The sequence below is a fragment of the Rutilus rutilus genome (genome assembly GCF_951802725.1).
Source record: "Rutilus rutilus genome assembly, chromosome: 23".
Taxonomy (NCBI): Eukaryota; Metazoa; Chordata; class Actinopteri; order Cypriniformes; family Leuciscidae; genus Rutilus; species Rutilus rutilus.
This window is the reverse complement of record NC_140233.1, coordinates 1,866,253-1,938,341: the sequence shown is the minus strand read 5'-3', so window position 1 is coordinate 1,938,341 and position 72,089 is coordinate 1,866,253. Positions and strand designations below refer to the sequence as shown.

The 72,089-nt window shown below is 41.8% G+C and overlaps 1 protein-coding gene across 7 annotated transcripts; it reads left to right on the top strand.

Moving 5' to 3' along the window:
* The first annotated feature begins 17,662 nt into the window (after positions 1-17,662).
* Positions 17,663-64,200, top strand: LOC311283501 (uncharacterized protein). Of its 7 annotated transcripts, XR_014626074.1 has the most exons (7): positions 17,663-18,085; positions 26,709-26,816; positions 26,899-26,961; positions 46,941-47,067; positions 53,283-54,068; positions 54,882-55,014; positions 59,568-64,200. XR_014626074.1 is itself a non-coding variant. In XM_084397935.1 (4 exons), exons 1-4 carry the CDS (start codon positions 17,950-17,952, stop codon positions 32,675-32,677), a joined length of 444 nt encoding a protein of 147 aa, XP_084254061.1. In that variant the 5' UTR covers positions 17,663-17,949; the 3' UTR covers positions 32,678-35,287. The 7 variants fall into 7 exon arrangements, 1 of the variants encoding a protein (XP_084254061.1); XR_014626073.1 differs by lacking the exon at positions 54,882-55,014; XR_014626077.1 differs by lacking the exons at positions 17,663-18,085; positions 26,709-26,816; positions 26,899-26,961 and adding exons at positions 43,704-43,925; positions 45,506-45,678.
* Positions 64,201-72,089: the final 7,889 nt, after the last annotated feature.

Below are 72,089 nucleotides of genomic sequence, written 5' to 3'. Positions count from 1 at the left end.
TTTAAACAAATGTCATTTTACTGTTTATTAATGTTTTTACTCCACATTTGTGCAGTGTTTGGAGGATTTATGATATATTTTAAATTTATATAAAAAAAAATAAAAAAAGTTTTTATACAAAAACAGCATTTTTATGTACAATTCACTTTATAAAAGACCCACATTTCTAAATTTCATTTATGGGGATAGCATGGATAATTTGACATTTAGTGTAAAATTTCTGCCCATATTTGAAAAATTTTGAAAAATTTAGTTTTAAAAAGTGGCTGCAGAGCTCCACTATACGCTGTTTGCTGTTTGACTAACTGAGATATATCTTTTCACAAGTTTTTCAAATATTATGAAATCACAATTATAACAATAAAAATTACTTTTTGTCAAAGTTTAGCATTTTTTGTACTGAAAACAATATTTGTTTCAATAATGTTACATTATGATTAGAATCAAACCTGAAAAAGATGTTACAAAGAGAAAAGTTGAGTTTTTAGAGTTTATCATTCATTTCAATCTTTTTCTTTTTTTTTTTTTTTTTCTTTTTTTTTTATATTATCTTTTATTGGAAAAGCATGTGAGAATTTCACATATTATTGGGCACATGAAGTACATTACATTGCTTTACCATTTTTAACTTTTTAACACAAGAACAACAGAACTCAAGTGCGGGTGGCGGGGAAACCAAATTACATCCATACTATTTATGTTGTTCATTTAAACTTTTAAATCATTGTACAATTAGTAAGAAGCAGCAGTGTTTACAGAAAATCAGATCTAACCGGTTTAACATATTCCGTCCACTTGGACAGGGCTCCAGACTGCGACCAAATGGTCGCATTTTGCGACCAAAATTTGAGAGTGTGCGACTAAATTTTACATCCAGTCGCACATGTGCGACCAGTAAATTTCATCTCGTTCATAGTGGGCGACAACCGACGTCGCGTCTGCGATGCTTTGTTTACGACATCACGACAAGAAGACTAGCATGTTTAATTTTTTAACGGTCCTCCATGAAGGGTTCCGAGTGAATGAGTGTGTGTGTGCGCGCAAATGTGAATGAGTGTGTGTGTGTGTGTGCGCCCGCGCGCGAGTGAGTGAGTGAGTGAGCGAGCGAGCGAGAGAGAGAGAGAGTGAGAGAGTGTGTGCGCGAGTGAGTGAGTGAGTGTGTGCGTGCGTGCGTGCGTTAGTCTATGTGCGTGTATGTGAGTGAGTGCGTGTGTACATGTGCGAGTGAATATGTGTGTGAGACGGCTCGAGATGACTGGTTGTAAAGCAATGTGTAGTCTGACAATGTTTCTTGTCCAGGACATGACAAGATTTTTAGGAGTCGAAATCGTGTAATCTGATACATTGACTATAGTAACAGACAAAAAAATTGCGTATTCTGAACCAGGCATAACTATAACTATGGTATACTGTGGTTATGAAAGTAGCCTACACATCTTTTTACAGCACTTCAAAACTATATCCTATTAAAATGTTTTTTTTTTTTAATGTGTCGACCAAAATATTTTTGTTCATCCTTTAAAGATTGTCTCTATTTATAAAACTGAAAGTTTCAAGAAGTAGGAAAACTCACACTTATTTTTTTTCTAAAAGAAGACTAAATTACCATTGTAAACAGCTGCTGAGGGTGCTTATTGGCTATTTTCACTCCCTAATATCTATTTTGTCACTCATTTTGCTTTTGAAATAATATTAAGACATTATGAAGGATAATAATTAAATTTAACTTTATCTATACACCTCAAATTTATCTCAGTGCTTTGTCATCCCACAGTGCTACCAAATACTTTCTGTAGAACTTAGAGCCGCGGCCCTCAGATGTTAGTCTGGAGCCCTGTGATCTTAAAATAAAATTGCACCATAATTTCTGTACGCTTAATCTATTTATTATCAAAGCATTTGTCTGTAATAGTTATTTAGGGGGAAAATGTGAAGGTGTGCCCCTAAATTTTCTGCTTGCGCTCCTAAAATTTTAAGTCAGGGGCTACAGCGCTCCTAATAAAAAAAGTTAGTCTGGAGCCCTGCACTTGGACCACATCTTATAGAAAGTGTCCCTCTGCACTTTGAGTGAAAAGGACAGTTTTTCCATTATGAAGATCTCGTAAACAATGTTTATCCAGTCCTCAGTTGTTGGTGGTTCTGGTTTAAGCCATCTCCTCGTTAAAGCCTTTTTACTTGCTGCCAATAAGATGTACAGAAGTTTCTTGTCCTTCGAGTCCAGTTTATCCGATGAAATATTACTGAGATATAAGGTATCAAAAGCAAATGGAAAAACAAATGCAAAAATATTCTGTATATGCTCATGAATTCTGGACCAATACTGAGAGATAACTTTGCAGTCCCAAAAAATGTGGAAATGGTTAGCACCACCCCCCCCACATCTCCAACAAGCATCTCCAATGCCCCGATACCTCTTCTGTACAGGAGTGATGAAAAATCTCATTATACTTTTCCAACAAAATTCACGCCATACATTAGATCCAGTTGTAACCCATTGTATCTTGCATATTTGTTCCCAACATTCCTCAGTGATTATCAAATTACCCTCTTTTTCCCACTTCTCTTTAACATAATGAGTGTTGTCCTTTTTACACCGCAGGATGCTATTGTATAACCTAGATATAATTTTATTGTGTGCTCCTGAGTTTGTAGTTAATGATATAAATGTCCCCACAAATCCTAGGTCGTTTAAGTTCACTTTCAGTTCCTGATTAAAGTAGTGCCTGATCTGAAGATACCTAAAGAAGTCAGCAGAGTCTAGACCATGTTTTCTTTGCAGGGATTCAAAAGATGGGAATGCCCCCTTGTGGACAAATGAGTGATAATCAGTCAATTCTTTTAGAATCCAGTTCTTAAATCTGTCATCATGCTGATTCGGGGTAAAATCTGAATCGTATGCACACCATTTTAGGATTTTTGAAGTATCTTCCAGACCACAAATCTTAATTGTTTCATTCCAAGCTGTTATCATTACATAAGAAATGGGTTTGTCTGATAAATTAGTCTTATTCTGCAGTTTGATATCTGCTAATACAGCTCCAACTGGTATTGTTTCAATAGTTGTCCCCTCAACATCCTTCCATCCTGCGGTGTAATATGAAGAACATAAACAAATTAATGGTCTTAACTGTGCCGCACAATAATATTCTCGAAGACATGGGAGACCACGACCTCCTTTATCTTTCTTCAATTGTAAGGTTTTATACTTAACCCTGGATTTTTTCCCTTTCCAAATATATTTTGACAGCATTCTATCCCATTCTACAAATTGTTTTTGAGGTATGAAAATTGGTAAACACTGGAATAAGTAGAGCATTCGGGGGAGAATATTTAATCTTATTGAATCAATCCTAGAATGTAAGTCCAAAAAAGGAATTGTATTCCATCTTCGAATATCCGATTCTATTGCTATATTCAGAGGGCCATAATTAACTTCAAACATTTTAGTGAAGTCTCGGTGCAGTACCACCCCTAAATATCTGATACTGTCTGCCTCCCATTTCCATTTATACCTATCCTTGACTTCTTCTGGAGGGACATAGTTCAAAGTTAATACCTGTGTTTTATTTACATTAACCTTGTACCCTGAAAAAGAGCCATATTCTAGTAGTAGTTTAATGATTTTAGGAACAACCGGCGTGGGGTAAGATATAGTTAATAGTAAATCATCAGCAAAAAGTGCCAATTTTTGCTCCCCTCCTACTGTTCTTACTCCAGTTATGTCCTCTCTCTGCCTGATCCACTGGCTTAAAGGTTCGATAAACAAGGCGAAGAGGAGAGGCGAGATGCAACACCCTTGTCGAGTCCCGCGCTCCAATATGAATGATTCAGTGAGGTCTCCATTAATTTTGATCCTCGCCGTTGGGTTATTGTATAACCCTGAGATAACCTCAATTACAGATTTATCAAAACCAAATTTTTCAAGCACCTTATATAAAAAGGACCACCTCACTGAATCAAAAGCTTTTTCGGCGTCCAAACTCAAAACTAAGGTCTCTAATTTTTGCTTGTCCACCCACCTCATTATGTGTAAAACCCTCCTAATGTTGTCTTGAGTCTGTCTGTGTTTAATGAAACCCGTCTGATCCTTATGTATTAATCCTGGTAAAATAGTTTCTAATCTTCTTGACATAATAGAGGTGAACAACTTATAGTCTATATTCAGAACACTAATTGGGCGATAGTTACTACACTGCAATCTATCCTTTCCTTCTTTTGGGATGATAGAGATTATTGCTTCCCTCCATGATGGTGGGACTATCTTATTTGCCATCACCCAATTAAATGTTTTCAGTAACGTTGGGACCAGAAAAACCTGCATTGTTTTGTACCACTCCGGACCGAATCCATCTGCCCCTGCCATCTTCCCTCCCTTTAATCTTTTAATTGCTAATTGGATTTCTTCTTTAGTTATTGTAGATAATAACTTTTTATTTTGTTCCTCCGTCACTGTTGGTAACTCAAGTTCAGACAAAAAGATATTGATGTCCTGGTTGTTGTCTAAATGAGGTTGAGAATATAATGTCTTATAATAATCAAGAAAGCATTGTTGAATTTTTTCCTGGTCAATTTCTATTTGATCATTTAAGGGATTCTTAATTTTATGAATGGATCTCTCTGCTTGCTGTTTCCTAAGCTTATAGGAAAGGAGTTTCAGTGATTTCCCCCCTACCTCATAATAATGTTGCTTTATAAACATGAGTTTTTTCTGTACCTCTATTGTGTTCAAATCATCTATTTCTTTTTTCAATTTTATTATATCCGATTTAGTATTACCATTATGAGACCTTGAATGTTGGCGTTGCAGATCTAATAACTTTTCTTCTAAATGCCGGAGTTTTTGCTGACCTATTTTTTTCAGGTGGGAGGAAATACCAATTATTTTCCCCCTAATCACTGCCTTAAGTGCGTCCCATATTATTCCCGGTGACATATCGTCCTTATCGTTATATTCTAAATACTCCTCTATTTCTTTCTTCAAACGCTCTTTGATATCAGGGTAATTTAGAATGTTTGTGTTCAACCTCCATAGGGTAGATCTATTCTTTCTGTTCAGGCAGATGTTAGCATAAACTGGGTTGTGATCTGATATAGTACAGGGACCTATTTCACAATTTTTTAACCTAAAGAGATCATTTCTGAACATGAAGATATAGTCTAACCTTGAATAGACATTGTGTGCGCTGGAATAGTGGGTATATTCCCTATCCGTTGAATGACAATCTCTCCACACATCAACTAATCCTATTTCGTCCATAAGATGTACCATTTTTCCTCCGATATTTCTCGCATCACCTTTCCCATTCGAAGAATCCAATTTAGCATTTAATGTGAGGTTTAGATCCCCACCGCATAGTAAAATTCCCTGACTCCTTGTTGTTGTTAATTCTAGGATCTGTTTATACAAGGACCAATTGCTTCCTGGGGGAATATACACATTTAAGAGACTCAGAATAATACCATCAATCTTACCAGTTGCCATTATATATCTACCCTCCTTATCCTTATATTCTGATAAATGTTCATAATTTAGAGCGCCGTGCATCAGGATCGCCACACCTCTTCGCCTTCCCGAACTGTGAGAAGAATAGAAAACATGCTTAAAACCAAGTTTGTTGAATTTTTTATGCTCGCTATCAGACAGATGTGTTTCTTGCATAAAAACAATCTGAGCTTTATCTCTTTTGAATTTAGATAAGGCTTTCCACCTTTTTACCGGATTATGTAAGCCATTAATATTGATTGATACCATTTTCACTGACCTGCTATTCATCTAAATTATAAGTCAAATACGCGCATTTTAATAGGCTCCCCGCACACCCATGTAAACATTGAACATGAAACACGTGAACAAAAGGCATGAAAACAAAAAACAAACAAAAATCAAACTGAAGTAGTTCTAACTTCCAAGGTAGGGGTCCCTGAAATGGACCCTGCTTCGCCTTTAAAGGCAACTTCTTCATCAGTCAGTGGAGGAGGCCCTTAATGGCTAAGGCCTCACAGAGAAGAGCACCCTCCAAAAAAAAAAAAAAACCTTACTTATCCACTTTTTACACACCATTAAACTAAGTAATAGTTTTGATTTTTTTTTTTGCTTTTGATTAAAGAGAACAACAAAGTGGGTAGACCTCAATTTCACGAAGGCGCAGGTGAGGTCCTCTTGAAGGCTCTGAGCTTTTCTTTGTAAACGGGGTCTCGCCTCTTGTTCGTTGCGCTGCTCCCCGCTCCTCTACCAACTCTGGTCCAGGTCAGCTGCTTCAGTTGCTCCAACGCTGTTTCTGGCGATCCGATGACCTTCACCGCATAGCCTCTCCTGGACATATCTGCCGTAGCTTCCGCCACTGTGTTGTAAATTTTAGTTTCTTCAGTGTATTTCACCTTCAGCCTAGCTGGAAAGAGAGTCTGAAAGGGGATCTGCTGCTCTTTCAGAATCTTGCGCACCTCCGCATATTCTCTTCGTCTCTTTAAGATGAGAGGAGGATAGTCATGGTCTAAACTTACTTGTTTGCCATTCCATGTGAATCCTTTTTTCTGCCATGCCTTGCGGAGCAAAAGTTCTTTGGTCTTAAAGCTGAGGAATTTCACAATAATCGAGCGCGGGGGTGCATCGTCCGGCGGTGGTGGACCTAGAGAGCGATGCGCCCGTTCGATGCATATGTCAAGCTCATCCTGGGACAGCCCCAAACCGTCACGCAGCAGCTTCTCCACAAAATCACTCATTGTTGGAGAGTCCCGCTCTGCTGTCTCGGGTACACCATAGATGCGGACGTTTTCTCTTCTTGTACGGCTCTCCAAGTCCATTAATTTATCCTCCATCCTTATTTGTAACTTTATTATTTCCGTCATGACATCCTCCGTGTTCTGAATCCTCTCCTCCGTCTTCTCAATCCGTCCTTCAGCCTCGTCCATTCTCGCGCTCATCTTAGACATTTCTTCCTTAATTTCCACCAAACTCACGCTGTTTTCTTGGCGAAAGTCCCTCAATTCCTGAAGTACCACGTCTATGCTTGCCATATCGTCCCACCGAGCAGTAGCAGTCCACCAGTATACGGCCTCGTGTCGAGCGGTGAATCACATTAACGTTAGCAGGGAAGCTAGCGCTATTTTCAGGTTTAAGCACCCACTATGTTGCTCCGTCAATACGTTAGTTTAGGTGTATTTCGCTTACCCCCTCACTTCTCTACCTCCAGGAATTAAATTGCGTTGTCTTAACGGGGTAAAGTTTTAGATTTCGTAGGTTTCCTTGGGAGCCCGTTCACAGTGCTGCCATCACGATGACGTTCAAACCGGAAGTCCATTTCAATCTTTTTCATATAATTGTACAAATGTAATCTACACTTCAGTTACTAACTGTAACAGAACAGATATGAACAGTTATATTATATATTGAGTATAATACATAACATGAACATCAAAATGCAATGAACTGAACAGCATAACAAATGAGCAATGTCTCTTTCTCTCTCTCTCTCTCTCTCTCTCTGTGTGTGTGTGTGTGTGTGTGTGTGTGTGTGTGTGTGTGTGTGTTCACATTGTCTATGTGTCAGTGTCACCAATTTTTTTTTTGTGGTGGTTCCGCATTTTGGACTATTTAATGTGACAAATTATAAGAGAGCAGTTTTTATAGTTTCACAAATTTATTCCTCTCTCTGTGTGTGTGTGTGTGTGTGTGAGAGAGAGAGAGAGAGAGAGAGAGAGAGAGAGAGAGTGAGAGAGAGAGAGTGTGTGTGTGTGTGTGTGTGTGAGAGAGAGAGAGAGAGAGAGAGAGAGAGAGAGAGAGAGAGTGAGAGAGAGAGAGTGTGTGTGTGTGTGTGTGTGAGAGAGAGAGGGAGAGAGAGAGAGAGAGAGTGTGTGTGTGTGTGTGAGGGAGAGAGAGAGAGTTTGTGTGTGTGTGTGTGTGTGTGTGTGAGAGAGAGAGAGAGAGAGAGAGAGAGTGTGCTCTTGTTTATGTGATCTGTGAGGAGGAGGATCGTGTGTGTGTGTTTCTCAGCTCCTCCTCGGTGTCCTTGGCGTGTGTGTGTGTTTCTCAGCTCCTCCTCGGTGTCCTTGGCGTGTGTGTGTGTTTCTCAGCTCCTCCTCGGTGTCCTTGGCGTGTGTGTGTGTTTCTCAGCTCCTCCTCGGTGTCCTTGGCGTGTGTGTGTGGTTTCTCAGCTCCTCCTCTGTGACCTTGGCGTGTGTGTGTGTTTCTCAGCTCCTCCTCGGTGTCCTTGGCGTGTGTGTGTGGTTTCTCAGCTCCTCCTCGGTGTCCTTGGCGTGTGTGTGTGTTTCTCAGCTCCTCCTCTGTGACCTTGGCGTGTGTGTGTGGTTTCTCAGCTCCTCCTCGGTGTCCTTGGCGTGTGTGTGTGTTTCTCAGCTCCTCCTCTGTGTCCTTGGCATGTGTGTGTGTTTCTCAGCTCCTCCTCGGTGTCCTTGGCGTGTGTGTGTGTTTCTCAGCTCCTCCTCGGTGTCCTTGGCGTGTGTGTGTGTTTCTCAGCTCCTCCTCGGTGTCCTTGGCGTGTGTGTGTGTTTCTCAGCTCCTCCTCGGTGTCCTTGGCGTGTGTGTGTGTTTCTCAGCTCCTCCTCTGTGTCCTTGGCGTGTGTGTGTGTGTTTCTCAGCTCCTCCTCGGTGTCCTTGGCGTGTGTGTGTGTTTCTCAGCTCCTCCTCGGTGTCCTTGGCGTGTGTGTGTGTTTCTCAGCTCCTCCTCGGTGTCCTTGGCGTGTGTGTGTGTTTCTCAGCTCCTCCTCGGTGTCCTTGGCGTGTGTGTGTGTTTCTCAGCTCCTCCTCGGTGTCCTTGGCGTGTGTGTGTGTGTGTGTTTCTCAGCTCCTCCTCGGTGTCCTTGGCGTGTGTGTGTGTTTCTCAGCTCCTCCTCGGTGTCCTTGGCGTGTGTGTGTGTTTCTCAGCTCTTCCTCTGTGTCCTTGGCGTGTGTGTGTGTTTCTCAGCTCCTCCTCGGTGTCCTTGGCGTGTGTGTGTGTTTCTCAGCTCCTCCTCTGTGTCCTTGGCGTGTGTGTGTGTTTCTCAGCTCCTCCTCTGTGTCCTTGGCGTGTGTGTGTGTTTCTCAGCTCCTCCTCGGTGTCCTTGGCGTGTGTGTGTGTGTGTTTCTCAGCTCCTCCTCGGTGTCCTTGGCGTGTGTGTGTGTTTCTCAGCTCTTCCTCTGTGTCCTTGGCGTGTGTGTGTGTTTCTCAGCTCCTCCTCGGTGTCCTTGGCGTGTGTGTGTGTTTCTCAGCTCCTCCTCGGTGTCCTTGGCGTGTGTGTGTGTTTCTCAGCTCCTCCTCGGTGTCCTTGGCGTGTGTGTGTGTTTCTCAGCTCCTCCTCGGTGTCCTTGGCGTGTGTGTGTGTTTCTCAGCTCCTCCTCTGTGACCTTGGCGTGTGTGTGTGGTTTCTCAGCTCCTCCTCGGTGTCCTTGGCATGTGTGTGTGTTTCTCAGCTCCTCCTCGGTGTCCTTGGCGTGTGTGTGTGTGTGTGCTTCTCAGCTCCTCCTCGGTGTCCTTGGCGTGTGTGTGTGTTTCTCAGCTCCTCCTCGGTGTCCTTGGCATGTGTGTGTGTTTCTCAGCTCCTCCTCGGTGTCCTTGGCGTGTGTGTGTGTGTGTTTCTCAGCTCCTCCTCGGTGTCCTTGGCATGTGTGTGTGTTTCTCAGCTCCTCCTCGGTGTCCTTGGCGTGTGTGTGTGTGTGTTTCTCAGCTCCTCCTCGGTGTCCTTGGCGTGTGTGTGTGTGTGTGTGTGCTTCTCAGCTCCTCCTCGGTGTCCTTGGCGTGTGTGTGTGTGTGTTTCTCAGCTCCTCCTCTGTGACCTTGGCGTGTGTGTGTGTTTCTCAGCTCCTCCTCGGTGTCCTTGGCGTGTGTGTGTGTTTCTCAGCTCCTCCTCGGTGTCCTTGGCGTGTGTGTGTGTTTCTCAGCTCCTCCTCTGTGTCCTTGGCGTGTGTGTGTGTTTCTCAGCTCCTCCTCTGTGTCCTTGGCGTGTGTGTGTGTGTTTCTCAGCTCCTCCTCTGTGTCCTTGGCGTGTGTGTGTGTGTTTCTCAGCTCCTCCTCTGTGTCCTTGGCGTGTGTGTGTGTTTCTCAGCTCCTCCTCGGTGTCCTTGGCGTGTGTGTGTGTTTCTCAGCTCCTCCTCTGTGACCTTGGCGTGTGTGTGTGTGTGTGTGTGAGAGAGAGAGAGAGAGAGAGAGTGAGAGAGAGAGAGAGAGAGTGTGTGTGTGTGAGAGAGAGAGGGAGAGAGAGAGAGTGTGTGTGTGTGTGAGGGAGAGAGAGAGAGAGAGAGAGAGTGTGTGTGTGTGTGTGTGTGAGAGAGAGAGAGAGAGAGAGAGTGTGCTCTTGTTTATGTGATCTGTGAGGAGGAGGATCGTGTGTGTGTGTTTCTCAGCTCCTCCTCGGTGTCCTTGGCGTGTGTGTGTGTTTCTCAGCTCCTCCTCGGTGTCCTTGGCGTGTGTGTGTGGTTTCTCAGCTCCTCCTCTGTGACCTTGGCGTGTGTGTGTGTTTCTCAGCTCCTCCTCGGTGTCCTTGGCGTGTGTGTGTGTTTCTCAGCTCCTCCTCGGTGTCCTTGGCGTGTGTGTGTGTTTCTCAGCTCCTCCTCGGTGTCCTTGGCGTGTGTGTGTGTTTCTCAGCTCCTCCTCAGTGTCCTTGGCGTGTGTGTTTCTCAGCTCCTCCTCGGTGTCCTTGGCGTGTGTGTGTGTTTCTCAGCTCCTCCTCGGTGTCCTTGGCGTGTGTGTGTGTTTCTCAGCTCCTCCTCTGTGTCCTTGGCGTGTGTGTGTGTTTCTCAGCTCCTCCTCAGTGTCCTTGGCGTGTGTGTTTCTCAGCTCCTCCTCGGTGTCCTTGGCGTGTGTGTGTGTTTCTCAGCTCCTCCTCGGTGTCCTTGGCGTGTGTGTGTGTTTCTCAGCTCCTCCTCTGTGACCATGGCGTGTGTGTGTGGTTTCTCAGCTCCTCCTCGGTGTCCTTGGCATGTGTGTGTGTTTCTCAGCTCCTCCTCGGTGTCCTTGGCGTGTGTATGTGTGTGTGTGTGTGCTTCTCAGCTCCTCCTCGGTGTCCTTGGCGTGTGTGTGTGTTTCTCAGCTCCTCCTCGGTGTCCTTGGCGTGTGTGTGTGTTTCTCAGCTCCTCCTCTGTGACCATGGCGTGTGTGTGTGGTTTCTCAGCTCCTCCTCGGTGTCCTTGGCATGTGTGTGTGTTTCTCAGCTCCTCCTCGGTGTCCTTGGCGTGTGTATGTGTGTGTGTGTGTGCTTCTCAGCTCCTCCTCGGTGTCCTTGGCGTGTGTGTGTGTTTCTCAGCTCCTCCTCGGTGTCCTTGGCGTGTGTGTGTGTGTGTTTCTCAGCTCCTCCTCGGTGTCCTTGGCATGTGTGTGTGTTTCTCAGCTCCTCCTCGGTGTCCTTGGCGTGTGTGTGTGTGTGTTTCTCAGCTCCTCCTCGGTGTCCTTGGCGTGTGTGTGTGTGTGTGCTTCTCAGCTCCTCCTCGGTGTCCTTGGCATGTGTGTGTGTTTCTCAGCTCCTCCTCGGTGTCCTTGGCATGTGTGTGTGTTTCTCAGCTCCTCCTCGGTGTCCTTGGCGTGTGTGTGTGTGTGTGTTTCTCAGCTCCTCCTCGGTGTCCTTGGCATGTGTGTGTGTTTCTCAGCTCCTCCTCGGTGTCCTTGGCGTGTGTGTGTGTGTGTTTCTCAGCTCCTCCTCGGTGTCCTTGGCGTGTGTGTGTGTGTGTTTCTCAGCTCCTCCTCGGTGTCCTTGGCGTGTGTGTGTGTTTCTCAGCTCCTCCTCGGTGTCCTTGGCGTGTGTGTGTGTTTCTCAGCTCCTCCTCTGTGACCTTGGCGTGTGTGTGTGTTTCTCAGCTCCTCCTCGGTGTCCTTGGCGTGTGTGTGTGTGTGTGTTTCTCAGCTCCTCCTCTGTGACCTTGGCGTGTGTGTGTGTTTCTCAGCTCCTCCTCGGTGTCCTTGGCGTGTGTGTGTGTTTCTCAGCTCCTCCTCGGTGTCCTTGGCGTGTGTGTGTGTGTGTGTTTCTCAGCTCCTCCTCGGTGTCCTTGGCGTGTGTGTGTGGTTTCTCAGCTCCTCCTCGGTGACCTTGGCGTGTGTGTGTGTTTCTCAGCTCCTCCTCGGTGTCCTTGGCGTGTGTGTGTGGTTTCTCAGCTCCTCCTCGGTGACCTTGGCGTGTGTGTGTGTTTCTCAGCTCCTCCTCGGTGTCCTTGGCGTGTGTGTGTGTTTCTCAGCTCCTCCTCGGTGACCTTGGCGTGTGTGTGTGTTTCTCAGCTCCTCCTCGGTGTCCTTGGTGTGTGTGTGTGTGTTTCTCAGCTCCTCCTCGGTGTCCTTGGCGTGTGTGTGTGTTTCTCAGCTCCTCCTCGGTGTCCTTGGCGTGTGTGTGTGTGTGTGTTTCTCAGCTCCTCCTCTGTGACCTTGGCGTGTGTGTGTGTTTCTCAGCTCCTCCTCGGTTTCTCAGCTCCTCCTCGGTGTCCTTGGCGTGTGTGTGTGTGTGTTTCTCAGCTCCTCCTCGGTGTCCTTGGCATGTGTGTGTGTTTCTCAGCTCCTCCTCTGTGTCCTTGGCGTGTGTGTGTGTTTCTCAGCTCCTCCTCGGTGTCCTTGGCGTGTGTGTGTGTGTGTTTCTCAGCTCCTCCTCGGTGTCCTTGGTGTGTGTGTGTGTGTGTTTCTCAGCTCCTCCTCGGTGTCCTTGGCGTGTGTGTGTGTTTCTCAGCTCCTCCTCGGTGTCCTTGGCATGTGTGTGTGTTTCTCAGCTCCTCCTCGGTGTCCTTGGCGTGTGTGTGTGTTTCTCAGCTCCTCCTCGGTGTCCTTGGCGTGTGTGTGTGTGTGTGTGTGTGTGCTTCTCAGCTCCTCCTCGGTGTCCTTGGCGTGTGTGTGTGTTTCTCAGCTCCTCCTCGGTGTCCTTGGCATGTGTGTGTGTTTCTCAGCTCCTCCTCGGTGTCCTTGGCGTGTGTGTGTGTGTGTTTCTCAGCTCCTCCTCGGTGTCCTTGGCATGTGTGTGTGTTTCTCAGCTCCTCCTCGGTGTCCTTGGCGTGTGTGTGTGTGTGTTTCTCAGCTCCTCCTCGGTGTCCTTGGCGTGTGTGTGTGTGTGTGCTTCTCAGCTCCTCCTCGTGTCCTTGGCATGTGTGTGTGTTTCTCAGCTCCTCCTCGGTGTCCTTGGCATGTGTGTGTGTTTCTCAGCTCCTCCTCGGTGTCCTTGGCGTGTGTGTGTTTCTCAGCTCCTCCTCGGTGTCCTTGGCATGTGTGTGTGTTTCTCAGCTCCTCCTCGGTGTCCTTGGCGTGTGTGTGTGTGTGTTTCTCAGCTCCTCCTCGGTGTCCTTGGCGTGTGTGTGTGTTTCTCAGCTCCTCCTCGGTGTCCTTGGCGTGTGTGTGTGTGTGTGCTTCTCAGCTCCTCCTCGGTGTCCTTGGCGTGTGTGTGTGTTTCTCAGCTCCTCCTCGGTGTCCTTGGCGCGTGTGTGTGTTTCTCAGCTCCTCCTCTGTGACCTTGGCGTGTGTGTGTGTTTCTCAGCTCCTCCTCGGTGTCCTTGGCGTGTGTGTGTGTGTGTTTCTCAGCTCCTCCTCGGTGTCCTTGGCGTGTGTGTGTGTGTGTGTGTTTCTCAGCTCCTCCTCTGTGACCTTGGCGTGTGTGTGTGTTTCTCAGCTCCTCCTCGGTGTCCTTGGCATGTGTGTGTGTTTCTCAGCTCCTCCTCGGTGTCCTTGGCGTGTGTGTGTGTGTGTGTGTGTGTTTCTCAGCTCCTCCTCGGTGTCCTTGGCATGTGTGTGTGTTTCTCAGCTCCTCCTCGGTGTCCTTGGCGTGTGTGTGTGTGTGTTTCTCAGCTCCTCCTCGGTGTCCTTGGCGTGTGTGTGTGTGTGTTTCTCAGCTCCTCCTCGGTGTCCTTGGCGTGTGTGTGTGTTTCTCAGCTCCTCCTCGGTGTCCTTGGCGTGTGTGTGTTTCTCAGCTCCTCCTCGGTGTCCTTGGTGTGTGTGTGTTTCTCAGCTCCTCCTCGGTGTCCTTGGCGTGTGTGTGTGTTTCTCAGCTCCTCCTCTGTGACCTTGGCGTGTGTGTGTGTTTCTCAGCTCCTCCTCGGTGTCCTTGGCGTGTGTGTGTGTGTGTGCTTCTCAGCTCCTCCTCTGTGACCTTGGCGTGTGTGTGTGTTTCTCAGCTCCTCCTCGGTGTCCTTGGCGTGTGTGTGTGTGTGTGTGAGAGAGAGAGAGAGAGAGAGAGAGTGTGCTCTTGTTTATGTGATCTGTGAGGAGGAGGATCGTGTGTGTGTGTTTCTCAGCTCCTCCTCGGTGTCCTTGGCGTGTGTGTGTGTTTCTCAGCTCTTCCTCTGTGTCCTTGGCGTGTGTGTGTGTTTCTCAGCTCCTCCTCGGTGTCCTTGGCGTGTGTGTGTGTTTCTCAGCTCCTCCTCGGTGTCCTTGGCGTGTGTGTGTGTTTCTCAGCTCCTCCTCGGTGTCCTTGGCGTGTGTGTGTGTTTCTCAGCTCCTCCTCTGTGTTCTTGGCGTGTGTGTGTGTTTCTCAGCTCCTCCTCGGTGTCCTTGGCGTGTGTGTGTGTTTCTCAGCTCCTCCTCGGTGTCCTTGGCTAGTGTGTGTGTGTGTTTCTCAGCTCCTCCTCTGTGACCTTGGCTAGTGTGTGTGTGTTTCTCAGCTCCTCCTCGGTGTCCTTGGCGTGTGTGTGTGTGTTTCTCAGCTCCTCCTCTGTGTCCTTGGCGTGTGTGTGTGTTTCTCAGCTCCTCCTCGGTGTCCTTGGCGTGTGTGTGTGTGTTTCTCAGCTCCTCCTCTGTGTCCTTGGCGTGTGTGTGTGTTTCTCAGCTCCTCCTCTGTGTCCTTGGCGTGTGTGTGTTTCTCAGCTCCTCCTCGGTGTCCTTGGCGTGTGTGTGTGTTTCTCAGCTCCTCCTCTGTGTCCTTGGCGTGTGTGTGTGTGTGTGTTTCTCAGCTCCTCCTCTGTGTCCTTGGCGTGTGTGTGTGTTTCTCAGCTCCTCCTCTGTGTTCTTGGCGTGTGTGTGTGTTTCTCAGCTCCTCCTCGGTGTCCTTGGCGTGTGTGTGTGTTTCTCAGCTCCTCCTCTGTGTCCTTGGCTAGTGTGTGTGTGTGTTTCTCAGCTCCTCCTCGGTGTCCTTGGCTAGTGTGTGTGTGGTTTCTCAGCTCCTCCTCTGTGTTCTTGGCGTGTGTGTGTGTGTTTCTCAGCTCCTCCTCGGTGTCCTTGGCGTGTGTGTGTGTGTTTCTCAGCTCCTCCTCTGTGTCCTTGGCGTGTGTGTGTGTGTTTCTCAGCTCCTCCTCTGTGTCTCCTCTGTGGCTTGAGGGTGAGTAAATCATGGGTTAAATATCATTTTTGGGCGAACTATCCCTTTAAGTGCTGTATAAATAAAGGAGACTTGACTTGATTTTGTGAACTTTGTGTGTATTTGTCAGTTTAAGCGCAATAAGATGTTAAAGAGAACTAAGTTTAATTCTCATGAATGCTCCGTCTGACATCCAGCTTTCTGTGTGTGTGATTCGGGTGTGTGTTCTCAGAAATTTAGACTGAATAATAAACGTTCATGATGATGAAGAACTGCAGTGTCACTTGAGCATGACCGCAATCGAGATGATAATCAAAACCGAACAGATGTTCTAGTTTTCGCCAGAGTATTATGATCTGTAAAGGCTCCGCCCTCTTCTGGAAAGGGGGCGGAGCAGCAACACTTATTTGCATTTAAAGACACATGCAAAAATGTGCATTTACAACATTACATAAAAATTATCTGTGGGGTATTTTGAGCTGAAACTTCACAGACACTTTCACTTTTTCAAATCATTTGATTCGGAGTGTGTATCAATCTGCCAAAGTCATGTGATTTCAGTAAACAAAGCTTCATTACACGTCACAGAGTTGAGGACTCTTTGACTCGACTTGAATTTGAGTCCCAAATTTGATGATTTGTGACTCGACTTTGACATTGTAAGTCCTGCCCAATCGGTCCAACGACAGTTTCCGATAAGCGGGTGAAGGTTTACTGCGTGTTAATGACTTTTCCGCGTGGCAAAGTAATTTAATTCCAATTAAACTTTTATCTGACTCCATTTTATTACAACCTTGAATTTAGGTCAGAATGCCAATTGGTTATTGGTCATTTATATAATAGTTTAGCGACACTTTTATAATATATTTATTATATAATAGTTTTAGCGTTTATTCTATTTAACTCTTTACTCTTATTATCCTCGTTCTCTCGGGTGCCAAAGTCGCACAAGGTCCTCGCGCCGACGTTCATATTATGTGGGCTCAAGATCACAAACTCCTCAGTTTTTGGCCACTAAACAGAGGTAATTGGCTAATATCTTAGATGATCGCTTTCACACTTACTCAATCTAAGATATTTTGTGAACCCCCCATGGATATGTATACACTTTAATAAAAGTAGCGTTTACTTCAGTAGAGGTCATGGCCACTGCTACAGATATAAGCCGACCAACATTATTTCTCTGATAGTAGCTTTGGTTTAGTCATGCCATGGTTTCCCACGTACACTTGACTAGAGTAACATTACATTAAACAGAGGTAATGCTCACCCTATTTAGGTTGGTCGATCAGCATTTTGCTGTCCTAAACGGAGATTACTTTTTGTCTTTATATCCCAAATACACTTGAATTAGTGCTAAATATTAGCCAGAACTCTAAAATCTCAGTTAACGTGCCCTATATGCTCCACCTCCACTCAAAACTGTTAGTCCGTCACTAATCTGACGCAGATTTGCTGTAATAATAGACACAACGTAATCTACGTAAAGTTAATAAATAAATCTATATGTAACAATTTATTATTGGTCAGGTATCGCCAATTACATAATCAGTTCAAAGATATTCAAGACAATAACATTAAATGCTCAGAGATAAAGAGTAAAAGATGTACACCCGACTCAGGAAACACATAATGCTGAGTGTCTGAAAGATATTCATATCTTATCATATATATCATATCAAGATATTAAAGATATTTAGAGAGATTTATTCATCTGACTAGTAATTTGAGAATCATTGAAAAATGTGGTGATGTGCAAATGTATATTATGAGAAAATGAAACCGTTTTTTGACCTTTGATGCATTAACCTGTTGTAGGAGACTCCACAACAACATTAAGCATAATAGGGCACTTTATCAAACATCTATAACTGACCATGAATAACCTCGATTATTTCCACAGCAATATTACGGATGTGTTAAATATAACTGTATAATACATAGGTCTGACCCGAATTTGGTGAATCAAAATCAATTCCGATTTAAATCTCACTAGTTTTCATGTAAACGTTCGGATTCATCGATCGGAATGAATTCAGTGCGATTGAAACAAAAGGTGTGCATGCAGCAAACATGGCCATTGTTTGTATAATTGCTAAACCTCGCCTTTTGCTTGCAAAGTCTCTCTCTTGCGCTCTATTCTCAGCCTCTGTTCTGCTGTTATCTGCAGTGTCGTCAAACTGCTCGCGCATGTGGAGGACGATAGGAACGTTCCACTATTCATGATGGGGGGGCACATTCGAGCAGATGTAATAACGTTAAAATCTTAATGGTTAGACAAACCATACAATATATGATAGAAAACTAATACGTAATATATGATTTATATAGACTTATTGGTATTTGTCACCCTAAGCGGCCGCTTAATACCTCTCTTATTGGTTAAGCCCCCCCCCCCCCTCTCTCTCTCTCTCTCTCTCTCTCTCTCTCTCTCTCTCTCTCACTCTCTCTCACTCACACACACACACACACACACACACACACACATAGCTAGGCTATAGGCTTTGAAACCGCTGCACTTCATCTTAGAATAAACATACAGTTATTTCTTTCGTTGATGTGGACGCAAAGTTATGTTATAATTAGCCTATTTATCGTGTGGTGTGTGAACGAGATTTAATTAAAGGGGAAGGACTCTGAAACAGTGGGCGGTGGCTGTACATGATAATACAGGAGCGTTTAAACGGAGAAAGTGAAGCTACTGTGCATCAGTGCAGTTACTACTACATCCAGAGGTAATTTAGTAAAGGTTCGAGCACATTCAACATGAGTTTCCAGATCCACTTTACAGATATTAGACACGGACTGGAGAGAATAGCAGTTTCTGTGGCGAATTCTGAAGAGGAGTTCAGGAACACCACAGTGCAGGAGTTAAAGAGAAAACTCATTCCTGAAGACCAACGTAAGTCCAACACTTCAGTCTTCTGTGTGCATTAGCTGACATATGTGAAGTAGACTATATTGATGTTACCCAGATAGCAAAATGTGTCTGGGCCACCTCTGGGCCTCATCCTTGCTTCAATTCTGGCCCAGTCTGGCTGGCTCCCCGGCCCAAAACTGGCCCACACACTGAACACGGACTCAAACAACTTCCTTTGGCCCAGATGTGGCCCACACCTTTTAAAATGACTCTTATTTATTGATATGGCCCAGGTCTGGCCTAGGCACTGTAAAGCCCGGGACATTTTATAAAAGCAACCAAGAAAAAGGCTGAGAAAAAAACAGAGAGAAAAATGCAGTTTTATTTATTAAAAAAGTACGTAATACAGTGAGCTTGATATTTATAATTTTCCTTACCACGTTCAAATAATGTGCATAACTTAATTCTGAAGTATTGTGCATTCTTAGTCCATGTTAAAGGTGCATTGCGCAAAAGTCTGAGTTTTCGCAGAACTACGCCCCCTCTGGCGGCAAGCGAAACTGCAACCAGAGGTGTGCACGCTCACGGACCACACGCACGCTTGCACGAGCACGAGCTGGTCATAACCCAAGGAGCATCAGCCGCACAAATTTTTTGTTTACAATCATAATGTCTTCAGAGGTAATAAAGTTTTAAATCTGCAAGTAATTTAAAATATGTGAAAGGAAAGGCAATTGAGTAAATAACACACTTATGTGTGAGGGAAAAAATGGGGGTAGTAGAAAACTTCGTTTTTTATTCCCATCTATCTCCATGTTGAACTGTGTTATGTGTTTACTGTATCCACTTATGACTATTATTATGGAAACACGTTCATGAACAATATAAGTTATTACTTTGTAAAAGCTCAAAATTGTAATCATGATACCATACCATACACAGTCGGTCAACAAAGTACACCCAAATGTCTCAAGGTAATAAACAATCAAGTGGCACTATGACGTTACCATAAAAGCCAAATAGGCTAATCCGCCGAAGATTTGCGGGGGTTTAGCCTGTTTTATTGATCAGCTAAGTAGCATATTCCAATAGCAATACATCGTAATTAAGCAGTAATTTGCTCAAAATTTGTGTCTAAGTATCTAACTTATATATCAGCATTTTATATCACAATCATTCTGAACCTGATCACAGATTGTAGCCTACAAACAAGTTGTCTCCACGGGTGGGTTAGGGTTTACCCTAGGCTAACCCTAACCCTGACCCATTGCAGCAACAGTGTGGTGTTCAGTGTAGTTCAATTCACAGATAAATTACTCTTTTGAAAGGTTAGTGAATCAGATCAGAAAGAGTCGCATGTATAGAGAACTGTGGCGTCAAAAAGACGAATTGACTGACTACATTTTAGAAAACAAAATGAAATATAGCTCAATATCATCTCATTAGCCAACATTACAGTGCACTGGATACAGCACAGCAGTTTCTCTAATAAACAAATACACAATCATCCTGAAAAGAGACCGTAGGCCTTCTCATCAACACTCCGAATCTCCGGGACCGATGGGTATTCTGACGTTACATAACTATCAGCGCAAACAACTACATACTAAAAAAACTAGTTTTATCTTGACAATTAAAACATCAAACAACACTAGAACAATGAATGAATTAAATCACTTCGCCTACTCGTTTCTTCAGCTGAATGATTCCTCGGGAAAACAAGGAGTTTGCGTCTGCAGGATCTTCCTCAGGAATAAAATTAACCGTTCCTTAATTCTAGTAGTGTCCCGCTTGTGACAAAACGAACTCGGGCCAATGGTAAATACACACAGCTACACCGAGTATGGACCTGACACCTGGCCCAGAAGAAGCCGTCAGTCCGGCAGATGTTACGTGCGGTCGGCTCGGATCTGGCCCGTTATCTGTTCACCGATGCCGACACTGATGCGTTTCAGCCGGAATCGGCCCAACTGTGCTTGCTATCTGGGTAACAAAGAAAATCTGTATTTGAATGAAGATTCGGCTTTTATTAAAGGGATAGTTCACCTATAAATTAAAATTAGCCCATGATTTACTCACCCTCATCTTATCCTAGGTGTATATGACATTCTTCTTTCAGACGAACACAATCAGAGTTATGTTAAAAAATGTCCTGGCTCTTCCAAGCTTTATAATTGCAGTGAATGGGTATATTTTTTTGTAAGTCCATCAAAGTGCATCTATCCATCAGTGCATCTGTCCATCATAAAGTGCATCTATCCATCATAAAGTGCATCTGTCCATCATAAAAGTGCATCTATCCATCATAAAGTGCATCTATCCATCATAAAGTGCATCTGTCCATCATAAAAGTGCATCTATCCATCATAAAGTGCATCTATCCATCATAAAGTGCATCTATCCATCATAAAGTGCATCTATCATCATAAAGTGCATCTGTCCATCATAAAGTGCATCTATCCATCATAAAGTGCATCTGTCCATCATAAAAGTGCATCTATCCATCATAAAGTGCATCTATCCATCATAAAGTGCATCTGTCCATCATAAAAGTGCATCTATCCATCATAAAGTGCATCTATCCATCATAAAGTGCATCTATCCATCATAAAGTGCATCTATCATCATAAAGTGCATCTGTCCATCATAAAGTGCATCTATCCATCATAAAGTGCATCTGTCCATCATAAAAGTGCATCTGTCCATCATAAAGTGCATCTATCCATCATAAAGTGCATCTGTCCATCATAAAGTGCATCTATCCATCATAAAGTGCATCTGTCCATCATAAAAGTGCATCTGTCCATCATAAAAGTGCATCTATCCATCATAAAGTGCATCTATCCATCATAAAGTGCATCTATCCATCATAAAGTGCATCTATCATCATAAAGTGCATCTGTCCATCATAAAGTGCATCTATCCATCATAAAGTGCATCTATCCATCATAAAAGTGCATCTATCCATCATAAAGTGCATCTATCCATCATAAAGTGCATCTGTCCATCATAAAGTGCATCTATCCATCATAAAGTGCATCTATCCATCATAAAGTGCATCTATCATCATAAAGTGCATCTGTCCATCATAAAGTGCATCTATCCATCATAAAGTGCATCTGTCCATCATAAAAGTGCATCTATCCATCATAAAGTGCATCTGTCCATCATAAAAGTGCATCTATCCATCATAAAGTGCATCTGTCCATCATAAAAGTGCATCTATCCATCATAAAGTGCATCTATCCATCATAAAGTGCATCTATCCATCATAAAGTGCATCTATCCATCATAAAGTGCATCTATCATCATAAAGTGCATCTGTCCATCATAAAGTGCATCTATCCATCATAAAGTGCATCTGTCCATCATAAAAGTGCATCTATCCATCATAAAGTGCATCTATCCATCATAAAGTGCATCTATCCATCATAAAGTGCATCTATCATCATAAAGTGCATCTGTCCATCATAAAGTGCATCTATCATCATAAAGTGCATCTGTCCATCATAAAGTGCATCTGTCCATCATAAAGTGCATCTATCCATCATAAAGTGCATCTGTCCATCATAAAAGTGCATCTGTCCATCATAAAGTGCATCTATCCATCATAAAGTGCATCTGTCCATCATAAAGTGCATCTATCATCATAAAGTGCATCTATCCATCATAAAGTGCATCTGTCCATCATAAAGTGCATCTATCATCATAAAGTGCATCTGTCCATCATAAAGTGCATCTATCCATCATAAAGTGCATCTATCCATCATAAAGTGCATCTGTCCATCATAAAGTGCATCTGTCCATCATAAAGTGCATCTATCCATCATAAAGTGCATCTGTCCATCATAAAAGTGCATCTGTCCATCATAAAGTGCATCTATCATCATAAAGTGCATCTGTCCATCATAAAGTGCATCTATCCATCATAAAGTGCATCTATCCATCATAAAGTGCATCTGTCCATCATAAAGTGCATCTGTCCATCATAAAGTGCATCTATCCATCATAAAGTGCATCTATCCATCATAAAGTGCATCTGTCCATCATAAAGTGCATCTATCATCATAAAGTGCATCTGTCCATCATAAAGTGCATCTATCCATCATAAAGTGCATCTATCCATCATAAAGTGCATCTGTCCATCATAAAGTGCATCTGTCCATCATAAAGTGCATCTGTCCATCATAAAGTGCATCTGTCCATCATAAAAGTGCATCTGTCCATCATAAAGTGCATCTATCATCATAAAGTGCATCTGTCCATCATAAAGTGCATCTATCCATCATAAAGTGCATCTATCCATCATAAAGTGCATCTGTCCATCATAAAGTGCATCTGTCCATCATAAAGTGCATCTATCCATCATAAAGTGCATCTGTCCATCATAAAGTGCATCTGTCCATCATAAAGTGCATCTATCCATCATAAAGTGCATCTGTCCATCATAAAGTGCATCTATCCATCATAAAGTGCATCTGTCCATCATAAAGTGCATCTGTCCATCATAAAGTGCATCTATCATCATAAAGTGCATCTATCCATCATAAAGTGCATCTGTCCATCATAAAAGTGCATCTATCCATCATAAAGTGCATCTATCATCATAAAGTGCATCTGTCCATCATAAAGTGCATCTATCATCATAAAGTGCATCTGTCCATCATAAAGTGCATCTATCCATCATAAAGTGCATCTGTCCATCATAAAAGTGCATCTGTCCATCATAAAGTGCATCTATCCATCATAAAGTGCATCTGTCCATCATAAAAGTGCATCTGTCCATCATAAAAGTGCATCTATCCATCATAAAGTGCATCTATCCATCATAAAGTGCATCTATCCATCATAAAGTGCATCTATCCATCATAAAGTGCATCTATCATCATAAAGTGCATCTGTCCATCATAAAGTGCATCTATCCATCATAAAGTGCATCTATCCATCATAAAAGTGCATCTATCCATCATAAAGTGCATCTATCCATCATAAAGTGCATCTGTCCATCATAAAGTGCATCTATCCATCATAAAGTGCATCTATCCATCATAAAGTGCATCTATCATCATAAAGTGCATCTGTCCATCATAAAGTGCATCTATCCATCATAAAGTGCATCTGTCCATCATAAAAGTGCATCTATCCATCATAAAGTGCATCTGTCCATCATAAAAGTGCATCTATCCATCATAAAGTGCATCTGTCCATCATAAAGTGCATCTATCATCATAAAGTGCATCTGTCCATCATAAAGTGCATCTGTCCATCATAAAGTGCATCTATCCATCATAAAGTGCATCTGTCCATCATAAAAGTGCATCTGTCCATCATAAAGTGCATCTATCCATCATAAAGTGCATCTGTCCATCATAAAAGTGCATCTATCCATCATAAAGTGCATCTATCATCATAAAGTGCATCTGTCCATCATAAAGTGCATCTATCATCATAAAGTGCATCTGTCCATCATAAAAGTGCATCTATCCATCATAAAGTGCATCTATCATCATAAAGTGCATCTGTCCATCATAAAGTGCATCTATCATCATAAAGTGCATCTGTCCATCATAAAGTGCATCTATCATCATAAAGTGCATCTGTCCATCATAAAGTGCATCTATCCATCATAAAGTGCATCTATCCATCATAAAGTGCATCTGTCCATCATAAAAGTGCATCTGTCCATCATAAAGTGCATCTATCCATCATAAAGTGCATCTATCCATCATAAAGTGCATCTATCCATCATAAAGTGCATCTATCCATCATAAAGTGCATCTATCCATCATAAAGTGCATCTATCCATCATAAAGTGCATCTGTCCATCATAAAAGTGCATCTATCCATCATAAAGTGCATCTATCCATCATAAAGTGCATCTATCCATCATAAAGTGCATCTATCCATCATAAAGTGCATCTGTCCATCATAAAGTGCATCTATCATCATAAAGTGCATCTATCCATCATAAAAGTGCATCTATTCATCATAAAGTGCATCTATCCATCATAAAAGTGTATCTATCATCATAAAGTGCATCTATCCATCATAAAGTGCATCTATCCATCATAAAAGTGCATCTATCATCATAAAAGTGTATCTATCATCATAAAGTGCATCTATCCATCATAAAAGTGCATCTATCATCATAAAAGTGCATCTATCATCATAAAAGTGCATCTATCATCATAAAAGTGTATCTATCATCATAAAGTGCATCTATCCATCATAAAGTGTATCTATCATCATAAAGTGCATCTATCCATCATAAAGTGCATCTATTCATCATAAAAGTGCATCTATCATCATAAAGTGCATCTGTCCATCATAAAGTGCATCTATCATCATAAAGTGCATCTGTCCATCATAAACGTGCATTTATCATCATAAAGTGCATCTATCATCATAAAGTGCATCTATCCATCATAAAGTGCATCTATCCATCATAAAGTGCATCTATCATCATAAAGTGCATCTATCCATCATAAAGTGCATCTATCATCATAAAGTGCATCTGTCCATCATAAACGTGCATTTATCATCATAAAAGTGTATCTATCATCATAAAAGTGCATCTATCATCATAAAAGTGCATCTATCATCATAAAGTGCATCTGTCCATCATAAACGTGCATTTATCATCATAAAAGTGTATCTATCATCATAAAAGTGCATCTATCATCATAAAAGTGCATCTATCATCATAAAGTGCATCTGTCCATCATAAACGTGCATTTATCATCATAAAAGTGTATCTATTAGGGATGCAACGGTACACGGTAAAATCCCGGACCGTTCGGTCAGCCCTGCACGGTACAATCTACCGTCGTGTCCCGCGGGACTTCGGTTTTGCCATTGAGTTCGCGCTGATCCTTTTAGTTTTTGCTTTAGCTTATCTTGTTCACATATCGCGCCTAAAAACGCGTAGAAAACGCTAGGCGCGCCGCGTTCTCCTTTTTCCAAAGCGCTAGGGCGGTTGCGCTCCGGAGGCGTCTGTCCTTGCTAAAGCAGCCATCAGCTGCTCTCTGGTTGGTTCTTGTCACGTGACCTACGGTGCGCTTGCGGCATTCTGAAAAGAATTTTCTCCACTGCTGGACATCGTTAGTGCATCGTTAGTGCCAACCGGTCTCGCCTTGCACCAGACAGTGTTGATAGACTCTTTGCACAAGAATCTCTCAATAGTGGATGAGTAAATAACATTGCACTTTGTATCCTGAATGCAGTTTTTTTTTTTTTTTTATATATTATTTTGCTCTGCTTTTTTTTTATTCAAAGCACAAGCTAATTTATGTTTGTTAAAGGTAAAAGTGCACTTTTTCTTTCACATTGATCACTTCATATACCAGTTATCAAGGTTTGGAATTGGGATCCACTTGAATATTTTGAAGTGTGTTTGTTTACATTTTGTATTTCATATAAGTGATAGTTGAAGAGGTTGTATTACTTAGTGTTGTTCAGTACAGACTAGAGTGTTAATTTATTCCATACATTGATGTTCTTCCTACTGTGACATTCTGTTTATGCTCATAAGAAAAATAAAACATATTTTTGGGATGAAATAGCAGTCTCTTTCTGCACAAAACATGTACCGAAACTGAACCGAGACCGTGGCCCAAAAACCGAGGTACGGACCGTACCGTGGGCTATCTGTACCGTTGCACCCCTAGTATCTATCATCATAAAGTGCATCTATTCATCATAAAAGTGCATCTGTCCTAGAGCTGAAGATCTTTGCCCGAACCCGACGGGACCCGTCGGGACCCGACGGGTTTGGTCGGGTTCGGACTTAATTTCTATTATTTTACACGGGCTCGGGCCGGGCTCGGGCTCGCGCTTCGGGTTGCGTGGTAAATGAGCGGTCAGGTGATGTGTTTAGATTAGCGTGAAAATGGATCTTGAGGAGGTGAAATGGAGGCTGGTCTCTGGAGGACTTATTTTATTTCTTTGTTCCAACTTCCAAGTGGCCTCTAGCCTCCGTTAGTCATGAATAAATTATGTTCAAATTTTTATAAATTACTCCTTTTTTTATGAAAGACAAAGGTGCTGTGTGCGTGCGTCTCTTTCTTTCTTTCTCTCCCTTTTCCGCCGAGTGGTGCGTGTGCTGGCTCGCGGTGTGAAGCGCGTGTCCGCGCTATTCTCCGACACTCTTATCACTGCTGTGCTGATAGACGGCCTTTTGGACAGTCGGGCTGTAAACGGGTTCGGGCTTTTAAAAAGCTGTCAATCAAAATTTACTTGTCGGGCTCGGGCCAAACTCTGTCGGGCTCGGGCCTTTTCGGGCCGAACTTTTAAGGCCCGATTACAGCTCTAATCTGTCCATCATAAAAGTGCATCATAAAAGTGCTCTACGTGTCTCTGGGGGGTTACTAAATGTCTTCTGAAGTGAAGCCATGTGATCGTGTAAGAAAATATAAAATATCCTTATTTAAAACTTAATTGTCTAAAATAACTAGCTTCCAGCAGACGGACCTAGGACGGGTTCAGGGAGAGTAAATCATGGGCTAATGTTCATTTTTGGGTGAACTCTCCCTTTAATGGAGAAGCCTGTGATTGAGAAGTTTGCAAACAAACAACATAATTCAGAAAGCACATATTAATGAGGAAACCATCGCTCTCTGATGCGTGTGTGTGTGTGTGTTCTCTGTTCCTCATGTTTCTTCCACAGTTGAAGACGCTTTTCTTCTCTATGATTACAAGCCACTGGAGGATGATCACACACTGGGTTTCTACGACATTAAACATGAGGATCATATTATCGCAGTGCACAGGGGATGTATGCATTATTTACACTAGTATTTGACATTATTAAAAGCATTTATTTATAGTCTTAAACTAACTGACCTTTCTATTTTCAGTCCCCTATACAGTGAGACCTCAGGGTCCCCAGTGTGTCTCTTCTCCTGTTCAAGGGTCACCAGGTCAGTTTCTCTTCTGAGTCTGAAGTCCACAAATGCTTGTTTTCTCCATCAGTGGTTTTGCATTACACACATTTATAAAGGCACTGATAGACAGATCTGAGGCAAACAATCATAATCTCCACATCGTCTCACAGTGTCAGGTCTCTCTGAAGAGAAATATATAAGAATATCCAGGACTGAATCTAGAGTTAAATATGAGCTCTTAACATGTAAATGCATTAAAGTCACACTGAATTCAGAGAGGAATCTTAAATCATGTTCCAGTATTAAACACTGATAAAACACATAATCCAGTATAAATATATTCATACTGAGGGTTGAAATATAATATTATGATGGAGTTTGTGTTTTCCTCTATACATTCATATGCAAATATGTAATAATATGCAAATAATATAATCTTTAATTTTTTGCGCACATTTATTAAATTAAATTTGCACTTAATATTTTTATTTTGTGAGAATTGTTTCCCTTCCTCGTGTGTCAATGGTTTAATTAAAGGTTCTGTGAGTAATTTCAATATAACTTCCCCAAAAACTAGCGTGAGAACATGAATAGAGGACAGAAATAAATGATCATGTGAACTAACTCTCAGTATTAGTAGAATCATAGAGTTATAGTTCGTATATAATAAGTTTACATGTAGTTGCAAAGTTATAGTCTGTTGAGGAGCATCAACATAAAGAGTCAGCTGATATTAACCAGAGGGTTTATTAATACTCTAATAACTGATAAACTGATATCCACATAAAGAGTTTAGAGTATTTTTATGCATTACAGTAAACAGAAAAGAAAAGTTGTTTCAGGTTATCAAGTTATTACTTTATGATGAAAGATTATGAAGATAAACATTGTGCTTCTTTATAATAACATGCACTGATGGCTCGATATCAATAAGAGGAACATTTACTATATTTTTCATATTTCCATGAGTCGTTTATTATAAACTCATTTGTGTAATGTAATATTTTATTTTAAGAGGTCGACATTAGAAGAGAATATAGTGAATTATATGGTAGTAAGTTTGACTGATCTCACACTTTAAATGATCAGCTCACAGTATTAATATATTTATGATGATTATGTGAAACTGTAGTTATAAAGAATTATTTAAGGATCCGTTTATAGGATCTGATTTTATATTAGTAATTCTTCAGTGAATTCTGCTCTTAAACTGAATGTATGTTGTATTATTTTCTGTCATTATTAATATCTGTTACACGATTAAACCCCACAGAGGAACAGCAGTCAAGTGTCAGTTTATGATCACAGTTTTAACCAGTATTTTATACTAACAGGGAACGTTCTGGAAAGATTCTCTCAAAGTTATGATCAAACGTTCCTCCAGTAACATTACACATTTGTTCACAGTTATCTGGTGTTTAATAATGTCCTCAGAACATCAGAACTAAATATTATTTATACATCATTAATGGAGCTTTTATTCTGAAACGTTTTAGTCGGATGTTCATCTAATGTTTTTTTATTTTATTTTTGCTGTTTAAGAATATTCAACATTCATAAGTAACGTTCCCATAATGTTTGAAGAATGATAGACGTTTTGCTGACCTTCACATAAAAAAAAGTTCTACATACATTCATAAATAATACTTTAATTGGTTAATGGCAACGTCAGTAAACGTCAGTTTTTATGGCGACTGCTGTAAATCAGGCTGTGGAGGAGGACCTGCCCTCGTCCAGAAGCTCTTGTAGGAAGGAGAGAATCTCCGTCACCCCACAGCATTGTGGATCCAAGTTTCGAGCCGAGCACCAGCCAGAGAACACTGACCATTTGGAAGCTTAGAGCCGTCTAGTAGAGGGCGCTCTAGCCTGTGTGATCATGTTTAGCATGTTTAGGTCAACGGGTATCCGTTGATGGCCCATACATGTAGGGCCCAAAGCTCAGGGCGTGGATGCCAGATCGCGCCCCTGGCCTGAGAGAGGAGATCCTTCCTCACCGGAATCGGCCACGGGGCCGTGCTCACTAGCTGCATCAGCTCCGGGAACCAGACTTGGTTCCTCCAAAGCGGCGCTACGAGGAGCACAGAGCATTCGCTCTCCCTGAGTCGTTTGATTACCTGTGGTAACAACGCAATTGGGGGAAACGCATAAAGCGGGCGGCTGGGCCACTTGTGGGCCAGTGCTCCCCTGTCCTTTGTAAAGAATATCGGGCAATAAGCGTTGTCTAGCGACGCGAAGAGGTCGACTTCCGCTCTGCCGAAGGTGTCCCATAGCAATTGGACTACCTGGGGATGAAGGGACCATTCCTCTGGGGGAACATTGTCCCTGGACAGCATGTCTGGACCCACGTTCAGACAGCCTGGCACGTGCACCGCTCTCAGCGAGCGCAGGTTGTGCTGAGACCATACGAGGAGGCGTTGTGCCATCCTGTGGAGGTTTCGTGATCTGAGACCGCCCTGGCGGTTTATGTAGGATACCACCGACATGTTGTCCATGCGGACTAAGACGTGGTGGCCCTTTAAGAGGGGAAGAAAACACCCCAGAGCGTTCTCGGCCGCTTTCATCTCCAGACAGTTTATGTGTAGGCGCTTCTCTTGGCCTGACCACCGGCCAAAAGTCAGCCTGCCCTCGTAGAGCGCGCCCCAACCTGAGTTGGAGGCATCTGTCGAGACTACTTTCAGCTTCGAGACCCAGATCCCGAGACCAGTCGTAGCACTGCTGAGGCCATAAAACCTAGCATCCTCTGAAAGCTGTTGAAAGGAGTGACATCGCCAGCCTTGAATGACGCTGCTAGGCGTTGTATTCGCAGAGCGCTCTGTCAGCCACGCTGCCATTGACACTGAGTCTAAATCTGTTCCCAGAAAGGACATTTTCTGGCTGGGAGACAGTACTCTCTTGGTCCAATTGATTTTGAGACCCAAACCTTCCAGGTGGCTGAGTAGTAAGGCCTTGTGCGTTACTACTGTGCCTAGATCAGTTCCGCCTCTGACTGTGCTAGAATTAGCCAGTCGTCCAAATAGTTCAGCGCTCGTATACTCCTTAATCTCAGGGGAGCCAACGCTGCGTCCATGCACCTTGTAAATGTACGGGGTGCTAAAGACAGGCCGAATGGCAGGACGGTGTACTGATAGGCCTGGCCCTCGAAGGCAAATCTCAAGAAAGGCCTGTGACGGGGTGCTATTTGAATTTGAAAATAAGCATCTTTCAGATCCACTGAAATAAACCAGTCCCTCGGGCAAATTTGCACAAGGATTTGTCTGGTCGTGAGCATTTTGAACGGCCTCTTCATCAGGGCTCTGTTCAAACGTCTGAAATCTAAGATGGGTCTGAGACCGCCATCTTTTTTGGGTACTAGGAGGTACCGGCTGTAGAAGCCCGACTCGCTCTGTGTCAGAGGGACAGTTTCTATGGCTCCTTTTTCAGCAGCTTCGCTATCTCGGCCGAAGTAGATGGGCTACTTCGCCTTTCATCGTAGTTTTGACCTTGGCTCAAAAACGAGCGAACTGCAGCGAATAGCCTTGCTTTACAATGTTCAACACCCATTCTGATATGCCCGGGATCAATTCCCATGCTTCCGCATGTGTGGCCAGGGATAGAATGATATCTGGGCTCTGGTCGCTGTGTGTCAGAGACCCAGAAGTGCGATCGAGTTGATACATTGAAGCTGTGCTTACAGCGCTCAGATGGGGCTGCGCGCTGAGAATAGCGGCTGGCTGATTTATGTATAATACTCCCGTCACGGGGACCGGGGAGTGATTTACTGAAGGGAGCCCTACATGTGTACGTGACACAGGGCGTTCAGCGCTTATTAGTGAGGCACACTTCTTACACTTAGAACACAATTGGTGTTCAGCGGGAGCCTCAAGTGAGTGTGTATCACTGAACACAGGGGTGAGCACTGGGAAGTGGGCACAGGTCCTACATTTAGAATATTTTCGGCATGAGCCGGACCAACAGACATAATGTTCTTTCTGAGATTTATCTGGGTCGCCGTGAAAACGGCGTTTGAGTACAGGCGAGCGGGTTGTGTAACGGGCTCGTTGGCTGTAAAATAAACTCCTCCAGTCATCTCTGCTGTGGGGACTGCGAGAGAGAAGCGTGCTGTTTTTGATGGCGGTCCGGCCGCAGCGGGACTCGACCATCGTCATCTTCCTAAGCTGGTCAGGAAGACTTGGGAGGCTCGGGATTCAGCGCAATCTTAGGCCTGGGTCCCCGGGGGGGAGGCAGCCTGCGGCGGCTCGAGGAGCACGAGCGCTGATGCGAGTCCCTGAGGTGGCGGCGGCGCTGTGTTCCTGCCCGGCGGCTGCTTTTTGGAGTGGCCTGACGCAGAACTTGAACACCTGGGGATGAAGTGTCGCATGGCCTGCGACGTCTTCTGCACCTCTGTGTAGCGCTCAGCAAACCCTTTCACAGACGGGCTGAAGAGAACCGTAGGAGACACAGGCGCTTCGAGGCCCTGTCAGAATCCTTCATGTCGGACAGAGTGAGCCACAAGTGTCTCTCAGTGACGGCCATCCGCAGGTCTCTGCGAGCGGCGCTTCTTACGGCGCGGCCCAGCGGGGAGAAGCGGAGGAGAGGTGTCAACATCAAACACGGCCAGTCGAGCCCGCACGGTCGACATGGTCATAGTGTCGCATTCTGGGCAGCCACCCTGGGAAAGCGCGTGTTCGAAGTGGTTTCTGCCCAGGCAGGGAGCGCAGAGAATGTGGCGGTCCCCGTCACTGAGCTGGGCTCTGCACGAGCCACATTTCGAGGAATGAGGCATTTGAAACAACGCCTCGGCTCTTTTAGGAAAATACGTGTGAGTCGCAGCTGCGAACACACACGGAAGCAGTAAAGGATATGGGCGCCGGATGGCGCAGCAGGAGCGGCGGCTGAAGGCGGCTTGAAGACGACCGGCTTCTTAAGGCACTAAATCTGCGGTGCAGATGCTCGTCCCGCTGCAGTGCCTCTTCGACGGCGCAGGTTTCTTCTCCGGAGATCCAGCGATGTGAATACTTCGCTGAAGAGATGAAAAACCAAAGAGCATCATATCGGTCTGGGCTTATATAGGCATAAGCCACGCCCATTCTGGCGGGCCGGCCTCTCGATAGGTTGCAGCAGTTGCCTCAGAGCGACCAATAGGCGCGTGAGCTGCCTCGCCTAGGTCTGCTCTCTGCAGCAAATGCGTTTTAAATTAATACAAAATTAAGGATAATTTTTGGCTTTAGTATTCTCGAGAAAAATGGATTTTCCCGTAGCCTAAGCTAGCTTAAGCAACACGAGAGTACTCTCGTAAGAGAAACCAAACGTTCTCAACATTTCTTTGTTTTCTGGGAAGATTGAATGTTTTATGGCGACTTCTGTAAATCAGGCCGTTATCATCATATGCTTTACTGAACATGTGATTTACTGAATGCTGGTCAACTTTGATTTATATTCTATACAACAATGGACAGAAATGAACAATTATCCCACATATCCTCTACATAATATACATGTAAACTTTATTATGATGTGTAAAACATGTTGAATTATTGATTCTTCATACAATTAAAGTTAAAGGTACAGATTGACAGATTCACGACACGATATTATTCAGTTTCTGACGGATGTTTTGTTTTTCTGCTCCACATCAGTTCGTTCACTGTCCAGATCATTTGTCACAGTATTTATAGAAATACCTAAAGATGAAGATGAAGGAATTCCCAGGTCCCAGTCTATGGATAATTTATTATGTGACATGAATCAGCCTCAGCTGAAACCCAGTGAATAATGTTGTGTATTGTAGTTCATAACAGCCTCACATAATCATCACATTAATAACATGTGTTTTTACACACAGTTCAGTCACTGTTAACCTACAATCACACACCCATAATGCACTGCTACTGTACATTGCCGGAAATATTAACATCACATCAGGAATGTGTTATAGAGTTTTTATTGTTCAGTCTAAAGTTTACTGTTGTATTTTGTTAAAGTTTTCAACTCTTTATGGGTTTTCATAAAGTTTGTCATTATTATTCTAAGAAAACAAAAAGCCAGAACACACAATAATTCATGTGATAATTAACTTTATTTTTCCACAAATTTTCCACAAACCTTATAGCAGTTAAACTTTACAGCACAGTGTGTACCATAGATATCATATAAAGGCTGGATGTCTTAAGGCGCAGTCACTTCCGGCATCACCGGCGGCCATCTTACTACAGGGCTCTGTGAATTAAGGTGAGTGATCAGCATGCACACAAATCCTCTTATCTCGCTGAAATCTTGACGGATTTACAAACGGTTTGGTTTCTTACAAACGTCATTACCGTGGCTATAATTCTTTCATATGGAAGTCCATTTGTATAATTATTCATATGTATGCAGTTTCATAGCTACATCTCTGATGTTTATAACAAACCAAACCGTTTGAAAATCGGTAGAAAATTGAGCAAGTTATGGTTATTTAAAAGTACATGCACCATGTTACGAGTGAGCGAGCACCCTGTGGTAAGATGGCCGCCGTGTGCGGACGTCGACCTCCATTGGCCAGCAGCGCGGACGAGATATCTTTATATGATATCTATGAGTGTGTACAACCAAACCCATAATAATCATCATCTTCTTCCTTTGATTTTTATTGGCGGTTGGCAAACCAACTTAAAAGGTGCATTACCGCCACCAACTGGACTGGAGTATGGAAAGCAGTTTGACAACCAAACCCATAATCCAGGGTTTTTTCATGCTCCCATTATCCAGGTTAAACTGCTTTTTAAAGCAACAGCCACATCACTTCCTGTGGAAGATACCATTTTGGTGATTATTATGGGTTTGGTCAGAGAATGTCTAATAAAGGGAGAACTTCCACTCTCGGTAAACTTCCGGCTTCTGAACTGGCTGCAGTTCCACTCTGGCTCCACATGAGGGCGCTCACAGGACGAGTGCAGAATGAATGGAGGTCTATGGCGCTATACCCCTCAAAATCCACTTTTCTCAGGATATAATTTTTTGTCTAGTAATTTGAATGTTGTATTCGAAAGGAGATGCAAAGAAATTACACATTGCTGGGTGTTAGATTTTTTAGAGTCACTTATTTGCTTTAAAAAGTCTTTTAAAATGTCAATGACGTCATACACATCGTACGACCAGAGATACTGCTTTACGGCAATCCTTCAGTCACTTTGGTGCTTTCGCGCTAACCCTAGCAGCTGACACAGGTAAACACACGTGCTAGAAGAGTTTATGTTAGGTTGTTTTAAAAGACCATCAAGCGGTATCTCTGGTCGTAATCAGTCCTTCACTGACCAATCAGCGTTCATTAGCAGAATGCTAGCGTGTTATGGGCAACAACAACTCAACCTGTAAGAAATCGAAAGGACATAAGTACTCGTTCATTCAACTTTCGACCTAAAACCCATGTTGGACTTTCAAAACCTACAATCAAATCTGAGATTTCTCAACGGCAATCGGGTGAAAGAGACACATTTAGCCGTCTAGCCCCATAGACTCCCATTCATTCTGCACTCATGGGTGATCGCCCCCAGTGGAGCTCTGGTGGAACTACAACCAAAATTCAGTACAATAGGACTTAATAGGGAGTGGCCAGGCTCTCCGGCAGCAGCCACATCACTTCCTGTGGAAGATACCATTTTGGTGTGATGTCAGAGGGGGGAGAATTTAGAAACAGCTGTTTTTGCCATTTCATTTGTTGTTAAACTCTTTCTCTGTTAATGTTGTTGTATTGGCTGTTCGGAAGGTGTAAGTGTTGTGTTGGGTGTTTATATTAATTCATTTGATTGTTACAAATGTCTGATAATTGTGGACTCAAAGAAACCTCATACTGAGCTTGTTGTGAACTTGTGCCGTTTGGTTTAGCCAGAATTAGCACATTGTTGCTGTTTTTTTTTTTTTTTTTTTACAGTTTTTCTTTATTTTTGTTTTCTCCTGCACTGTAAATATTTCAGCTCCTTCCAATAAAACACCATTTTTGGATTTTGCATCAGTTTTTTGTTTAGCTCGTCATTTCCCTTTTCCACTCCAGCTGGTTCAGTGTGTTTACTGTTGATCATATGAGCTCCATCATATTACATTCACTGTAATATTTCACTGTCAGAGGCCGACATCATAAGAGAATATGATAGTGAATTATATGGTGTTTGAACTAAATCACACTTTAACTGATCAGATCACAGTATTAATATATTTATGATGATTATGTGAGACTGTATAGTTGGTGGAAGTGTGTAATAACAGTGTTTACAATTATTTAAAAGGACCCCTTTATAGTCTTAAAAGTGACCAAATGCTTGTTTTCTCTATTTTAACTAAACTACATATAATATATCATTTTATAAATAATATATTTTTATCCATTTTGTATATCTTACACGATTAAACCCCACAGGAGCACAAGACAAGTGTCAGTTTATGATCAAAGTTTTAACCAGTGTTTTATACCCAGCAAACACGTTTCTCTCAACATTATGAACAAATATTCTTCCAGAAACACTAATAGAGCATTTGTTTAAAGTTTTCTGCTTTTTAATAATGTTCTTAAAACATTACAACGTTTTCTGGCGACTTCTGTAAATCCGGCCGTTATCATCATATGCTTTACTGTACATGTGATTTACTGAATGCTGGTTCTACAAAACATCGGTTTGTTTGCGTTTTTGCTGAGTTTATTCTTCATAATTGTGTTATTGTTGAGTTTCTCTGAGTGATGAACACATATAGTGTAATAACATGCTCTCTATGATGCTGTATGATTGACATTTCTCTTTTTATGAGCATTAACAGTGGAAAAGTGCACAAGTTTTTTTTTTCACAGTCACACTCAATGTTTTTATCTGATCTCAGATCACTCTAATTAATTTTTACACATTTCACATTTATATAATAAAAGGAAGAGTTGTATCTAAAAGTCTATTATTGGTCTCATTAATCAAGCTGTCTATAAAACGAACGAAATAAACCCTACAGTTTAATAAAATAACACATATTATAAAGCTAGACAAAGTTAAATGCATTGAATTGATTAAAGCTTCAATTAAACATTAGCAGTGTGTGTGTAAAAGTTGTTTTCATGTGTGTTTCTGCTTGCAGTTACACTGTTCTGACCAGCAGGAGTCGCCAGAGTGGCGCTGAGAATCACTGAATCAGTTCATGAAGCAAGTGATTCAATCGATTCAAAGCATCATTAAAATTCTTTCTCCCATTGCCTGAGTTTACAATCATCCATACCAAGTGAATGTCAGAATGTGAATTAGATTTTGAACATAGGATTTTTCATGTCTAATTTAAATCAATGTAATCCATCCATTGTATCATGTCCTCTTTAATTCCTGCTTCTGTGGATCAGAAGGTCGTTGTGCTCAGTCGTAACAGAGGCTGCACATTTCACACACACACGTGATCAGACCAATCATCACTTTATAAGAACCAGACGGATCGAAGAATGAAAGTGCATTGATTTGTTCCTAGTCAAGCTACAGGCTTTCTGTGCGCTGGTTACAAACTAAAGTCTCTGCTTTTCTTTTAACATTTGCTGCATATTGTCATCAGTGATATAAGTTAGTTTCTATAATGATAGTAGTGTGTTTATATTAACATATAATGCAGAGTTAGTGAGTATTTAATCATATTCATGAGAGGAGTAGGGCTGGGTATCATTCAAAATATTTCGATACCGGTTCCTGATCAATACTTTTTTTGATACCAATTTTATGAAATCCATTTTAACAAGATTACACAACACATTACCTCTTTTCAGTTTGACTCATGCTCCTTAGCCAGTGCACATTTTTTTTAATAAAGAGCTCATGCTCACCAAAGCTGAATTTGTTTGATCAAAAATACAGTAAAACTTGTAACATTGTGAAATAGTAATACAATTTAAAATCTTATTTGAATATATTTCAAAATGTAATTTATTCCTGTGATGTCAAATTAGAATTTTCTAAATCATTACTTCAGTGTCACATGATCCTTCAGAAATATGAAAACAGTTTGCTGCTTAATATTTTGGAAACTATGATACATTTTTTCATGATTCTTTGATGAATAAAAATTTCAAAAGAACAGCATTTATTTGAAACAGAAATCTTTTGTAACATTACACATGTTTTAAGGTCATTTTTGATCACTTTAAAGGTGCAATGCGCAACATTTCATGTTAAAAATACCCGTTTTCTAACCCATATATGCTTAAACAATTGCCTGATGGGCTGAATGAGCCCTTCTCTGATCTCTGCGATTGCCTCTATAATCCTGTACAGTAAAATAAATAAGAGGGATTCGGGACGGAATTTGAGACTGGGCGTGACGTCATGCGCGTTCACGCTCACCTGGCTATGGGCTATGTCTGGCAGGTTTGTGTATTCGCCGCCATTTTCCGTGTCAGCGAAGACAACTCGAGCGACAAAAGTAGAAGATGGATTCAAAGAGACCGGCTTGTGTATTGTCCCTGTCAAAATATCTACTAAATAAATCAGCTCTACATGTAGTTTAGTGATTCGCTATTCAAGTAAAACAGTTCAAGATTCTTGAGTGTGATATAAAATGCTGATATATAAGTTAGATAATTAGACACAAATTTTGAGCAAATTACTGCTTAATTAGGATGAATTACTATTGGAATATGCTACTTAGCAGATCAATAAAACAGGCTAAACCCCCGCAAATCTTCGGCGGATTAACGTTAGCCTGTTTGGCTTTTACGGTAACGTCATAGTGCCATATTTGATTGTTTATTACCTTGAGACATTTGAGTGTACTTTGTTGACCAACTGTGTATGGTATGATTATTATTTTGAGCTTTTACAAAGTAATAACTTATATTGTTCATGAACGTGTTTCCATAATAATACAATCATAAGTGGATACAGTAAACACATAACACAGTTCAACATGGAGATAGATGGAAACAAAAAACGAAGTTTTCTACTACCCCCGTTTTTCCCTCACACGTAAGTGTGTAATTTACTCAATTGCCTTTCCTTTCACATATTTAAAATGACTTGCAGATTTATAACTTTATTACCTCTGAAGACATTTAGTGCAGGGCCATATGTAGCAAAATAAAGTGTTTGGAACATTTCATATAGATTTTTGCAAATTATGTTTTTTGACTTCTTCAGACCCTATAGTTTGCAAAACTACCTGTTTCCGATTTTTTCCCGGGCTGCACAGGCCCAAAATCCAAGATGGCGGACATATCACCAAAAATTGCAAATAATCGCCTTTTTAAACATTTCAAATGGATATATGTTAGGTATATCATTATATACATACATTTTCTAATTAACTGATTGACTTGGGTAATAAATATGACCATGGGTAACATGAATTATCATGATTATCAACCAATGATGGGTGTAACCACCATTATGCTATTTATTGGCATACCCGGAAAAACGCATTGACTAATTAAAAGTTTCCTTCATATAACCTAATAATCATTTTAATTAAAATAATGTTCTGCGCTCACCACAATAATTCTGTTAAAGGTGAACTAAGTAACTTTTTTTACCTTAACTGAACTGCTTCGGAGTCATTGGAATGGTTATAATACTTATTTCGGGTTGAATGGTGGTCGTTTCGCACCCCCCTGGTGCCCCTGAGTGGAGAATACGCACTTGCAACTTTGAGACGGCGGGCCACTGCGGCAGGAAGTATTGCGTGATATCAGGTCTCGCGATGTAAACAACTGCTTTACGGCCAAAAGAAATCTGCTAAAATGCTGTCATTATTGCGCTCCCTCACGCTGTTCGAACCCGAATGAAGAAGACGTTTTAAAGAATATCCCGTCTGCTTTGATGTCGTTGATCTACTAGCCTCTGGTGTCTGAGAATCACCAACGAGTTTTTACAACAGTGTTGTCAAATATCTATTCCGAAGCTGTGGGGGAGCTCTAGAGAGAAACCTGCGAGCAAAAAGCGAGAATACAGCGAAGAAATCCCGAAGCTACTGAGTGCTGCTTTAACAATCAGATGACATGGAAAATTATTGGGGAGAATGGATTACATGAAGCCAATGGAAAGATGTGAAAGATAGCCAGCCTTTGTTACTAGGAAACGATAAACAAAATGAAACTTTTGAGCTTTTGCAGGAAGAGGGAAATTATTTTTCCAGCCTGGGCAACTGGTGTTTTTTTACTTGCTAGGACCCCACTGAATACAAAACAACCTGTTTCCAATTTGTTTCTTCATTTTTAGTGCCAAAATTCAAGATGGCAGACAATATGCAGACAAATCACATAAAATAAAATATATAATCTTTTCCCTTCTATAAAGGCTTTAAAATGGTAAACTTTTGATGAATGTATTCCTATTTTCTAAATATTTATTGGATCATTTGCCAAAAAATTGGGTGAAAAAAATAGAAACATTGGAAAAAATGGGGGAAAAAATCTGCATTTTGTTTCATTATTGAAGAGTTCAACAAAACAGTCAGCCATTGTCACTCAAGTATTTATCCTCATCACTCTCACTGTCACTGTCTGACTTTTCAATATTGGTGCATGTCTCCTTAGAGCCCTCACACCTGCAAAGTTGCGTGCATGGTAAGTTGTTGCTCTTGCAAGAACACCTTCTACTGCATTGGCTGGCAAGACAAGAGCACTTCACAAGCTCCACAACAGCCTCCGGTGCTGGTGGAAGTTTTGACAGGACAGGAGCCCATTGCCCATCATCAATTTGCCTCCATCCCAGTGATAGTGCGTCAAGAATCTTTGGAGCAGGCACTGCATCTTGTGCCCAAACATTTGCTTGCCAGTGTGCTCTCAGAATGTGCTCTGTAACCGCTCCTGAAGTGGGACATAGTTTTCCCACTCCCTGGTTGGGTTTTAGAGTTTTAAACATGTTCCACCGAATGGCTTTAGCTGTTTCATAACCAGGTTTGAAGAGCTGACACATGAATTTCTCACATCCAGCTAACACGTCTGGAGATGGATGAGGACCTACACCAAGCCTACAAAGTGCATTAATGACATCATCATCTGTCTCCGTGAATGACTTGAAACAAGAAACCTTTCCTTTCCCACGGATATGGCCTGTGGTATCGCAACCTGGGAGTGCATGGAACCCTGGTAATGCTACTGCGTACATGATCAGTAGAGTGTCCGCCTCTTCTTGTGAGCTCCTCATGCTCACCATGTTAACTTTTGAGGCCATAACACCTTTGTGTGTGTGAACTGTAATTGACAGTTTACATAGTTCAACAGCGTTATGAGCAAGGTAGAGAATGAGGTTGGCTTTTTTCTGCCATGCTTTTTTCTGCATGAGGAGCTCACAAGAAGAGGCGGACAACTCTACTGATCATGTATGCAGTAGCAGTAAGTCATTTTGGCAAAACCCCACATATCTACACATGTGACACAGATGTCTTGGTGCTTGCCCTACGCAGGGTACCAGACCTCAACAAAGACAGTCTCATTAATATGGGCACTGGAGATCGTCGACGAAAGATACAACTCCAACCTATTTACATGGCTCTTGGCCCAGAGCGTGCAGTAGCATTACCAGGGTTCCATGCACTCATAGGTTGCGATACCACAGGCCATATCCGTGGGAAGATCATGAGCAAGTCATTCATGGAGACAGATGATGATGTCATTAATGCACTTTGTAGGCTTGGTGTAGGTCCTCATCCATCTCCAGACGTGTTAGCTGGATGTGAGAAATTCATGTGTCAGCTCTTCAAACCTGGTTATGAAACAGCTAAAGCCCTTCGGTGGAACATGTTTAAAACTCTAAAACCCAACCAGGGAGTGGGAAAACTATGTCCCACTTCAGGAGCAGTTACAGAGCACATTCTGAGAGCACACTGGCAAGCAAATGTTTGGGCACAAGATGCAGTGCCTGCTCCAAAGATTCTTGACGCACTATCACTGGGATGGAGGCAAATTGATGATGGGCAATGGGCTCCTGTCCTGTCAAAACTTCCACCAGCACCAGAGGCTGTTGTGGAGCTTGTGAAGTGCTCTTGTCTTGCCAGCCAATGCAGTAGAAGGTGTTCTTGCAAGAGCAACAACTTACCATGCACGCAACTTTGCAGGTGTGAGGGCTCTGAGGTATGGCAAGCTGTTTTAACTTTTATTAATTTTCAGGATATGAATCCTTGATATCCAGGGCTGGACTGGTAATCTGGCATACCGGGCAAATGCCCGGTGGGCCGACGTGCTTTTTGGGCCGATACATCTAATACTTTTTTTTTAACGGCCCATAAAAGTCGTACATCGGCGGCCCATTCGTTTTGTTTTGTTTAATTGACGGCGCTGGGTTAGTGCTGGTGTAATGCATTGGTCAAAAAAAAGTAAGCGTCAGTTTTTTTGAAACCCGTGAAAACCCGTAGATCAGCGGCCCATTGGTTGTTTTCTTGATTGACAGTGGGCTGGCCCAATCACATCTTTAAACACCTCCCCCTTTGGGCTTTGAGTGAGCGTGCAGTGTCAAGTGTGTATCTGTCAAAATAGTCTGAGAGATGGAGAAGAAACGCAAGGAATGTACAGAGAAATAGCGTGAAAAATAGATACAGGCCCTTCAAGCAGACGCTGTAAAATGTGTCAAAATATATATGTTTTCTGCAGCAGCAGGACCTTCATTAGCTCCAGTGGCTGATGAGGAGGATCAGGAGAGAGATGAGAAAGTGTAACGTAGAGTCCGCGGTAAGCAGAACTACTTTCAAAACACTTTGGCTATGAGTGTAGGAACCCATTACCCAGTTACACATTATTTCCACATCTGCATTGTTGACGATTACAGAAATTTACTAGAACTTTAATGAGACGCGTTTTTATCCATGTTTTCCGCCAAAATAAAAGCTTGATGCAGTTTCTGTCAAAATAAAAGATCATGTGCTTATCTCTTTCAAGTTTAGTACAAAACTAATTATGAAAGTTTTCTTTATTTTTCAGTGCATTTGTTTTGCAATATATGGATATTAGGCTACTGTCATGAGATTAATATTATAACTGTTATTATGTAGTAGTGTAATATAGACAGACACTGTTACTAAAAGAGGTTTGATTTTTTTCTTTGTTTAATTTGCACACTTAATATGGGTTGTAGCTTTTTAATTTTGAACTACCAAACTGCACCAGATTGATGAATTTAACATTCAAATGCACAAAATTTTCTTGCTACCCCCCTACCCCCCTAGAGGGACAGAGGTCCACCCATCACAGTTTTACCAAGATCCTGTGGGAAACACTGGTATTGCTATGCCAATGCAGCTTATAGATTGTTTTTTGGATGCATCACTGTGGAGTATAGTTCAATTGTATTAATAAATGACAATTTTGTACTTATTTCATCTGTTAACTCGTTCCTACTCACTCATTACATGGCATTATTTCCACTCTTGATGTTTTAGAGTGTCACCCCTTTATTGCTGTGCACTTTTTTCTGCACAGTGGCTGATTTGTAGTTTGTAGTTTGTATTTTTTCGTATTTCCCAATCATTTCCTATGTCGGTCATTTTTGACCGGCAGGAAGCTAAGTGTGACTATTTTTTTTACGACCGTTTAACATATCTGAATCATGTCCATGATATTTTTGTGTGTTCACATATCTAATACAACAAAAGTTACCAAGTGTCATCCCATTCCGATGAAGCAAAAAAAAAATTAAATAAAAAATGTAAAAGTTTTCGTCCGTTTTTTGACCGAAGTAGCCCAGAGGGGTTATTAACTAGTGAAAATGTAAATGCTGATATCAAGAATTAGCATTGTCACTAGTGGAAATGTAATTCCTGATATCAAAAATTGCTATTGTTACTAGTAGAAATCTAATTTCTGATATCAATAACTATCGTTTTAATTAGTGAAAATTGAATTGTTGATATCAAGAATTCATATCCTGGAAATGAATAAAAGTTAAAACGGCTTGCCGTACTGAGAAGACATGCACCAATATTGAAAAGTCAGACAGTGAGAGTGATGAGGATAAATACTTGAGTGACAATGATTGACTGTTTTGTTGAACTCTTCAATAATGAAACAAAATGCAATTTTTTTTTCTTGATTTTTTTCAGATTTTTTTTTTTTTTTTTCTTTCCTTTTCATTTTTTTTTTTTGCAAACGATTCAATAAATATTTTTTAAATAGTCTGGGTCTCACTTGTCTGCCTTATTAGGAATACATTCATCAAAAAGTTTACCATTTTAAAGCCTTCATAGAAGTGAAAAGATTATATATTTTATTTTCTGTGATTTTTCTGCATATATTGTCTGCCATCTTGAATTTTGGCACTAAAAATTAAGAAAAAAATTGGAAACAGGTTGTTTTGTATTCAGTGGGGTCCTAGCAAGTAAAAAAACACCAGTTGCAAAAATCTATATGAACCGTTCCTAAAATAACACAATTCCCCACACTAATTATGATTGTAAACAAAAGATTTGTGTGGCTGATGCTCCTTTGGTTATGAACAGCTCGTGCTCGTGCAAGCGTGCGTGTGCGTGTGGTCCATGAGCGTGCACACCTCTGGTTGCAGTTTCGCTTGTCGCCAGAGGGGGCATAGTTCTGCAAAAACTAAGAGACTTGCGATATGCACCTTTAAAGTCAGATAGGTAGCTATAATAAATGTAATGGTGGAATATTTGGGAAATACTGGGTTAAATAAGCGTATTTAAATGAGTTTTTTTTTTCCTGTCATGGGGGCTGAGAGTGAACACGCAGCGCCGGCTGAAACTCTATGGAGCCTCTGTGCGGGTAAATAAAGGGAACTTATGTCGGTTGATAGGTTAAAGAAGTATAGGAAAGTGTCAGTGGTCCATTTCTGAGATAGGTGGCGGTAATGCACATATTTATTTGCGATCCGCCGTACAAAAAGAAAAAAGAAGAAGTACGCGGGGGGTCGTTTTGTTTCTCTTTTGTGTGCTCTCCTGCATTTTGCTGTTATTTGTCTTTGCTTGCTTTTGCTTAGTTTTCTTATGTTGTGTTAAAGTTTTCTTCCGTTGGAACTTTATTCTTCTTTATAACGCTGATTTCCCAGAGCTTATTTAAGTCTCTCTCCGATACACAGTGATGGGATCAGGTTAGTGCATCACGTGATTTACATCTCACAACACGAACACGATAGAGTAAAGTTGTTTAACACACTAGGTTATGAGCGGGTGCTAATCCATGTAGGAGAGAGCGGGGCACAAAGTAACGCTTTTTGTCTTTCTCAGTTTGTGTAAATCTGCTTATGGTTCAGAGTATTTATTTTTTCCCACATGTCTACTACAATTATGTGTTTTTGTTTTATTAATACAGTATATGCTTTTTTCTTGACATACCGCCCCATAGGTACATTGTAACATGTGTGGGGCACATTGTAACATAACATATGGCAGCTTAAAATGTTATCTGATCTAATAAAAAAATATACAAGACAAACTAAAATATTTTCTAAATAAAATACAATTAAAAAACTTTATCATATAAAATAATGGCAATTTTTAATAATTAAATATAAACTTATTTTTGAGTTTTGACTACGAACACATGAAAACACAGCTATACAACATAGTTCAAAACAAATAAATAATTAGTCATTTCTGAACATTGACTCTCAGTCTTTATTCACCTTTTTCTCACGTTTTCTCAATAAAATTAATATAAGTATAGAATATAATAGCATATTTCTAATAGGGGCACATTGTAACGCAGTGTTACAACATGCCCCCGCCTGCACAACTGGGATTTAAACCCGGCTAGTGTCTTCTGCTAGTTAGCGAAGCATTAAATAACTATCTCAACTGTTAAATAACATCTTGGAGATTAAAATAATATCAGATTTGTCTAATTTTAATAAACACAAAAATGGAGATGAAAAATTAACTTAAGAAAGAAATTTACTTTTGCTATGGTTTAATAAATGTCTATGGATATCTTCCAACAAAAAAAAATAATTTTGGCAGATTTTTTTTTCTATAAAGTGTTGATATGGCAACTAGTAAATACACCAAGTTTCGTCATCCAAGCATGTGCGGAAGTATTTAAAACAAGTGTGTTACAACTAACCCCGCGTTAGGTTGTGCCCCGCGCTCCCCTGTTTCTGTTTATTTAGTGGCGTCCTGCGCTGAAGATATTTTCTTTCCTGTTTTCTTTACTTCGGTTTAGCCTTTGTCCTGGGTTTAGTTTAATTTAGTTTAGTTTAGTTTAGGGTTATGTTTGTTTTATTTCTTTTCTTTAGCACCGCTCTTGTCCCTCACTTTGTAATCGTTTGTCTTTTATGATTTGGAAGTATATTTGGTTCACCGTGTGTTGTATTAATATGGAGCTAGAATTATGTCTTTATTACACGAGAGAAAATAAATGATCTGAGAGAAAAAAAAAGTTTGAGAGAAAAATGTACCACATGATAGCAAAAAAGCATTCATGAGAGAAAAAAAAAGACTTCAGTTTTCATACCAATAGAAAAAAAATAATAATATTTGAGACTAAAAAAAGTTTTGAGAGAAAGCATTTTCTCATAGAACATAAAAAAAATATAAATTAGAATTTTTTTTAATTCTCTCTAAAAAAAACTATATATATATATAATATTTTTTGCTATCAGTGTGAAAACATTTTCTCTAAAAAAAGTGTTTCTCTCTTTGCTCTCGATGCAATTTCTTGCTCTTGTGTCAGGATTTTGCTTTCGCTGTGAAAATCGTGTCATGGGCGGGGCCACGTTCCTATTGGCCAGTCGGGTGAGCATCGTCTTGTCTTGCGAGTTGAACTGAATCATTTACACCATTGTTCGGTTCACCGGCATAGATGCCACCTCTGCCTTAGTTGAGCACGGACACTCCAATGTTTGGGTAAGATGATGACACACACAACTCGATGGGTAGCTGGCTGAGCAAGTTCAGCATCACTGAAGATTAAACATTAAAAAATAGCACTCATATTCATGAATGATATGTGTATTATATTATTAGCTTGCTAATCGCTAGTAAAGCTAATCATTAAATAGCCATCATGCTAGGTAAACTTGCAAACTCACTGGTTTATACTATTTTTAAATCAAATGCCAAATTAATGTTTTGATTTAGTTAGTTTCACTGTAAGTTAAGTTTTCACTAGTTCATTCCCAGCAAACACATTTATGTTGTGGGAACGTCTCTGGCACATTGCATTTCTGCTATGGCAACGTCGCTGTCTACGTGCTCGCAACATTGTAACAACGTAGAATTGTAAGACGTGACAGGGCTGTAGCAACGTTGTTGCGCGACATTCAGCAACTGAGAGACGACGTTCTTACAATATTTTTATATGGTGTATTTTGTTAGATAATTATATATTTTTTATCGTTTATTGTTTATCTATATTATTATTATTATTTAATGGGGCTATCAACACCTGCAAGTGTAGCCTACACTTTGAAGAGTAAAAATGACAGAAGGTTTCGTTAATTCAACTTTATTAAAACTACATATAATCAAATTAGCCTACACTTCCAAAAGTCATACATTTGTGGAAAAAAAAGAAAAGAAATAAATGAATATACAAATTTATTTTAAGTATAATTAATAAAACTAGAAAAAATATGTAGCGCTCCAAACAGAAAAAAAGTTCTTGTACTGCAGGTCCTTGTACTACAGGTGCGTAGAGCCAATGGCATATAGAATAAACAAGAGAAAAACATACGCACGAAAGCCGAAAACAAACGCTGGTTGGCCTCTCACGTCCAAATTTGAGGAAGTGGTGGGGGAAGTGACGTATGCCGTAAAGCAGTCGAATTTTGTAGTTCTTTTTGTGTTCGGGTTACTACTCGAACCCCGAAGTTACGCAGTGCCAGTAAAAGCGATACAGACCCCGTCAGGCTATGGCAGACGTGTCATTCAACTTATTGTAAGTCGATGTACCATCACAAGGGTCTTGGAAATATATTATGAAGGTTGAAAAGCTACATAGTGTCGCTTTAATGAAGAAGCAGAATAATGTTAGGATTAGCAATAAAAATAATTAATGAATTGGTATCAGATACTGTACGATGAACAGATAGACAGACATAAATGCTTAGTGTCATTTATTATAAAAACAAACTCAGTAATTGAAATCTTTTACTTTGGCAAATCAGCTCCTCTCACACTGGAATGCAGTGAAGCTCCTCCCACTGTAATCACATCCTCAGTGAAGCTCCTCCCACTGTAATCACATCATCAGTGAAGCTCCTCCCACTGAGAGAACAAAAAGAACAAAGAAAGGTTGGTGTTTATTCTTCATTCATTCATGAAGCTGAAGAACATTCTTGTTAGAAACATTCGAGCACTTCATCAGATTTAGATAAACAGTGAAACAATGAAATGATACAGAATGTTCTGGGTTTTATTTTAAAAAAATGGTCAGTAAAGGGAGGTTTGAGACATTTTTATATTGATTGTCAACATCAGATCAAGCTAAATACATTTTTTATTTTACATTTATTTTATATCTGGTTCCCAATTTGCAAGAATGTTACCAGAATTTTAGTCATTTTCAACCTAGTGTACAATTTTTTCTTTTTTTTTAAAGAATGAACCGTAAACACACAAGTTACTGATAAAGTTGTATTTGTCAAATTTTATACAAGTTATTCATAGTTATAGAGATTCTTCTTACAGTAACTTTGGTAACAGGGTTGATGAATGCAGTCAGTGCTCCAGTTTGTGTAAAAACTGAGTCTATGGATTGAGATTATTTTCTTGTCCTCCCATCATGCTGTTGAAAAAGCCCAGATGATGTCACATAGTGCTGGGCGGTGTACCGGTTCATACCGAATACCGGTGTTTATTTTTGTTATGATATGAATTTTTTAAATACCGCAGTACCGGTGTATGTCGCTTTAATAACGATCGGAACGCAGCGCTGCGCGACACTGTTTGAGAGGGTCCTTTTTCACTGTTGCACTGTGGTGACGCACGTGTTACTAAGCGCGACTTTGAAGGTGGATAGGTTAAACTATAATTGATAGCTGTCAAATTATATTACAGTGTTTCCCATAGATTGGTTCACAGTATCAACACAGCCTTTTGGAAAATCTATTTGTGGTTGGCATTGACATCGTTGAATAAACATGAGCACTGCACGTTTCAAAATCAAAACGCGGTGCGGGTGTTTTTATATGAATGTATCTGAAGTGAACTGACGGTCTTTAGAAAAGTTTCTTTGTTATTATGATTTAATCTTTCTTTATCTTCCCTGATAAAGCAGCGTTTATGAGCGTTGCTGCTTTGTGTACAGCCGTTACCGTGGAAACCGCTATTTCTGCCGCCCCTAAAGCGCCTCCTGCTGGCACCTCTTTGTGAACAGCCTTGCAAACCTGTATTAATACTAGTGTGGATTTTTTTTCTACAATATTCACTCATGACAGTAAAACAGGGGATTCTAAGTCAATCTACTGCAGTATTTCCTCTCTCACTCATTGAAAAATGTGTTTTACACCCAGTCATGCTTGAAAAAACAAAACAAAACGTCATATACCGTGAAACCGGTGTAATTTAGAAAAATACCGTGATGTGGATTTTTGGTCATACCGCCCAGCACTAGTGTCACAATTTTAATGTTGCGTTCACACCGAACGGGAATTGAGCGTCACATATCACGTCTAGTTGGACGCTTGAACATTTTGAATCCACTCACGCGTCCAAAGCGAATTGGACAAACGTTTGAAGCGAATAGATGCGTGTTTGAGGCGAAATCCGCTTCTTGTGGCAGGGGCAAGTGCTAGGCGGTGGTCTGTTTGCAAGATGGCTGATGTTGATCGAGCATTCATCGCGAGAGTCACTGCTCGTATTTGCTCTGGAGAGTAGAAGAGCGGCGTAGGGGTAATTGTCGTTTTACTTGGGTCCACCAGAGCCTCCGGAGGCGAACCCAGTTTGGCGAGTTTCACCACTTGCTCCAGGAGCTGCGCCTGGATGACGGCCCCTTTCAGCGGTACTTCCACCTGTCCCGCGATCAGTTTGAAGACCTGTTGTCCTGCATCGGAACGAGGATCACCCTCCAGGACACTGGTCACTTCACCACGTGACAGCAGCAAGCAGGCTCCTGATTGGTTAACGCGGCTTGAACAGACACCAAAGTTCCGATTTTTCAACTCGGGCGTCAGACGCGAATTCGCTTAAATTTGTGAAATAAAATCACTTGCGCCAGACGTCCATCTGGCGTCCATCTCGCCGCAATCCATCTCGCCGCACTAAATGCGTCTATCGCGCCGCAGGACCTCCAGGCGCACGTCAATGTGTCTTTACATTGCCTTAACATGGAAATCACTCGCTCCAGACGCTCAATTCACATTCGGTGTGAACGCACCATAAGAAATGCTCTGTTTCTCAGTTTCTCTGTTTAATAGGGAGCCAGTGCAGTGTTGACAGAACTGGGCTAATATGGTCATACTTCCTGGTTCTAGTAAGAACTCGAGCTGCTGTGTTTTGGACTAGCTGTAGTTTGTTTATTAAGCGTGCAGGGCAACCACCCAGTAGAGCATTACAATAATCTAGCCTTGAGGTCATGAACGCATGAAATAATTGTTCCGCATTTGTCAATGAGAGCATATGGCGTAATTTAGATATATTTTTAAGATGGAAAAATGTGGTTTTACAGATACTGGACACGTGACTTTCAAATGAAAGGTTGGCATCAAAGAGCACAGTCCGCGGCGCTTAGGGCCACATAAATTTCCAGCGAATGCACACTGTGTCGTTCGTCCCAAAAATTTGTAAGTGAGCATCGATTATGGTCACAAAGTCAGTCTCCGCTAACTCCTGCCGGTCTTCCACTTCAGGTGGTCGAGAACGGTGCTCGAAAAATATCAGATGCCAGCCTCGAGAGAGATTCCCCCCCCCCCAAGTTCGCTGGGGTGGTACAGACTGCAGTGGTTCCCAGAACAGGCTCGGGTAATGGAATAAGAAGTACACTCTCTGCTGATCAAAGAGGCCATAGAACGTGTTTACTCCTCCTGACAGGGAGTCCGGGTTTTACAGCCGGTACTTTATAGTTCCAAAAAATTATGGAGGGTTAAGACAGATTTTAGATCTATGGCACTTGAATCGTTCTCTGAGGAGGTTCAGGTTCAAGATGCTCACTATTCCCATCATTGTGAATCAAATCAGATCCGAGGACTGGTTTGTCACGATAGATCTAAAAGATGCTTATTTCCATTTCTCCATCCTTCCATGTCACAGGAGATTCCTGAGGTTTGTTTTCGGGGGCGAAGCAGACCAATATCGGGTTCTTCCGTTCGGCCTAGCACTCTCTCCCGCCACATTCACTAAGTGTATGGACGCAGCTCTGGCTCCACTGAGGCTTCAGGGCATCCGTATACTGAATTATATCGACGACTGGCTTATATTGGCCCAGTCTCGAGAAATGGCAGTTCGGCATCGAGATGTCATCCTTGGCCACATTCAGAACCTGGGGTTGAGACTCAACACAAAGAAAAGCGAAGAAAACTACGTTTCTGGGCGTGGTATGGAATTCGGTTACGATGCGGGCACATATGTCTCCCGCACGTATCAAGTCCATCCTGGAGGGCATCAGTCTTCTTCTGTTAGCCCCGTTGTGGCCGGCCCGAGTATGGTTTTCAGACATCATTTCACTCCTGATAGCTCTGCCGTGGCAGATTCCTCTGAGGAGAGGGATCTGTTGTCTCAGGCGGAGGGCACAATATTCCACCCTAGCCCGGAGCTGTGGAATCTGTGGGTATGGCCCCTGATCCAGTACCTAAATGCTGGTCTATCAGGTTGAAACCATACTTAGCTCTAGGGCTCCGTCCACTAGGAGATTATATGGCCTCAAGTGGAATGTCTTTTCCACTTGGTGTAGAGAACATGAGTTAGATCCAGTTAACTGCCCGGTGGCTTCAGTTCTGGAGTTTCTCCAAGATCGTTTCTCTGCGGGTCTCTCCCCGTCCACAGTTACGGTTTACGTGGCTGCCATTGCAGCTTTCCATGCACCACTGAGTGATGGGCCGCTGGGGAGGAACCAGCTGGTGATACGTTTTCTCCGTAATACATGGAGGATGAGACCGACAACCAGGACCAGAGTTCCTGCCTGGGATCTGGCGGTGGTTCTTGAAAGGTTATCCCTGGCCCCCTTCGAACCACTTCAGTCAGCTTCACCTAAGGACTTGACATTTAAGATGGCATTTCTCTTAGCCATTACCTCGCTTAAGAGGGTGGGAGATCTCCAAGCCCTGGCAGTTTCGCCAGCTTACTTGGAGTTTGCCCCGGGAGGAGTTAAGGCCATCTTGCATCCAAGACCTGGCTATGTGCCCATGTTCATCCTTCACAACATGTGTCGGCAGAAGAAGAGAAACTTCACATGCTTTGTCCTGTCAGAGCACTGAGTATTTACCTTGAGAGGTCCTCTTCTTGGAGGAGGTCGGACCAACTGTTAGTGTGTTTTGGGTCACCTAAGAAGGGGCTTTCTGCATCCAAGCAAACAATCAGTAACTGGATTGTACAGGCTATTGTCTCGGCTTACCAGGTGCGCAATCTGCCTTCACCTTTGGCCATAAGAGCTCATTCCACTAGAGGCATGGCTTCCTCTAGGGCCCTCTACTCGGGGGTGCCCCTCCAGGAGATCTGTAAGGCAGCCGGTTGGGCTACCCCACACTCTTTTATCAGATTTTATAGTCTGCACCTCCCTAATACGCCCGGTGTGCGGGTGCTCTCGCCCTAGCTTGTGCCTATCAGTTTCACACTGGGGCAGGCATTTTGATGCGTGGCATAGTGAGTATTCATTCCCCAAAGAGTCGTTTTTAACGACGCAGTGCGAGTTCCCTCGAATAGGAACATCTCGGGTTAAGTCTGTAACCCTTGTTCCCTGAGAAGGGAACGAGACACTGCGTCGCCTTGCCACACCCCTTCATGCCTAGGAGCTGCTTGCTTCATCACGAGGCTAACGCGTGTGTGTACTGGTGTCTATTTATACTTCCGGGTATGCCATCACATGTTACGTCATGACGCAACACCAATCAGAATTGGATTAGTTTCATTCATACTTCAGAGGCGCACGCTCAGGGAGCGTCCCCAAAGAGTCTTTTTAACGATCCAGTGTCCTTCTCAGGGAACAAGGGTTACAGACGTAACCCGAGACGTTCTTAAACCTTCCTGTTACGACTCCGAGTGTGAAACTGCTTCAGACAATTCAGTGTGTGAAGGAAACTGAACAAATCATTCAAACTGATTCGCGAACTGATTTAGACAGATCTGCCAACTTGTTTGATGAAGTCTTAGAACAGAGAATCGACTCAAAAGAGTGATTCATTTGTGAATTGAGCATCGCTCATGCCCAGAAAAAAGATACAGCATGCTTGGAATAAACTACGCATTTAACATGTATTGCATTAAAATAAAGTAACAAGAGGAACGTCGCCCAACAGTTTTTTTTCATTAGAAATGTACTCGAACATTTAAATCTACTCTACTTATTTTTTTCAGAAAAATACTCAAGTAAATTTATTGAAGTAAATGTACTTCGTTACTACTAGGCTTGAGTATCGAGTATCGATTGGAGCCTACTTCCCGCTTTAGTTAAACATTTGTAAACTGTAACGTACACGGCATGGTAAATGCGTGTATTACTAGCACAGGTGTCAGCGTATATGGATTGTTATGCTAAACTGCGAACCGAAAATCTCATTTTATGAGATGCTGTGTGAGTTGCTTTAACTCACAGTGTCTCATAAAGTTTATTCAGAGCAAACAACCCTGACGTTAAACCTTAAAAACGTACTTATATGATGTTTTCTTATTCTTTGGTATCGTGCAAGTTGCAACCATATTCTCTCGTCCTCTGCTCGTCCGTTTGAAAACTGCGCGCAAAGCCGGCGAACTTAAAAAAAAAAAAAATCATAAACACATTTACACATGTGTAAACAACCTTATTTAGCTTATTTTACCTGATAGCCCATTTTAGCTGTGAAAATAGCAATTGATGGAGAAGGTCAGACTATTTCCTTCAGAAAGACCATTGGTTAGCTAGTTCGTTTAAAATGTCCTAAAAATGCCGTTTAAAATAGATTTGATATTTATATTGTAGTTGAAAACAGCCCTATGAGAAATTCATAGTAAAGATCATAAAAAGTAAAAAGTTCATAGAATTAAAATTGATCTAAACTGTATTGTGTATTTTATATATTGTATAGGCAGTATTTTATATTTTAATGTTAATATCATGTTAGATAATTGTCATTGATCAAATATATTTAACAGGTCTTGCTAAAGAAACATGGGATTCCTATAATGTTTTAAAAATAATAATTGGAAGATAAATTTATCTCGTTCATGGAAAGTTTCAAGAACATATAATCAATTTATAAAAAGGCATCAAATAACAGTTGTCTTGGGCTCACTTTCATGTCCTTTCACTTTAGATTTCTCTCTTTGAATTATTTTGATGTACTGAAAATTAAATTTAATATTTTTTTCTTTCATGTCAGACCAGATGGAAGAGAGCGAGGAGAGAGAAGAACTGAGTGAAGTGGAGGAGGAACATCATGTCAAACGCTCAAATACTAAAAATATACTTTTAAAGAAAAGAGCCAAGAAATCTTTCACCTGCACTCAGTGTGGAAATAGTTTCACAAGCAAACAAAGTCTTGAGCGTCACATGAGAATCCACACCGGAGAGAAGCCGTTCTCATGTGATCAGTGTGGAAACAGTTTCACAAGCAAACAAAGTCTTCAGCGCCACATAAGGATCCACACCGGAGAGAAGCCGTTCACATGTAATCAGTGTGGGAAGTGTTTCACACACAAAGAAAGTCTTAAGGTTCACATGATGATCCACACCGGAGAGAAGCCGTTCTCATGTGATCAATGCAGCAAAACATTTCTCTGTGCATCAGACCTGAAGAACCACCTGACAGTTCATACGAAGGAGAAGCCGCATTCATGTTCTGTGTGTGGAAAGGGTTTTTCCCTGCTGCCAAATTTACATAAACATCAGAAAATTCACACTGGTGTAAGAGAGTACATGTGCTTTGAGTGTGAGAAGACTTTCATTTCAGCAAGCAAGTTAAAACGGCACCAGAGAATTCACACTGGAGAAAAACCTTACAAGTGTTCACACTGTGACCAGAGATTCAGTCGATCAGCAAATCTGAAAAGACATGAGAGGATCCACACTGGAGAAAAACCTTACAAGTGTCCACACTGTGACCAGAGATTCAATCAGTCTGCAAATCTGAAAACACATGAGCGGATCCACAGCAAAAGCATTCCCGGTTTGTTACTTTATTTAACTTATTCTACTTTATTTAACGTTAATAATACACCGCACATAAATTTCTAAATCAGCCGTGGCAATAATCAAATGTGGACAATGAAAGATTTATGCAAATATTCAATTACAAGCTACCCTAAAAAAATTCGTTTTAAGGTAAGATTTAAAAATTTGTGACAAGTGCTGAATATATAGACATTCAATAGGCCTAATATTCAATATTCAGTAAAATACTATACTTGCATATATACAATATGAATACAATATGTTCACCTTATCAGTTGCAATTACTAGGCTTTTTATGTAATTGCAAAAATAATTTACTGCATACAATATTATTATTTTCTGTAATGTTCTGGATGCTGTTTTCTCCATTTGTTGATGTAGTGTCTAATGGATGATATGTAATGCTTATTTTATTGACTCGTGTGTGTGTGTGTGTGTGTGTATGATCTGAAAGCGTTGTTTGATTTTGAGAAGTCAATGGTTCTCTTACGAGAGGTTCTCTCGTACTGCGTAATATCTTACGCTATGGGGAAATCTCTTTTCCGCGAGATATTGAAGCCAAAAATTATACTTAATTTTGAAATAATGTAAATCGCGTTGCGGCAGCATGCAGGCATAGGCAAGACGGCTCCCGTGCCGATTGGCTGCCCTACGGCAACTGCAGCAGCCTATCGAGAGAGGCCCCCGTGACGTCAAATCCAATTGGGGCGCTTTGCGCCCACTGCGTCACGTCCCGCCAAAACTCACGTGGCCTGGGCCTATAAATATAGCTCGATAGGCTGATTTCACTGATTTTTCATCTCTTCAGCGAAGCTCACGCATCGCTGGATCCGGAGAGAAAGAAGCCGCGACGTCTGAGAAAGCTCTTCAGCGGGACGAGCCACTGCACCTGAAGCCACTGGCCGCGCCGCCTTCAGTCGCCGTTCCTGCTGCTCTATCCGGTGTTATATCCTTTTCTCTGCTACTGTGTTTTTTGTGTGTGTGTGTGTGTGTGTGTTCGCCGCCGCGAAACACACTCTCATTGCACTAAAAGAGCCGGGCGTCTTTTTCAAGATGCCCCTTTCCTGTGGCTTGTGTCGAGCCCCACTCAGCGACGGGGATCGCCACGTGATCTGCGTTTCCTGCCTGGGTGAGGATCACGCAGCTCTCGCGCTCGCTGACGGCGTCTGCCCTCACTGCGAGCTACTGCCTACGGTGACTCTGAGGACTCGCCTGGCATCCTTCTCTGAGACTGCATCTCCGCCCGCCGCGGTACCGCGAAGCGCCGTGCTCAACAGGTCCTGGAACCCCCCCCTAACCAGGGATGGAAATTAGCACCCGCCACCAGCCAAATGCGGGTGATTTTGTGTTGTGGCAGGTAAACTCGCTTCACCTACCGGCCACCGTGGCGGGTAAATAAAAATAGCATACTGTTTCACACAGACAGCGGACAGTTTTAGAGAAGGCACACTTTCAAAAAAAAAAAAATGTGGCGTTACATCGCAGGCGTTAAGAGCTGGTTAAGAGGTCTGCAGAGAAAACATCTTTGCATTAACTTAACATTGAAATCACTCGCGCCTGACGCGCTATTCGCGAACGCGACGGTGGAGCGTTTTTTAAGATTTCCACTCTGAAGGGTGGTTTCACTTTTTTGCGTTTTTAAGCCCCAAAAACGTCGTCGCCGTCTAAACGAAAGGCACATCTGATAAAATATTTTTACGTTTTCACCAGCGAGCGTTCTCGTGTAAACAGGGCCTAATAGTTTCATTGTTGGGACTAAAAACGTAAAACTGGAAGCCATAAAATACCACGAATCATCCAAATGCCACATCCAGGTCAAAAAGAGAAATATATATATATATATATATATATATATATAAGAGAGAAAGAGTGTATAAGAGAGAAATAGAAAATGTCAGTATGTCATTGAGACTTGAGATTAAATAAACTGCTTAAAGGGATACTCCACTTTAAAATGAAAATTCTGTCATCATATATTCACCCTCATGTTGTTTCAAACCTGTATGAATTTCTTTCTTCTGCTGAACAGAAAGGAAGATATTTAGAAGAATGTCAGTAACCAGACAGTTTCTGGTCTCATTGACTTCCATGGTATATATTTTTCCTACTATGGAAGTCAATGAGACCAGAAACTGTCTGGTTACTGACATTCTTCTAAATATCTTCCTTTCTGTTCAGCAGAAGGAAGAAATTCATACACAGTGGCCGGTGGACAAAAAAGTTAATTTCCATCCCTGCCCCCAACCCACAAAAGCTCGCCGAATCACCCGCCTGCTTCACCCGCTTCGCTAGAGTCTCTTCCTGATGGACAGCGGCCGCCGTCTGCCACCGCTTCCGTCGTGGATATCGACCAAGAAGCCGCGTCTGTGAGGGATGATACCTGCTCTCCCTCTGTTCGAGCCGTGCAAACTGTGCCGTTCACAAGGGAGATCAGGAGCGGACGGTCACGGGGCTAGTTTTACAAGAAAGCTACCCCTCCCTTGCGCCCCAATCACGCGTCACTCGCCGGCGAAAGGAGAAAAAAGAGTGTTTTATCCCACAGGGGCCGGACTAACCTCCATTTCTCACACATTTCTCAGTCCCCTCTTAAGTTATGGTGACTGGAAATATCAATATTGCAGCAAACGAGCCTGTTATAATACACGCACGCCTGCAAACAAACGCCGAAGCAAAACATGATGACGCTCTCTCTCTTACCCGCTCTCTCTCCCTTTGCTCGGGCCGCGCAAACTGCGCCGTTCGCAAGGGATGTCAGAAACGGACGGTCACTGGGCTAGTTTTCTTTACGTTACAAGAAAGCTACCCCGCCCTCGCGCCCCATTCGTGTGCATCACCTGCAAAAGGAGGAAAGAGAGTGTTTTAGTCCCGCCGAGGCCGGACCAACCTACATTTCTCACACATTTTTCAGTCCCCTCTGAAGGTCAGGCGACTGGAAATGTCAATATTGCAGTAAACGAGCCTGTTATAATACATGCACGTCTGCAAACAAACGTCGTCACTAGACATGTTGACGCTCTCTTATATGCTCGCGCTAATTGAGAGCTTATGTGTTTTCCCCTGTGGCTCAATGGCGGAATCTTAGGCGCCAGAGACCCGTGTTCGAATCCTGAGTCTGCCGGCAGAAAAAAAAAATTATGCCCCTTAAAAAGGCGACTGCAGATGTGTAAAAAAATGAGGCCATCTTCTCGTTACTCCTCGTCTCCTCGAAGTAGCACATCTACTTCGAGCCGTAATAGCGAAACTGTTGAGCAAAGGGACCGTAAAGCCTTTATCTCAAGCTCAGAGCGAAGGGGGTCTGTACAGCAGATATTTTCTGGTACCGAAAAAAGACGGGGGTCTCTAGATCTAAGACCGATTCTAGATCTAAGACAGCTGAACAAAGTGCTTTCAAAACGCCGGTTCAGAAATGCTCACTACCAGGAAAATCCTCATGCAAATTCGCCAGGGGGACTGGTTTATGTCAATAGATCTGAAGGACGCGTATTTCCAAATACAAATAACGTCACGTCACAGGCGTTTCTTGAGATTCGCCTTCGAGGGCCAGGCTTATCAATACACAGTCCTGCCGTTCGGCTTGTCCCTAGCACCCTGCACATTCACGATGTGCATGGACTCGGCGCTCGCATCCCTGAAACTTCGGGGCATGCGAGTTTTGAACTACTTGGACGATTAGCTGATTCTAGCTCGATCACACTCAGAGCTCATAGAACACAGGACCATATTACTCGAACATCTCGAGAATCTAGGTCTTAAAGTCAATTGAGCGAAGAGTTATAAGTCTCCCACTCAGAGAATTTCTTTTCTGGGCTTTTGGCCTTGGCCAAACTTCCAAGGCCAGTCACTTGGAAGGAACGATCTGGTTATTCGCTTCCTTAGAGGAGCTAAGAGGTTACATCCTCCCAGACCTCCCTCAGTTCCCATGTGGGACCTTTCTACGGTCTTGGAGGCCATGAAAGGTGCCCTATTCATTGTCTTTCAAGACAGCTCTTCTGGCTCTCGCTTCAGTGAAGCGTATAGGGGACTTACAAGCGCTCTCAGTGAGCGCGACATGTATGGAGTTTGGGCCAAATGACTCGAAAGTCATACTCAAACCGAGGCACGGGTACGTTCCTAAATCCCTCAACACACCGTTTAGGGCTCAGGTGATTTCCCTGCCGGTCTCTAACAAGGAGATGGACGCGAGCTTCCTTTCCCCGGTCAGGGCATTAAGGGCTTATGTGTCTCGCTCGACTGTCTTCAGACAGACAGAGCAGCTCTTTGTTTCGTTCAGCGGACGTTCTAAGGGACTAGCCGTGTCGAAACAGAGCCTATCCAGATGGATAGTTGATGCTATAGCACTGGCTTACGCTTCTAAGGGCCTGCAGTGCCTGTTAGGTGTTAGAGCGCACTCCACAAGAGGCATGGCTTGGTCTAGTGGGATTGCCTTGCAAGATATCTGTATGGCGGCAGGCTGGGCCTCCCTGTCTACATTCATAAGGTTTTATAACCTAGAGGTTCCCGTTTTGCAGGCTAAGCTGCTTTTGGTCTAATAGATCGGTATTGTCTGCTCCGATGTTTTCGGCCCAGAATACTGAATCCGCTTGAGCAACGCTCGCTGATCGATCATGCAACTCTATGGGCAGTGTGTAAGACCCATAATATTCATCAGTCCAGGCCGAGTTTTTTCGCCCTGGCTGTGTAGAACATTATCAATATAATTGCTCCTTATAGGATGCTGTTTTTTACAGGAATGATGCTATTCTAGCCCCTCTTCCTGGACTCTCTGCGAGTCCCTGATGACCATGTACTATATGAGCCCCGGGCACTTGCCCTTGGGACTTTGGTATTGGATCTCAGCATGCACGGCGTTTTACACTGTGTTCCCCATAGCGTAAGATTTTACGCAGTACGAGAGAACCTCTCGTAAGAGAACGTACTCGGTTCTCTCTAGAAGAGGGAACGAGTACTGCGTATCTTTGCCGTGCCTGCAACACGCTCTGGTTCGCTTCGGCGATGAAAAACCAGTGAAAGCAGCCTATCGAGCTATATTTATAGGCCCAGGCCACGTGAGTTTCGGCGGGACGTGACGCAGTGGGCGTGAACCCCCCCTTGGATCTGACGTCACGGGGGCCTCTCTCGATAGGCTGCTGCAGTTGCCACAGGGCAGCCAATCGGCACGTGAGCCGTCTTGCCTAGGTCTGCATGCTGCCGCAACGCGATTTACATTATTTCAAAATTAAGGATAATTTTGGGCTTCAATATCTCGCGGAAAAGAGATTTCCCCATAGCGTAAGATATTACGCAGTACTCGTTCCCTCTTCTAGAGAGAACCGAGGTTACGTTAGTAACCGAGTACGTTTTGTCAGTTTAGTTGAAGTTGTAGTTTACAGTTTTTCTGAATTGCTAAAACACTAACTCCCATTCTCTGAACCAGGAATCTGTTTCCACAATCTCAGATCAGTTTCTTCAGTTCTGCACATACACTGACATATTTTTCTATTGACTTATTTTTCAGGCCATCTCCTCCAGTGAACAGAACGATGCTGAACTGAGCAGCTCTTGGACTGAAGATGCTAGGCTGTTCTGTTTCTTGTCTGTTGTCGCTGCTATATGCTAGGCTGTTCTGTTTCTTGTCTGTTGTCGCTGCTATATGCTAGGCTGTTCTGTTTCTTGTCTAGAGTGTTTTGTTTCTTTTATGTTCTTATATAAGTTAAGTTAAGCTAAATAAAGTTAAGCTGCTGCAAGTAGATCCTGCATCCTTCCCTGCTTCAACCTGCTTTGTGACGCATGTTTTTGGTCATCACACTAAAAATAACAATAATATTTAGAGATGTGAAGAGCTGGAAAAAGTGTGAATGGCTTGAAAGTCCGTGAACGTAGGCTCACTATTGGCCGGCGCTGGTCATGTGTGTGATGCGTGTGATGCTGGCCAATAGTGAGCGTACGTTCTGACGTACAACCCAGACGCGCTGCGCTGTTACACTACGTGAACTCACTCAGAGGCCCACACAGAAGAACATGAAGAGTTGAATAAAGTCGTTATTTTTGTGCACAAGAAGTATTCTCGTCACTTGATAAACTTAAAGGGACACTTCACCCATTTGCTTTGCATCGTTAGAAACCCAGTCATATTTTTGAATGGTCGTGCATTATTCCCTAATTTTCCCCTGAGACGGGAGAAATACGGAGTTCAGTGTTGCAGTTCCTGCTTATGATGTAAAAATCCCATTTCTTTGTAGAGGGGTTGAGACTACAAACACTCGGTCCTCATTTTTCCAGGGGGTGGGACCCACTCACGCTACAGACCTATTACAGATCAGTGGGTGGGACTTCACTTGCAGAAACTAAAGGCAATATCCGCCATCTTTTTTGGAAGCTAAGCTAACAGGCGCTGTGGAGCCAGATGTGAAGTTACGACAATGGCGGAAGAAGAGGATTTTGAAAGTCGAATGCTCTTCTGTCGAATGCGATTCTGATGCTCGACTCAGATGTTCGTGGTTACCATTACGAGCTGCAATATAGCGAAGAGCAGCGGAGGCTGATGGAGGAACAGGAGGCGGAGGCAGAAGACCTGCCTGGCGTGGACGAGGAGCCCGGACTGGCTCGAGCTGGGGCGGACTGGTGGTGCCTGTGCTCTCACTGTGCGCCTACAGACACAGAGATAGAGTCCGTCTGCAGCAAAGAATTTCAACGATGCCAATTTCAAGCTCTGGGTGTAGCTAGCCTTGTAGACGGAAGAGTGATTTCTCTGATAGGCGGATCCCTCATAGGCAGTGTTCTGGATTAATGGGAGTGGCTTGTGGAGCTGTGCATTGTGGTGTATTGTGGGAGTTGTTGTCTTCCATTCAAATGCTCCCTAAAGTGACTTTCTGTCTTTCCTTGGTCAAGAAGGCACCAAATTCTAAATTTATGTTACATTTCGACTACATATATGACCCACTTTCAATAATGATCAATGTTCCCACGGGTGAAATGCTCCTTTAAGGTTGAGCCACTGTAGTCACTTGGACTATTTTAACGATGTCTTTACTAACTTTTCTGAGCTGGCAGATTACCCAGTAGCCTATGGAGAAGTGAGACAGCTCACTAATAAATATCTTAATTAGTGTTCCGAAGATGAACGAAAGACTTACGGGGTTGGAACAACATGAGGGCGAGTAATTACTGACAGAATTTTCATTCTTGGGTGAACTAACCCTTTAATAATGCTGATACATGGACAACTAAAGCACATTTATCACCTGCAGCGCTTTGCTAGCTGGTTGAAGCAGCACTATGCAGTTTTTTTAGCTTAATTTGAACAGCTTCGGAGTCATTGGAATGGTTATATGACATTTTTTGGGTTGAATGATGGTCGTCTCGCACCCCCGAGCGCCTGTGAGACGAAAAACCACACCGGCGGGCACACATCTAAACATTTATATGCTAGCCTTCTGTGTATCATACATACCTCAGTGGACATGGCTCCGTGCGTTCGCCGGGTTCTTTGAAAACAAATGCACATGACCAGAAGATGGGAGGTGGGAGAGCCAACGAGTTTACGAACGGAACCTTTGTTTGTTGCAAAGAAACTCTGTTGCAAAGTTTCCATCATCCAAACCGAGATCCGCGTGTCTAGAGTTCACCATGGAGCAAACACTGATTTCCAATCAATCAATCTGGGACGCAATACAGCAACTGAAATTGGATATATTTTCCCATTTCGATGCAAAAATGGATAATATCCAATCAGGCTTACAAACAATACAAGGCACGCCGTCCACACTTGGTGATCATGTGTCGGAACTTGAACAAAGAGTAAGCTCAAATGAAGACAACTTAACGAAACTACAAAAGCATGTTAAAACATTAGTGAGCGAAAACTCTTACCTGCGTGATAAAATCGAGGATGCAGAGAATCGCTTTTTGCATGTTCCGGAGCAATCAGAGGGCCAGGACATCATTGGCTTCATGAGAGGTCTTACCCAGCAACTTTTGGGGGAAGAGAACTGTATGGTTCCTCCAGTCATCGAGAGAGCCCACCGTTCTCCCACTATGTTACAAACGAATAAGCCGAAAGCTGGGCCAAGGCCAATCCTGGTGAAACTCCTCAGCCTCCAGGATAAACAACTAATTCTACGTCTTTCACGTGAGAAGAAGGAACTAAAGTATAAAGGCAACTGCGTCCACATCTTCCCTGATTTCAGCGCTGGCATTGTCCACAAACGTTGGCAGTTTGATGAATATCAAGTCAAGTCATCATCATTTATATGGCGCTTTTAACAATGTAGATTGTTCCAAAGCAGCTTTACAGTGATAATAGGAGTCAGGTAATGGTACTGATCCTGATGGCCTGGAGATTAAGTCAGTTCTCCCCAAGCTTTCCCGAAATGTGAAATGTCCCACAATATCTTAGACCAGGAGTATACGAACATCACAGGGGCATATAAGCACCATCTGGGACTCTCTGATCACCGGCTATATTTCTGTTTCCAGTCTATAGACCAATAATACAGACAAGAACACCAATAATCAAAACTGTGACGGTGTGGCCAACAGCAGCTAACTCTCAGCTACAAGACTGCCTCCAAGCTAACCAGCATGCACTGCTTCAAGTCAAATGCAGATCAGTCGCATCAAGTCCAACGCACCTATTGATATGAATCATATAAACAATCTAAAAGTTGCATCTGTAAAAAAAAATAAAAAGATGTAAACTTAAAGTAGCATAAGCCTTAAAAATGTACATTTAGTCGACCTGCAACTCGGATATTTGAGTTGACTAAACTTAACTGAGTAATCATAACTGAGATAATGTTAAAGCAAATTTAAATGGATTGAAATGACTTGTAAAGCCATTGAAAGGACAAAGAGAACATTCTCACATATTATTTAATAACTGTAAAAGTCCACAGATTAAATAAAATAATAAAACAAAATTCTCCATAGATTGAGTCCAGGTCAATTCTTCATCATCGACATCTTTGAAGATGAATGCTTCTGTAAGAGATAACATGAAACAAAGCAGAAGTTTACAGATTTGTTTGCCTGTCTATCGGTGCATTTAATCATGTGAAGGATCAATAAGTAAAGGTATTTTACACTCATCATGATAAAGTTTCAATTTATATTGCCACAAAGTGAATCACAAAAAGGGCCTGGTGTGTGTAAACGCTGTGATTTTCTTTTACAAAACCACTGATAGAGAAAACAAGCATTTGTGGACTTCAGACTCTGACACTGACCTTTTGTCTCGATCCCAGCAGAAGATATCTCCAAACATGCCAGTGCAAAGGAGCCTGAAATGAAAAGGACAGTCAGTGTAAGACTATAAAATAAATGCTTTTAATAATGTTGAATACTAGTGTAAATAATGCATACTTCCACGGCGCTCTGCGAAAATACGATCCCCATGTTTAATGCCGTAGAAACCCAGTGTGCGATTCTTCTTCAGTGTGTTGATATTATAGGTGACAAGTACTGTGCTTTCAACTGTGAAAGAAACATAACATGAGTAGAGATTCACCGATTACAATTTTCTGGGCCGATTCCGATTTCTGATTTTTCATTGAGTTTGAGCTGCCGATACCGATTTTAGCCGATTCCGATTTCATTTTTTCTAACCACTTCACAGCACACACAAATATTTATTTTCTATCTTTTCTTTAATAGAACATTTTGCATAGAACATTTTTTGAACAGATAATCGCTATAAAATGGAACTATATAAATTACTCCTGGTGTGGGAAATTAAAAAGTTAATTAAAATTAAACTAAAAGAAAGCTTATACTGTACATTCTGACTAGTTTACTTTTTTTATATAAAACACCATATAGTACTTTTACCCAAACTGAATAATAAAAACAAGTTTAAATGGGTAAATTTTCTATAAATATTATTTTCTGACATAGCCTACTCCAGTTCTTGTTAAAACACACTAGACAACATGCAAATTCTGTGCATTTTGGGCACTTTTTGTGTGAAATAATACTTATTTTGTCCATCAAAAGTGTGCTTTTACTTTAATTGAGCGTGAGCAGCAGCAAAAATAGACTCGGCGCCGAAACCCGCACTTCACTGCTGCTCACGTGCTGCTCCTGCTCATGGTGTGGATGCACTCATTGATTAACGTGCACGGCGAAAAAAATATGCGCTGCTCATGCGCCGCTCACGCTTGTGAAACTGCCATAATTCATGAGGTTTCCTATTGCGCTCCGTTTGCACGTGTGATGCTGATGTTGCGCAATGTTAATCATGCGGCGCCCGGGTGTATTTGACCGGCATAAAATCAGCATCTGTCAGACTAACCACGGCCGATCACGTGAAAATCGGCCAATTCCGGTCACCAGCCGATCAATTGCTGCATCTGTAAACATGAGGAATAGCAAACACACATGATACAGTGAGGAAAATAAGTATTTGAACACCCTGCTATTTTGCAAGTTCTCCCACTTGGAAATCATGGAGGGGTCTGAAATTGTCATCGTAGGTGCATGTCCACTGTGAGAGACATAATCAAAAAAAAAAAATCCAGAAATCACAATATATGATTTTTTAACTATTTATTTGTATGATACAGCTGCAAATAAGTATTTGAACACCTGTCTATCAGCTAGAATTCTGACCCTCAAAGACCTGTTAGTCTGCCTTTAAAATGTCCACCTCCACTCCATTTATTATCCTAAATTAGATGCACCTGTTTGAGGTCGTTAGCTGCATAAAGACACCTGTCCACCCCATACAATCAGTAAGAATCCAACTACTAACATGGCCAAGACCAAAGAGCTGTCCAAAGACACTAGAGACAAAATTGTACACCTCCACAAGGCTGGAAAGGGCTACGGGGAAATTGCCAAGCAGCTTGGTGAAAAAAGGTCCACTGTTGGAGCAATCATTAGAAAATGGAAGAAGCTAAACATGACTGTCAATCTCCCTCGGACTGGGGCTCCATGCAAGATCTCACCTCGTGGGGTCTCAATGATCCTAAGAAAGGTGAGAAATCAGCCCAGAACTACACGGGAGGAGCTGGTCAATGACCTGAAAAGAGCTGGGACCACCGTTTCCAAGGTTACTGTTGGTAATACACTAAGACGTCATGGTTTGAAATCATGCATGGCACGGAAGGTTCCCCTGCTTAAACCAGCACATGTTTAAGTTTGCCAATGACCATTTGGATGATCCAGAGGAGTCATGGGAGAAAGTCATGTGGTCAGATGAGACCAAAATAGAACTTTTTGGTCATAATTCCACTAAACGTGTTTGGAGGAAGAAGAATGATGAGTACCATCCCAAGAACACCATCCCTACTGTGAAGCATGGGGGTGGTAGCATCATGCTTTGGGGGTGTTTTTCTGCACATGGGACAGGGTGACTGCACTGTATTAGGGAGAGGATGACCGGGGCCATGTATTGCGAGATTTTGGGGAACAACCTCCTTCCCTCAGTTAGAGCATTGAAGATGGGTCGAGGCTGGGTCTTCCAACATGACAATGACCCAAAGCACACAGCCAGGATAACCAAGGAGTGGCTCTGTAAGAAGCATATCAAGGTTCTGGCGTGGCCTAGCCAGTCTCCAGACCTAAACCCAATAGAGAATCTTTGGAGGGAGCTCAAACTCCGTGTTTCTCAGCGACAGCCCAGAAACCTGACTGATCTAGAGAAGATCTGTGTGGAGGAGTGGGCCAAAATCCCTCCTGCAGTGTGTGCAAACCTGGTGAAAAACTACAGGAAACGTTTGACCTCTGTAATTCCAAACAAAGGCTACTGTACCAAATATTAACATTGATTTTCTCAGGTGTTCAAATACTTATTTGCAGCTGTATCATACAAATAAATAGTTAAAAAATCATACATTGTGATTTCTGGATTTTTTTTTTTTAGATTATGTCTCTCACAGTGGACATGCACCTACGAGGACAATTTCAGACCCCTCCATGATTTCTAAGTGGGAGAACTTGCAAAATAGTAGGGTGTTCAAATACTTATTTTCCTCACTGTATCACACACACATTTAAACAATGAACGAGTTAGACTTGGCTTTTTATCTAAAACAGGAACAGAAGTCGCTGCTCGAATCCTTCCTTTGCAAGAAGGATGTTTTTGCTGTTTCGCCGAGTCTAATCAGAGAATGTCTAATAAGGTTAGCTCTGCTGGTAGCGTATGGGGTTTATTGTTGTGATTGGTCGTAGTGTTATCCAATAGCGTGCAGCGAGATTTTCAAATGCATGCTTTGTGCCGCCCTTCGAACTGGCCGAGTTTCATTAATCGACGCCAGACCATTAATCTTTTAGATTTAGGTCTGGATTTCCAGGCTAGCCCTCTGGGCAAATTTAAGCAAATGCTGAAATGTAAAATCACAATAAAATGACTGCACAACGTGAAATGCCAAGTGTAATTATTATTATTTAAAACATCTTGAAGTCAACAACAACAACATACAATAATAACAGAAAAAGAGAGCCGCTCAATAGTAAACCATTAATTTTTGTCTCATATTTACCACAGAGCTACTTTCAAATTCCACAAGCTTTTGGTTGGCTGGTAGCTGGTGCTCTTTCCCATCGGTGCCTAGCTGTGACAGTTTGCTCGTTGATGCCCGGAACATGTCCGTTGAGCATTTTGCTGCCACTTCCTCCATAATTTCTTGCCTTTTGAGTCTGACCTTCTCAGCGCAACCTTTCACTTTTCTTTTTTGTCTTTCCATCATTGGGGCTGTTTACACCTGACACTTCTTCATGTGTTTTCTCAGATCGGAGAGCTCTCTGATTTATCAAAACGATTCCAGTTACAGCTGGTCACATAAATGTGTTTTTGCGAAACGGATATAATCCGATCTTCAATTCCCGCGCTATATGCAGATGTAATGGAGTGCACGTCACCGAAAGCAACAGATATGAACTGCATTTTATTGATCATCAGCTAATTTCAAAATCAAAGACTGCAATAGGAGAGAGCGGCAACGACACTGGTATCATTTCAGTTCTTTATTTTTAATGATTTATGTGTTAAGCGTCTGCGACTTACTTTCACTTTGATTCACTTAGTTTGCACGTTGGCTTGATGAGCAGATGCTCAGCTGCGATCGGATTCGGATTCAAATCCGTCTCGAATGCGTTTCGGAGAGCATTTACACCTGGGGCCTCATCTATAACCGTTGCGTACGCACAAAACAGGCCCTGAAAGAGGCGTACGCCACTTCCGACGCATAAGTTGTGATTTATAAAAACAAACTTGACGGGAAAATTTGCGCACCTGCACGCAAACTCTGACCCATGCGTACGAACGTTTTGGAGATGGAGTACTTTGGCGACACCGATGGTGAGCTGGAGTTAAATGTCTTTTTGGTCACTTTTAGACAGAAAATCAAAAGAAAATTAAACATATACAGAAAGATAATACAAATATACTTTCACTCACCAAGCCTATCACTTGAAGCAAATATCCATCCCTTCTTAAATGTCCGCGCCAGCGAGCGCGTTGGCCGTTTAGTGAAACTGACGCAAATACCAGTTTAAATAAATACAATAATGATTTAAACTATGTTTTACTTCTGATATAAACATTTAGATTAAATATGCCATTCAAATTAATGGAGTTAAACACTTAAACATGAAATCATTACTGAGAAGTTACTACATTTTTTATATTCAAATTCAGTCAATAGAAATATTTGTTGTGGATGCGGTGTTTTTGAACACTTTTCCTGTAGCGTGAGTGTTTTAATGTTTTAACCACAGAGATAACTGCTTATCATGATAATACCAGATTGTCTGAGAAAATAGTTTCGTGCAAATAATGCCCAAGGCCTTTCTGCTTCGATTAAAAATACAATTCGGCCAGTGGGAAAGAGTGAGAAAAACTTTATCTGAAATGTATTTTATATGCTATTTGATTTATGTATTCAAAAACAAGGCAAGGATAGGCAACTACATGATTTTTATTAATGTAATGTGTCTTGTAGGCTACCGTTAAACGTTATCACGTGGATGAATAATCATATGCAAATGATATGCAGATGAGGATATGCATAGTAAAACTAGGCGTTGTAAACTCCATATATGGTTATTTCGGGTGGAGACGCATGTACGCACAATCTTCCGCTGACTGGGATTTATAAAGTGAATTCTGCGCAGGTTCTGGCGTATGAACGGTTTTATAAGTCTCAATATATTTTTGCGTACGCCTTTTTTGGCTTCAGGCGCACGTACACTTTTAGTAAGGTTCCTACGCACAGTTTTATAAATGAGACCCCTGGGGCCTCATGTATAAAACTTTGCGTAGATTTCATCCTTAAAGTGTGCGTACGCACATAAGGCAGAATTTGCGTACGCACAAAAGTTTTCAGATTTATAAAACCGTCCGTACGCCAGAACCTGCGCAGAATTCACTTTATAAATCCCAGTCAGCGGAAGATTGTGCGTACATGCGTCTCCACCCGAAATAACCATATATGGAGCTTACAACGCCTAGTTTTACTATGCATATCCTCATCTGCATATCATTTGCATATGATTATTCATCCACGTGATAACGTTTAACGGTACAAGACTCATTACATTAATAAAAATCATGTAGTTGCCTATCCTTGTCTTGTTTTTGAATACATAAATCAAATAGTGTAAAATACATTTAATCTTTTCCACTGGCCGAGTATTTTTAATTGATTTATATTTTTAATGGAAACAGAAAGGCCTTGGGCATTATTTGCACGAAACTATTTTCTCAGACAATCTGGTATTATCATGATAAGCAATTATCTCTGTGGTTAAAACATTAAAACACTCACGCTACAGGAAAAGTGTTCAAAAACATCGCATCCACAACAAATATTTCTATTGATTGAATTTGAATATAAAAAATGTTGTAACTTCTCAGTAATGATTTCATGTTTAAGTGTTCTCTATTAATTTGAATGGCATATTTAATCTAAATGTTTATATCATAAGTAAAACATAGTTTATATCAGAAGTATTTTATTTATTTAAACTGTTATTTGCATCAGTTTCACTAAACGGCCCAATGCGCTCGCTGGCGCGGACATTTAAGAAGGGATGGATATTTGCTTCAAGTGACAGGTTGGTGAGCGAAATTATATTTGTATTATCTTGTATTTCTTTAGATTTTCTGTCTAAAAGTGATCTTCTGCAAGACACCAGTGCAGAGCTATAATGAAATAGAGTCCAAATTTTATTAAAATCAATGAATCCATCAAACTCCATCATAATCATATCATAATGATAATTCGGGTTGATGCAATTTGATTTATTGGGTGATGTAATAGGATAATTTAGAAGTTTTTCATTTTAAATAGTTATTGCTATTTGGGCCAGCTGGTGTCGCCAAAACACATACTCTTCTAAAAGAGTGCGTACGCACGGTCAAGAGCATCCTTACGGTGCGCACTTATCTACGCCTAGTTTATTTTTTATAAATCCCGGTATGTGCGTGGAAAAATGCGTACGCATATTTCTATGCCCATTTTGTGCGTACGCAACGTTTATACATCAGGCCCCTGGTCTTTTCCCGATCGGATGGCTATCCCATCACAGAAAACGCATGAAGTGGCCAGGTGTAAACAGCCCACTCACTCATATAGTCCAGTCATTTTATGAAAAAAGGTTGAACAAATTGCAACAGAAGCAAACTCAACTGATTTTGTATCCTCAATATGTCCTGAGTAAGTAAAAAAAAAAGTCCCGAAGTATCCCATTAGGGGAAAGTTTCGATAAAGACCCAAATATAGCCTATTCATACGCCTATTCTTTTTCTTACGTGAATAGGGCAAACAATAAATAAATTACCTTTAGATATAACCATGAAAATTATTGAGTTGATTAAGTTACTTACATCAAGATAAACAAAAAAATGTTTTACAAGTTTTTTTTATTGTTTGTTAACATGGACAAATGGTGCATAATCTAATTGCGTATGTGCTAATTCACATAAATACCACAACAGATCTAAACATTAGGTATCGCCAGGTGAAAATGTCTTGTTGAATCTTGTTGACATATAACAGTAAAATACTTAATGTTAAGGTCTGAATGGATCCCCATTTTGGGGATTCACTTTTTATTTTACTTACCTGTTGTCTTCTGCATTCTCCTTACCCTTGTCTCCTGTTCCTCCCTCAGACTCGTCCCCCAGACCCAGCCCCAAACCCCATCTCTGCAATAATAATTAATAAAGGCTGATTTCTAAAGCACTTCTTCCTGCCTCTATGTATTAATGCTCATGGGTAGCCGTAATGGGTCCATTCAGACCTTAACATTAAGTATTTTACTGTTATGTGTCAACAAGATTCAACAAGACATTTTCCCCTGGCTATACCCAATGTTTAGATCTGTTGTGGTATTTATGTGAATTAGCATACGTAATTAGATTATGCACCGTTTGTCCATGTTAACAAATAATTTCAAAAACTTGAAAAAATTTTTTTTGTTTGTCTTGATGTAAGTAATCAACTCAGTAATTTTCATGGTGATATCTAAAGGTTAACAATGTTACCCTATTCATGTGAGAAAAAGACTGAATAGGCGTATGAATAGGATATATTTGGGTCTTTATCGAAACTTTCCCCTAATGGGATTCTTCGGGGCTTTTTTTTCCTTATTCAGGACATATTGATACAAAATCAGTTGAGTTTGCTTCTGTTGTAATTTGTTCAAGGTTGACCCCCATTTTGGCTTAAAATGACTGGACTAATACACTGTCTGTTAATGTTAGACTTCCAAAACGTTACGAGGAAAAAAAAGAGGTGTTCGATTACGTCATAGGCCGACAGGCTCTGCCATTTGGGGAGGGGCCGCTCACTGATCCCCCTATATTTTTGAAAATCCTAGACATGGTTGGACCTTCGTTTAGTGCTTTCTGATTAGCCTGTGTTTCTATTGAAATAAGAGGCTGCCGCGGCCCGCCGTGTGGGTTGAGCAGAGAGGCTTCACAGTTTGACCGGATGGTGTTACTAAGAACTTGCAATGCATAACTATTATCAGACCCTCGCGGCCTCAAAACACTACCGGCCCACCGGGAACAGTCCCGACTCTCCCGATTGCCACTCCGCCCCTGTCTGAGGCGGCGCCAGAGCCGTTTGACTGCTAAAATAGGGCAGGAAAGTTAATTTTAGGTTTGATATTCCTGCATATTCATATTTTGCACATACAATTTCTGTTTCTGATGTATATCACATTATTATTATTATGTTTATTTTATTTATTTATGTGTTTTCCTTAGTCTCATTTAAATGTCTGTTCTCATGTCATATACATTTTAGGGTTGGTGATGTCACTAACCCTGGAGGAATGTCGTGTAGTTCCTACCAGCCGATTAATCTCACTTCTTAAATCTCTTCATTATATAAATAATACAAAATCTCTAAGATCAGATGTATAAAATATTATGAAGAAATATTTAAAGAAAATACATAAAAGCTTTGCTTATGTTATTGTGTTAATACAGTTGTAGGTTATGCATTTTTGTCATATCTCTTTGCCATGTCATACTTTGTTTTTCATTGTTTTTGTATATATATATAGTTTTATGTATATGTAGCCTATTTGTATGGAATTCCTTGACAATGTTCTTATGTTATTGAGCATTAATAAAATAAATAAATAAATAAAATTCCTTCCAGCCGTTTGTTGTAATCCTTAAAAAGCGATTTCTGTAAAAGTAAATATCTCCCTTTGCTTTAAACTTTGAGAGTCGTAACTTTGCAGATGTTGTTTATGCTCAAACATCGACATTACACACTAACTAAAGTTAGAAAAGTCAAATCATAATCAACCACCCCTTTAAATCTCAGGCTTCTCCGTTAATTCATTCAAATACAGATTTTCTTTATTAACATCACAATCTACTTCACATATGTTAGCTAATGTACACAGAAGACTGAAGTGTTGGACTTACGTTGGTCTTCAGGAATGAGTTTTCTCTTTAACTCCTGCACTGTGGTGTTCCTGAACTCCTCTTCTGAATTCGCCACAGAAACTTTTGTTCCCACGTGTCCGTTGACCATATCTATAAAGTAGACCTGGAAACTCATGTTGAATGTGCTCG

Coding starts and splice junctions, on each gene's coding strand:
- LOC311283501 (XM_084397935.1), top strand. CDS start 17,950: ATGAGTTTCCAGATCCACTTTACAGATATTAGACACGGACTGGAGAGA. Junction 26,817..26,898: donor TATCGCAGTGCACAGGGGAT/GTATGCATTATT, acceptor TTCTATTTTCAG/TCCCCTATACAGTGAGACCT. Junction 26,962..32,540: donor TCCTGTTCAAGGGTCACCAG/GTCAGTTTCTCT, acceptor GCTCCACATCAG/TTCGTTCACTGTCCAGATCA.